Source organism: Oncorhynchus gorbuscha, linkage group LG03, assembly GCF_021184085.1.
Source record: "Oncorhynchus gorbuscha isolate QuinsamMale2020 ecotype Even-year linkage group LG03, OgorEven_v1.0, whole genome shotgun sequence".
NCBI lineage: Eukaryota > Metazoa > Chordata > Actinopteri > Salmoniformes > Salmonidae > Oncorhynchus > Oncorhynchus gorbuscha.
In genome coordinates this window covers 52222614-52283561 of record NC_060175.1, presented here as the reverse complement: position 1 = coordinate 52283561, position 60948 = coordinate 52222614, and the positions used below count along the sequence as shown (strand labels likewise).

Genomic DNA, 60948 nt, shown 5'->3' with positions numbered 1-60948 from the left:
GAAGCTCGTCAAAAGTATGGCATGAATTATATTTTTATTTCTGCGTTTTGAGTCGCGCCCATCAATCACCACGTATTGCAGCCGGGGAGACAGAAACCACAGATTTACCACAGATTTACCATGTGAACCTATTGAAGAGGTGGCACGAGAGGACAGCCTTGGCGGTGTTATGGTTGGGACCTAGGATGCCAAATGGTACCAGTGGTGGTACTGAGCAATGAGGACCTTGACATGGCCCAGAAGCAAATGCTCTGGTAGCTCGTCAATCGGAACACTGCGGTGTTCTCTGAGAAGCCAGGCCACATGACCCTCATTGAACACCATGTACAAAAGAAGCCATATTGGATCCCAAGTCCCGAAGGAAGGATGTGAAACAGGAAGTGGAGGCTATGCTGAGGATGGGCGTCATCGAAGAGTCCCACAGCGCCTAGTGCAGCCCCATTGTGATGGTGCCCAAACCAGGACGGTAGCATGGGCTTCTGTTATGACTTCTATGGTGTGAACGACATCTCTTTGTTCGACACCTACTCCATGCCGAGGATGGACAAGCTCATTGACCAATTGGGAAAGGCCAAGGTACATCAGCACCCTCAACCTGACCAAAGGATATTGGCAGGTATCGTTGGCAGCATCCTCCCGGAAGAAGACACCAGACGGCTATTATAAGTACCGTGTGCTCCCATTCGGTCTCCACGGAGCCCGCCCACGTTCCCACATCTGACGGACTGAGTCTTAAGCCCCATCAACAGTACACAGCGGCCTATGTGGATTATATCATCATCCACAGCCAATGTTGGGAAGAGTATCTGACACGCTCAGGCAAGCCGGGTTGACAGCGAACCCCAAGAAATGCAAGTTAGTGTTCAAAGAGGTGGAGTACCTGGGGTATATGATCGGATGGGGGAACGGAAAGAGAGGAAAGCCAACACGGTATGTGACTGGCCCACACGGTATGTGATGCCCTATCGAGAAGGGAGACATACGTCACACTGACGACAGCCCCCTCAGGTTAGCCACCAGGGGGAGACTCGTCAAGGCCGGGTGACAGACGGACGTGCCAGGTCTCGACGGGCTCTCTGGCCAGGACTAATTGGGGCTTATTGTGGTTTGTGAGTAATCAAGGGGCTGATTGCTCACCACCTGGACGAGTCTCATAAAGCTGCCAGAAGGGCAGCACACGGGAGTGGGGACTGGAGAAGAGAGTTTACTCCTGTATAGTCGTGCTCATTACCAGAGATAACGGAGGGAGCTCGGTTTTGTTCCCAACAGGATACAGCAAGATCCCGGAGCCCAGAAGAAAGTATCCTGGAGGAGACCTCCTGAAGGAGGCCTATTATTTCATTTTTGTTTATTATTTAAATAAACACCCTTGAAACCGAGCTAAGACAATTCTGTCCGTGTCCGATCTGTGTAAACGTCTTGACCAAACCCCCTGGTCTGCCACAATAGGCTTAGGAAATATGTGTTCCAGCAAGAAACAAAACAATTCCAGGAAATGAAATGGAATATTCAATTAAAAAATACATGCATTTTTGTTACCATGTTATTATAATAGGAAGAGACCTTGATGAAAATAACAGTTATAATACATGTGCCGAATGGAGGACATTTGAAAAAAAAATGAATCATTTTAATTTGTTATAATAAAGAGGCACATAAATGTCCAGTATGTTCTTGGTAAAAACAACAACTGTAATTAATACTATCACCCAGGTGACCCTATATTTCCTTTTTCCCCACAGAGAACTGTCCGCATTTGAGAATTGAGAATTTAACAAACTCATGCAAAAGCACGAGTTGAGTTCATTCCCAATAGCCTAATTAAAAAGCTTTCAAAGCTAGTTTTTCAAAGCTTCTAATAATCGAGACAGGGAAGTATTAACTTATGGCCTGAGCGAGCACAAACATACACTGCCTTATACACTTTACAGAGCAAATACATCTATAATGATTGAATTTGAACTCCTGCAATGAGACACGCTTTTGCCAAGCACTGGGAGCAGTCTCTGCTCCATATACAGGTGGAGGACAGAGAACATCAGACAATAAGCCATATAAGGAATAATGAGCATGACAGGCCATGTCTGGTTAACCCTAAAACAACTACCAATATATAATATAGTCCATATCAAGAAGCTGCAAGTTGGCTACTGAAAAACAAAGGCCACGACTCCATGAACACTTCGTTTCAATGAACTATTCAAATGTGTTGTGGGCGTGCCAAACAGCCAGACATTATACCTGGAACTACTGTCCATCACCAGCTGTCAATGGTCCTCCCTATTAAATTAGCAGTGACACAAATGTACACTGTATTGTTTAACTGAGTTACTGTATGTACTTATGAAGTCAGGAAATGGGGATGCTTACACGGGGCACAACTCCTGCAACTCCTGGCCCCTTCTTTCCCCCTTAACCTGAAACCAAGAGCGTTGACAAAATCTCAGCGAAAAGAAACCAACATCTTCCAATACATTCTCGAATGCACACAGAGCATTTTCTCATCCATCCGAGAGTTTGAGTTTATTTATTCATGTAGCTATCGATGGTTATGTTGAATGATTTCTGAGTTATAGGAACACATTCCCTCCAACTAAATGATTCCAGAATTATGAGCTCATTTGCAAGTCTTGATTTCCCAGGCTCGGTGCCTAACGATGGAATATTTGGCACAAGGACCCATTTCTAATGGAATGGAATGGAAATATTAGTGATATCCCATATATTTTGTTCCTCTGGTCTGTCTGTTGCATCAGAGGTGTCATGCCCATAGGGAGAAGAGGGGCACGTGCCCTCTCAGATTTGTCCTGTCCTATTTTGTTGTTGTTTCTTTGTAACACTACTAGCCACCGAGCAATTTTATAAAGTTGGTTTTAACTAGCCCAGATAGGTTCCCATTCTCCCAACCTCATAACTAGTGACCAATAAGCCATTTCAGGATATCAATCAAGTTAGAGAAGCTAGCTTGTCTAACTATCTTAGCTGGCATGCTGACAAGGTTGAAAAGCAAGCAATTACTAAATGTACTGAATAAGACTAACATTCCTTTCAATCTTTTACCCAGATTTCAGCAGATGCAGAGAAGCATATTTAGTTTCTTGAAAAATGACCATCAGTCACAAGGATACAGACAGCTCAAGAGGTATGCTTAAGATATGCAAAAACATAAAACATATTTTTACATAGAATTAAGCATAATAACGTGTTCCCCCAGCCATATCCAGTCTGTATTTCCTTGATTGCCACAGTACGTATGAAAAATCTATTTTGGCCTTTCATCTGGTAATGAACCTCTAGTTCTAGTTTGCGTGATAAAGATTGTCCACTGCTAAATTTATACACTGTTCTCAACATGATCTGTTTTCATAACTTGTTTTATCAGCAACACCAAACCGTCATGGACAGATGGACAGAGAAACGGATGTTAGCTGGCCAAAGTGGTTCCCACTCTCTATCTAATATCAGTTCATTATTGTGGTTTAATCAGCCTGATAATGAGCCTGGGCGCCATGCCATTTCAATCTGACACCAGGGCAGGGTCATGTCTCAGTGAACAGCGGGACCAGGCAGCAGCTAACTAACTTCCCCCAAGCAGCAGTGCCCTCCCTTGGGCTGGAGAGCATTGTTTTAAACTGCTCATACGGCCTGGGACACTAAAGAGTCAATATTACATTCCATACACTCCCTCCACAGATTCCTGTAAGCCCATGCTTTTCTCCAGTTGCTCTTCCAGCCAGCTTCCCCTCTCTCAGAGTCCCTTTGTCCTTTTCACTGATTCACTCAGCAGCTGGGCGGGATCCTTCAATAGAAACTTTTGTAAGAAAATGAAACACTGAGGAAACTGATGCCTACTGCGATCCTTCTCTACCCTCCTCTGCCTCTCTCTCGCCACTCTCTCTCCCTCCATAACAAAAGTCTTCTTCTCCTCATGATTTCTTATTATCACTGTCACTATCTCACTGGCAGCCTACTTACCATCTCTACCTCTACCCCTCCTCTCCCTTCAACTCTCTCTTACGTCCCGTACAAAATAAATACGTCAAAGTTGCAGTTTTACATATGAAAATCACTTTTTTCACATGTTGAGCTTAAATTTCACACCTGAAACCATATTTTCACATGTATCAATTTAGAGTTCATATTATAACACCACCTTTTTACATTTGTGGAGAATACAGATGCCGTATCTTAATTTGATCATCCTATTGTTGCAGAAATTTTCCTGCACGCAAACTTGTATTTGAGATTGTATTCAAGTTTTTAAAAAGCTTCTATACCTTGTCATTACCATTTTAAAAAATCAGATTTGTTTTCCCCTATTGAACATTTGATCAGTCCCTATAAAAAAGCTACAGCGGTGTTTGTCAGACCATAAGACAACCCTGAAAATCGGTCTTCTCACGAAAACATCTGTAGCGTCCAATCAGTTTAAGCTACAAAACAAGGGAAGTACATATGGATCTAGTTCAGTGCCTAAACAAAGGGGTTAAATATGTGTAAGAAGTATGTATAAATATCCTGATCTTTCTTATATCTCCCAGATATCGGACAGAATTCAAAACAAACTTCATTTTGTTTGAATTTTTTTACTATGTATTTTTCCATCTATGAAACTGTTATTCTTAAAATAATTCCATATATTAGCTTAGTAGAAACCTCCCTCCCCCGGCTTAGACTATAGAAGGTTTTAATGGTTTACGCTCAAATGGCGAACATACACTGAGTGTACAAAAAAATTAAGAACACCTGCTCTTTCCATGGCATGGACTGACCAGGTGAATGCAGGTGAAAGCTATGATCCCTTATTGATGTCACTTGTTAAATCCACTTCAATCTGTGTAGATGAAGGGGAGGAGACAGGTTAAAGAAAGATTTCTTAGCCTTGAGATAATTTGAGACATGGATTGTGAATGGGCAAGACAAAACATTCATGTGCCTTTGAATGGGGTATGGTAGTAGGTGCCAGGTGCACCAACTTGTGTGTGTGAACTGCAACGCTGCTGGGTTTTTCAAGCTCAATAGATTCCTGTGTGTATCAAGAATGGTCCACCACCCAAAGGACATCCAGCCAACTTGACACAACTGAGGGAAGCATTGGAGTCAACATGGGCCTGTATCCCAATGGAACTCTTTCATCACTTTGAAGAGTCCATGCCCTGATTAATTGAGGCTGTTCTGAGGGCAACTCAAATATCAGGAAGGTGTTTCTAATGTTTGGTGTACTCCGTGTAGTTCTGCTGTATGAAGGACACTGCCTGTTAAAGGGGCAATCCTTCGTTTTTACATACGTTTTTGGACTAAAATGAATGATTACGTACCCATTGATTCTTGAAGAATATAACATAAATGCCTCATGAGTTTAGTTCAACTGTTGTCGCCCATCAGAACCCCACATATAAGCTTCTTTTACCCCAATGTTTGTAAGCAAAGTACATTCAAACAACCACGGTTTAGCCTAAAAACCTTGTTAAAACTGTTAGTTTGATATCATGGATGGTCAGCCCTGGCATCCATAGCGCAGTCTATGGATTTGAGAGTGGTTGCATTCCTCCAGCCCCATCCCTCAGCTTTTTACGGAAACTCTGGCAGGGAGTTAACTTTGTTCATTTTCAATTAAGGACTGTTGCTTTAAACACTTTCAATAGAGTAATAGTGTTATTATATGGTGCAATCCTCGAGTGAGTGAGATAATTTTGTGCCATTAATATCAAGCAACGCTTCTGAAGTAGGGAACAAAATTCTTAGTATTGCAAAAAATATATATATATATATTGAAAGCAAAACATAAACCCAAAAATATTGACAGCAAAACAAAATACTGCAAGGAAATATTTTTTTATTTTATTTTAATAATGTATTTTTGTAAGAGATGCTCTCTACCTCTCCCTCGCTCCCTCTCTCTTTCTTTCTCCGTATTTTCTTCTCTCTCTCTCACTCTTTCTCTCTCTCACTCTTTCTCTCTCTCACTCCCTCCCTGAGCTGCAAACTGGACCAGATAGTATCTCTCAAGCATCTAGCGCCACAGCGTCATTTCTTCACACACCAGCTCTGGGTGACAGCTCAGTAGGGGTGTTTGGGAAAACAGCTTGCTGTGAGAGACGTCTCAGGGAGTTCTACCGTCTAGATCCAGGTAAGGAGCACTGCCTCACAGGCATTCCCTTGCTACATACCTTAGCACACATTTAACCACGACTGGTACATAAACAGATATACATTTAGAGCTGCTATAGTTTCAAGTTTTCCTAGGATTGAAACTCATTTGTATGATCTTTGCTGGTCATTTTTTTTTTATGTAAAAATGTATACTAATTTTGCTACCTGTCAGATAACACTTTTCTATCTATCTGTGCTACATGAATACTGTATCATGCATGCTGCCTACTTTATGGATTGTTTTGAGCATGAATACTACATGTGTGCATCCTAAAAATACCCCCAAAGCCACCTGAAATGTCTTAACAAACTAGAGAACAATAACAAAAAACATTACATTTTCTTTGTCACTATATAGATACACTATATATACAAAGGTATATGAACACCCCTTAAAATTAGTGGATTTGGCTATTTCAGCCACACCCGTTGCTGACAGGTGTATAAAATCGAGCACACAGCCATGCAATTTCCATAAACAAACATTGGCAGTAGAATGGCCTTACTGAAGAGCTCAATGACTTTCAATGTGGCACCGTCATAGGATGCCACCTTTCCAACAAGTCAGTTCATCAAATTTCTGCCCAGCTAGAGCTGCCCCGTTCAATTTTAAGTGCTGTTATTGGGGAGTGGAAAAGTCTAGGAGCAACAACAGCTCAGCCGTGAAGTGGTAGGCCATATAAGCTTACAGTGCTGAAGCAGGTAGTGCGTAAAAATTGTCTGCCCTCGGTTGCAACACTCACTACCGAGTTCCAAACTGCTTCTGGAAGTAACATCAGTACGAGAACTGTTTGTCGGGAGCTTCATGAAATGGGTTTCCATGGCCGAACAGCTGGAGAACAAGCCTAAGATCACCATGCACACCATCACCATGTGGTGTAAAGCTCGCTGCCATTGGACTCTTGAGCAGTGGAAATGCGTTTTCTAGAGTGTTGAATCAAGCTTCACCAGGAGAACAAGGAGAACGCTAACTACCCGAATGCATAGTGCTAACTGTAACGTTTGGTGTAGGAGGAATAATGGTCTGGGGCTGTTTTTCATGATTCGGGTTAGGCCCTTTAGTTCCACTGAAGGGAAATCTTAACGCTACAGCATACAATGACATTCTAGACGATTCTGTGCTTCCAACTTTGTGGCAACAGTTTGGGGAAGGTCCTTTCCTCTTTCAGGAGAAACGTCGACTGCGAGCCAGGCCATATCGCCCAACATCAGTGCCCGACCATACTAATGCTCTTGTGGCTGAATGGAAGCAAGTCCCTCCAGCAATGTTCCAACATCTAGTTGAAAGCCTTCCCAGAAGAGTGGAGGCTGTTATATCAGCAAATGAGGGACCAACCCCATGTTAATGACCATGATTTTGGAATGAGATGTTCCACGAGCAGGAGTCCACATATTTTTGGTCATGTAGTGTATAAACAAAACATAGGCTCAGAGTTCAGAAACATTGAGTAAGTTCATTCTGTTGACCTGACACAGGCACTAATCCCTGGCACCGAGTTGAGAAGTTTAGAGACGTGGCTGTGGTGCCAGTCACCAAACATGTAATCCCAACTAACGAGAAAAGGTGCTTAGAGCAAAGAAAGTCTAAATCCATGACATTTTTCACCCAAAGGTTTCGTTTTGATGTCTAGTTATGCACCATAACATTGCATCATTGCTCTAATTCACAAATACACCTTTAAAGGTTACTAAATCTCATCTATTCCCCCAAGACATTTGAGGGTACAACATACACTGAACAAAAATATAAACGCAATATGTAAAGTGTTGGTCCCATGTTTAATGAGCTGCAATAAAAGATCCCAGAAATGTTCTATATGCACAAAACGCTTAGATTTCTTTACATTTCTGTTAGTGAGCATTTCTCCTTTGCCAAGATAACCCATCCACCTGACAGGTGTGGCATATCAAGAAGCTGATTAAACAGCATGATAGTTACAAATCAAATCAAATCCCAACAAACTTTATTTGTCACAAGCGCTGAATACGTCAAGTGTAGACCTTACCGTGAAACGCTTACTTACAAGCCCTTAACCAACAGTGCAGTTCAAGAAGAGTTAAGAAAATATTTACCAAGTAGACTAAAATAAAAAGTAACACAATACTAATAACAATAACGAGGCTACATACAGGTGGCACGGGTACCGAGTCAGTGTGCGGGGGTACAGGTTAGTTGAGGTAATTTGTACATGTAGGTGGGGGTGAAGTGACTATGCATAGATAATAAACAGTGAGTAGCAGCAGTGTACAAAAGGGAGGGGGGCGGGGTCAATGTAAATTGTCCTGTGGCGATTTGATTAATTGTTCAGCAGTCTCATGGCTTGGGGATAGAAGCTGCTGAGGAGCCGTTTGGTCCTAGACTTGGCGCTCCGGTATCGCTTGACGTGCGTGCGGTAGCAGTGAAAACAGTCTATAACTTGGGTGACTGCAGTCTCTGACAATTTTTATGGGTTTTCCTCTGACACTGCCTATTATATAGGTCCTGGAAGGCAGGAAGCTTGGCCCCAGTGATGTACTGGGCTGTTCGCACTACCCTCTGTAGTGCCTTACGGTCAGATGCAGAGCAGTTGCAATACCAGGCGGTGATGCAACCGTGATGCTCTCGATGGTGCAGCTGTAGAACCTTTTGAGGATCTGGGGACCCATGCCAAATCTTTTCAGTCTCCTGAGGGGGAAAAGGTTTTATCGTGCCCTCTTCATAACTGTCTTGGTATGTTTGGACCATGATAGTTCGTTGGTGATGTGGACACCAAGGAACTTGAAACTCTCGACCCGTTCCACTACAGCCCGTCTATGTTAATGGGAGTCTGTTTTCCTGTAGTCCACGATTAGCTCCTTTGTCTTGCTCACATTGAGGGAGAAGTTGTTGTCCTGGCACCACACTGCCAGTTCTCTGACCTCCTCCCTATAGGCCGTCTCATAGTTGTTGGTGATCAGGCCTGCTAACACTGTTGTGTCATCAGCAAACTTAATGATGGTGTTGGAGTCGTGTTTGGCCACGCAGCCGTGGGTGAACAAGGAATACAGGAGGGGACTAAGTACACACCCCTGAGGGGCCCCAGTGTTAACTTCTTATGGCTGGGGGGCAGTATTGAGTAGCTTGGATGAATAAGTTGCCCAAAGTAAACGGCCTGCTCCTCAGTCTCAGTTGCTAATCTATGCATATTATTATTAGTATTGGATAGAAAACACTCTAAAGTTTCTAAAACTGTTTGAATGATGTCTGTGAGTATAACATAACTTATATGGCAGGCAAAATCCTGAAGAGAAATCAAAACAGGAAGTGAGAAATCTGAGCTTGGTATGTATTCACCACAGTTCCCAATGAAATCCCCTTGAGATATTAATGATGTTGCACTTCCTAGGGGTTCCACTAGATGTCAACCATCTATAGAAATTTGAATGAGACTTCTACTGTGTTGTGGTACTGAATGAGCGCAGAATCTATCAGGTGACTGGCAGTCAGCCATTTTCTGATCACACGCATTCCTCATGGTATCCACTTGCGTTCCATTGCTCATCAAGACACAAAGGAATACTCCGGTTGGAACTTTATTGAAGCTATATGTTAAAAACATCCTAATGATTGATTCTGTACTTAGTTTGAAATGTTTCTTCGACCTGTAATATAACTTTTAGAAATTTTTGTCCAATGTAACGCTGACCAGAATGATCGTTTTTGATATGTATACCAAACGCGCTAATAAAAGAAGGTATTTGGACATAAATAACGGACATTATCGAACAAAACAAACATTTATTGTGGACCTGGGATTCCTGGAGTGATTTCTGTTGAAGATCATCAAAGGGAATATTTATCATGTAATTTCTTGTTTATGTTAACGCCAACATGGTGGCTATTCTGGCTATTTATTGCATGGTTTGCTTATTCCGTAAAGGTTTTTGAAATCAGACACAGCAGATGCATTAAGGAGAGGTATATCTATAATTCCATGTGTATAACTTGTATTATCATTGACATTTATGATGAGTATTTCTGTTGAATGATGTGGCTATGCAAAATCACTGGATGTTTTTGGAACTAGTGAATGTAACGCGCCAATGTAAACTCATATTTTGATAAATATGAACTTAATCAAACAAAACATACATGTATTGTGTAACATGAAGTCCTATGAGTGTCATCTGATGAAGATCATCAAAGGTTAGTGATTCATTTTATCTCTATTTGTGCTTTTTGAAAAACTCTGTTTTTCTGTGGCTTGGTGGTGACCTAACATAATCGTTTGTGGCGCTTTCGCTGTAAAAGCCTATTTGAAATTGTACACTGTGGTGGGATTAACATCAATATTACAATTAAAACGGTATAAGATACATGTATGTTTGAGGAATTTTAATTATTAGATTTCTGTTGTTTTGAATTTGGCGCCCTGCACTTTCACTGGCTGTTGTCATATCATCCCGTTAACGGGATTGCAGCCATAAGAAGTTTAAGGATCAGCGTGGCAGACGTGTTGTTGCCTACTCTTACCACCTGGGGGTCCAGGATCCAGTTGCAGAGGGAGGTGTTAAGTCCTAGAGTCCTCAGCTTATTGATGAGCTTTGAGGGCACTATGGTGTTGAATGCTGAGCTGTAGTCAATGAACAGCATTCTCACATAGGTGTTCCTTTTGTCTATTTGAGAAAGGGCAGTTTGGAGTGTGATTGAGATTGCGTCATCTGTGGCTCTGTTTGGGGTGGTATGTGAATTGGAGTGGGGCTAGGATATCTGGGAGGATGCTGTTGATGTGAGCCATGACCAGCCTTTCAAAGTACTGACGTGAGTGCCATGGGGCGGTAATCATTTAGTCAGGTTACCTTTGCTTCCTTGGGCACAGGGACTATGGTGGTCTGCTTGAAACACGTAGGTATTACAGACTCGGTCAGGGAGAGGTTGAAAATGTCAGTGAAGACACTTGACAGTTGGTCCGCTCATACTTTGAGTACACAGGTGCATCTTGTGCTGAGGACAATAAAAGGCCACTATAAAATGTGTAGTTTTGTCTCACAACACAATGCCACAGATGTCTAAAGTTTTGAGGGGATGTGCAATTGGAATGCCCACCAGAGCTGTTGCCAGAGAATTTAATGTTAATTTCTCTACCATAAGCCACCTCCCATGTTGTTTTTGAGAATTTGACAGTATGTCCAGTCGTCCTGACCGTCTTCACAACCGCAGAACATGTTTGGCATCGTGTGGGCTAGCAATTTGCTGATCTCAAAGTTGTGAACAGAGTGCCGCATGGTGGCGGTAGGGTTATGGTATGGGCAGGCAGGCATAAGCTATGGACAACAAACACAATTGCTTTTTATCGATGGAAATTTGAATGCTCAAAAATACTGTGACGAGATCCTGAGGCTCAGTGCGAGGCCCATTTTTTGAAGGTATCTGTATTCCCAGTCATGTGATATCCATAAATTAGGGCCTGTAACGGCTTTCTTGTGGTGAAGGAGAGTCGGACCAAAATGCAGCGTGATGATGATTCATGATATTTTAATGAAGGAAAAAACTATACATAAAGAACTACAAAATAATGAAATGTGAAAACCGAAACAGCCCTATCTGGTGCAAACACAAAGACAGGAACAATCACCCACAAAACACTCAAAGAATATGGCTGCCTAAATATGGTTCCCAATCAGAGACAACGATAAACACCTGCCTCTGATTGAGAACCACTTCAGACAGCCATAGACTTAACTAGAACACCCCACTAAGCTACAATCCCAATACCAACACACCACATACAAAAACCCCATGCCACACCCTGGCCTGACCAAATAAATGAAGATAAACACAAAATACCTCGACCAGGGCGTTACAGGGCCTAATGAATTTATTTAAATTGACGGAAAAATCAATGAAATTGTTGCATGTTGCGTTTATATTTTTGCTCAATATATATCAACAGAATTTAATACATAAATGACCACAACCCTTTGTAAGAAAACTGAAGATGACAGTGCAATCATATCACTATTAGATATCAAATATGCAATATCTAATTATCAAAATAAGGAATTAATTGTATCGTCTATCTGAGGGGTGAAAGTAGATTTTTGGCTTGGATATAGGCCTACTACAGCAACCTGGTCTTGTTGACTACAGAGATATGTAGCTCTGACATTGAGACAGACAGCTTTTGCGAATACATTCGAGACAGGCAGTAAAGACCTGCAGCTCCACCAACCTCCATCAGCCGTGACAGACGTGCCCATGAGTATTCATCAGGAGAAGCTAATGGGGCACCGCGGCATGAACCTCTGATTTAGAGCCCTGCCTCCTGTCACTCCTAATAGAAGAGCAGCTAGAGAGCGTGTGCAACAGGCTGGTATTGGAGGAGGAACAGGTGTTGATGAGTGAAAAGATGCAAAGTGATGCTGAAAGGTATGAGTCATTGGGATTTGTTCCCCAGAAATGCTCATTTGCTATATTGTGTTCAGATAAAACATTATGATGAGTAGGAAATATTGTGCAGGAGGTGTACGGCCAGCTGTAGAATTATGAAGAGCCACATTAACCCTATTGAGTTAGGCCTACACATTTTTTTTGTGCTAAAAGCACAAATGCATAATTTCATTCAAAATGCTTTAAGATATGAGTGGGTGAAGAAACCCACGTTATTTCTAACATTAAGCCTAATATGACCACTTGTAAGGCTAAAAATGTATCCAAAGTCAAATGAGCAAATATTATGTCCCAAACTAAGAATTTTCTCAAAATAGCAAAGTGGCAAAGCTGAGCTCATAATTTGTTCTGCGCATTGTTGTCAGCTGTGTCTGGGTCATATCACAGAAGCAGTCAAGGGAACACCATGGTCACATCAGACACTACAATAATTTATTTCCCGGTGTGCAGTAGGCCCAATGGAAGGGTGTGATTCATTAGGCTATTAGCCTATAAATAAGCATTAGCATAGAAAGGAGACACTTTCCTACGAAGGGATAAGTTCAAGGTTCAACTATGTTTTCTCTCACTCGGTCTAGGTCACTTAAACGACTGGCATAGCACTGCATCACTTGACACAGCCCACTCACAAACGGGTACGCAGGCTCTCTGCCTGTGCCCCGTCCCCTTCACTCTGCACACTCATTTCCCAGAGAGCCCGGAGAGGTGAGAATGGGAAAATCTGAAAGCCAAATGGATATCATGGAAAAATCAACCAAACCAGTGAAGCGCCGTTGGACTGTTGTGGAGATCGGGCTATCTGTGCTGTTGTTGCTGGTCAGCTGTGCCCTAGCTGGACTGATAGTCCTCTACACTTCGGCTTTGAGAGGTAGGCTCAACCCAATGACCAAGGACTATTCCCCTAATCCAATTGCTAAATGCCATTCCATTTGTAAAGTAAAGTGCTTAATGTCCAGAATTGGTCAGATTTTCTCCACTAATAGTAATGCCATTTACATTTTAACGGGTATGTCAAATTGTGGAGGTCATATGGTTTGGCTATAGTTGGGCAATGGTCATTGGGCAGTAGAATTTGACCTCCACTAATTACACTCACATCTTACTGTGATATTCATCAGGTTTTCATGTTATGATTTGTCTAGTTGGAAAGCACAAAGCCAAGCAGTATCTGAAAAACTTTATGAGCATCTTGTGACAACTGTCCCAGAGTGTTTTGTAAAATATATTGAGGGATAAATAGGCAACCAATTTTCTAATCAGAATAAAATTTCCAATATTGAGGTGGGCAAAGCATTCCAGCCTATTGTAACAGTAAGTGCTCTGATCAATCATTTTCCATGTTTATTTTCTCTCCAATGCAGAGCAATCTAATAGATCTGGTGTGTCAAGGAGCTCAGTCACCGAGGGTGAGTCTTGACACTTGAGTTGAAATATGTGATGATATCCATGTTATAGGATACGCTACAACGTAAACTGGCCAGAGGATGTTCCCCTTGTAATTCCCTCTGACAAAAGTGAGAGAATAGTCATCGCTGACACAGCCATTACAGAGTGTAAGGGGTGCGTAACTGTTGGCAGGGAAGTCAAACGCAGGAGAGCAGAACGTGGTGAATAGCTGGAGCAGTTTAATATATAAAACTAACTGCATGCAAAACAACAAACACATGACTACAAAACCAGTAGCGCACCAGTAACACATAGAACACGTACTTACAAAATAAACAATTTCCCAACATGGACATGTGGGAAACAGAGGGAAAATATACAACATGTAATTAGGGAATTGAAACCAGGTGAGTGTGAAAACAAGGCAAAACAAATGGAACATGACAAATGGATTGGCGATGGCTAGAAGACAGGTGACGTCGACCGCCGAACACCGCCCGAAAAAGAAGAGGAACCGACTTCGGCAGAAGTCGTGACACAGAGAGACCAGACAGACAGACAGTATCAAGCCATGATTGACAGAGAAATCCAAATGGTCCTTAATGCCGCTGTTAATAAATTCATACTCTTTGCCAGGAATGACGAGTTGTTTTCTATTAAAAGTTCCTCTTATATCCATTCACTGTGTCATGTTTTCAGGGCAGCAGTATCGTTCTGCCCCCAGCAATGTTTGCACAACTCCTGAGTGTGTTACTGCAGGTGAGCATTCTGCCTTCATACGGGGTTGTTCTTCCTCCCAAAACAAACTCATCACTCAATATTACATCAACATCACAGATAACTGCATCACAAGTTTCCCTTAACTGCTATGTAATCCCATATTCCCCTCTCTTGACTCCTCATCTGACTGTGGCCCCGCAGCTGCTCGTCTTCTGCAGAACATGGATGCAACGGTAGAGGCTTGTCAGAACTTCTACCAGTATGCCTGTGGGGGCTGGCTGGAGCGCCATGTCATCCCAGAGACCAGCTCCCGCCACAGCGTTTTCGACATCCTCAGAGACAAGCTGGAGATCGTGCTTAAAGGTCCAATGCAGCCACTTTTATTTTTTATTTTATCTCAATGTCAAATCATTTCTAGGTAACACTGAAGTATCTTTCTATGATTGTTTTCAATTAAAATGGTCAAAAAGAAACAAAAATAGCAAAAGTCGATATCTCAAGAAATAATTTTGCCAGGAGTGGTCTGAGTGGGGAGGGGAAAATTGAGGTGTTATTGGCAGAGGGGTTTGAAACTCTCTTTCTTATTGGTCTACTAACAAATTTACCGCATGGGGATGTCACCATGGAAGGCCAAAACTCACCAAGACAGGCTGAAATTTCAGGTGGTCTTTTCAAACAGTTCTTACACCAAAACGGCATGATCATAACCTCATAGTGTGGAAATATATATAAAACACAGGAAAATCAATGGGCCTTTAAAGGTCAGTCAGCAACATGTTTAGTAGTAGTAGACCCATAGTAACCTCAGGGTCAGCCATTATGTGATAAAAGTGACCCATTTTCAGCTACTGTCTTGTATGCAGGATTACACAGTGTTATCATCAACTTGCTGTGTTAGATAAAATCAATTAATAAAATTAGGTCAATCTTTGCAATGCTGTCGGTTATCTTCTCACAGGAGTTTTTGAGACTGAGAGTGATCAGGACCGTGATGCCTTCAAGAAGGCAAAAACTCTCTACAGCTCCTGCATGAATGAGAGTGAGTAGGATTTCTCACGTCTAAACTCATACTAACTCAACAGCAGTTAACACTGTTACACAGCTCTTTGGTCTCATCAGAATTAGTTGCATACTCTGTAATATTAATCAACAGTAAGTATGTAAGATTGACTCATGGTGCGTTCGTAAAGGTGTTACTGTGTTGTCTGCTGTAGCTCTGATAGAGCAGCTCGACTCCAAGCCTCTCATGCGTCTCATCGACAGCATAGGAGATTGGCCTGTTGCCTCAGAGGACTGGAACAGCGCTACAGGTACTGATCACACACACACACACACACACACACACACACACACACACACACACACACACACACACACACACACACACACACACACACACACACACACACACACACACACACACACACACACACACACACACACACACACTGAAATGATGAAATGATGAGTGATATGAGTGAGATATGAGTGAGAGTGACGTGTGACATGCTCGTCCAACCTGCCCCTCCTCCCAGCTCTCAGGTGTTGTGAATCAGTCAATCAGGACTGTGACTAATTCTTAAAATAGACCACTGTGCTCTGCGCCAAACCTCCTGACTGCCGCCAGTATAATTAAATGTAGTTAAGGACGGCGGCTCAAACTAAATTGAACACACGTAAGTGCATCTGGTGCCTTTTCACAAGCAGATATATGACTGTAAGTTGTGCGGCAGTGGCCATCTACAGTGCTGTGCCTTCAGAAAGTATTCACACTCCTTGACTTTCTGAACATTTTGCTGTGTTACAGCCTGAATGTAACATTGATTAAATGTAGACTTTGTGTCACTGATATACAAACAGTACCCCATAAATGGAATTGAACAAATTAATAAAATATGAAGAGCTGAAATGTCTTGAGTTAATAAGTTTTTAATCCATTTGTTATGACAAGCCTAAATAAGTTCAGGAGTAAAAATTTGCTTAACAAGTCACATAATAAGTTGCATGGACTTACTCTGTGTGTAATACACCTAGTCACTACAAAGTTACAGGTGACCTTCCTAACTCAGTTGCTGGAGAGGAAGGAAACCGCTCAGGGATTTCACCATGAGGCCAATGGTGAGTGTAAAACAGTTACATAGTTTAATGGCTGTGATAGGAGAAAACAGAGGATGGATCAACAACATTGAAGTTGTTCCACAATAATAACCAGAGTGAAAAGGAAGCCTGTAAAGAATTAAAATATTCCAAAACATGCATCCTGTTTGCAACAAGTCAACAGAAATGTGGCAATGCAATTAACTTGTGGCCTTGAATAAAGTGTTATGTTTGGGTGCAAGTCCAATACAACACAAAATTGAGAACCACTCTCCATATTTTCAAGCATAGTGGCGTCTGCATCATTTTATGGGTAATGCTTGAAATCGTTAAGCACTGGGGAGTTTTTCATGATAAAAAGTAAACGGAATGGAGCTAAGCACAGGTAAAATCCAAGAGAAAACCTGGTTCAGTCTGCTTTCCACCGGACACTGGGGGATGAATTCACCTTTCTACAGGACAATAACCTAAAACACAAGGCCAAATCTACCAAGAAGACAGTGAATGTTCCTGAGTGCCGAGTTACAGTTTTGACTTAAATCTACTTGAAAATCCATGACAAGACTTGAAAATGGTTGTCTAGCAATGATTTTGAAAAGAATAATGAGCAAATGTTGCACAATCCAGGTGTGGAAAGCTCTTAGAGACTTACCCAGAAAGACTTACAGCTGTTATCACTGCCAAAGGTGCTTCTGCATAGTATTGACTCAGGGGTGTGAATACTTATGGAAACATTTCTAAAAACACGTTTTCACTTTGGCATTATGGGGTATTGTGTGTAGATGGGTGAGAGTTTGTATTTATTTGATCCATTTTGAATTCAGGCTGTAACACAACAAAATGTGGAATAAATCAAAGGATATGAATACCGTCTGAAGGCACTGTATGCTTGGCTGTGTGAGAGGTAGTCAGTGTACTCTCTGCAAGCCAGATGACTAATGTTATGTTAAATGGCCTTGTATATAATTGTTTAATGTTATTATCCCAGAACAGGCTTGGAGCCTGGAAGATACTCTAGCCACCCTCAACTCTCATTACCACAAAAAGGTTATTCTGGACATGTATGTGTGGACGGATGACCGCGACTCCCGGCGTCACATTATCTACGTAAGGACAGTGTCTTGAATACACAATGTTCGCAAATTTTCAGTGTTTTATTTGTCAATCTTCACCAATGGTGATTTGGTGATAGAAAACTGACATGTCTGTTTATATTTTACAGATTGACCAGCCAGGACTGGGAATGCCATCCAGAGATTATTATTTCAACGATGGAAACTACAAAAGGGTACTTTCATCAACAGCGTGTTTAATAACGTTATATGGATGTCATTGCAGGTCAACTTTGCAGTTATGTGTCGTATGGCTCTTTAGGTGCGAGAGGCCTACTTGCAGTTCATGGTTTCCATGGCGAGGATTGCCCGCGAGGACAGGAACTTGACCCAGGATGATGACCGTGTGGTGGAGGAAATGGTGCAGGTGCTGGATCTAGAGACAGATATAGCCAATGTGAGTGCCAACCTGCCACAATAGGGACCAGAACTGGGACAGAAATGAAAAAGAGACTTCAATGAATTAGTCTACAGCAAGAAACGAATCTAATAGAGACTCATGAAATCAACTACACTCTACTTTATGTTGTCCGCATGTTATAAACTTGATGAATATCATGATTAGATCAATATTACTGCTAAATACAGCTTGTCACCTCAAATTATAATACATCAGACATTACTGTACACCTATACTTTCTGTGCTGTCGTGTCATAGGCCACATCCCCTGCAGAGGAACGTCAGGATGTCACGATTCTCTACAATAAGATGACCCTTAGTAAACTGCAGGAGTCCTTCAATCTCAACGTAAGTGCTTCCACTCCAGTGATTTCAAGTGGATGAGACTTGAGTCGGGTGGCGTTGTCTATTTATAGTACACTGTACTATATGTACAGGGCATTCTGAAAGTATTCAGACCCATTCCATTTTTCCACATTTTGTTACGTTACAGCCTTATTCTAAAATTGATTAAATTATTCCCGCATCAATCTACACACAATACCCCATAATGACAAAGCAAAAAACAGGTTTTTAGAAATGTTTGCAAATTTAAAATAAAAAACAGAAATACCTTATTTACATAAGTATTCAGACACTTTGCTATGAGACTCGAAATTGAGCTCAGGTGCGTCCTGTTTCCATTGATCATGCTTGAGATGTTTCGACAACTTGATTGTAGTCAGCCTGTGGTAAATTCAATCTATTGCACATGATTTGGAATGGCACATACATCCCACAGTCCCACAGTTGACAGTGCATGTCAGAGCAAAAACCAAGCCATGAGGCCGAAGGAATTGTCTGTAGAGCTCTGTGACTTGATTGTGTCGAGGCACAGATCTGGAGAAGGGTACCAAAGAAATTCTGCAGCATTGAAGGTCCCCAAGATTACAGTGGCCTCCATCATTCTTAAATGGAAGAAGTTTGGAACCACCAAAAACAATGAAACAAACTTTAGGCACATAAACCAGAACTATATAGTTATGTTAGTGCAATAAGGGTAGATGTATTGGCAATGCCTTTAGGTTTAGCTTGTAAGATCAGAAGAAGACATTTACAATGAAAATAATGGCTTTGCTTACATTACTTGATACTCTTATTTGAGTATGGGGGTTAACCAAATACCCACAAGGCATAGTCACGAGAAAGACCAGCCATTCATATTAGTGACATACACTTTACCACATTCAACAAAAACAAGTGCTCTTCCTAGAGCTGGCCGTCTGGCCAAACTGAGCAATCGGAGAAGAAGGGCCTTGGTCAGGGAGGTGACCAAGAACCCGATGATCACTCTGACAGAGCTCCAGAGTTCCTCTGTGGAGATGCGAGAACCTTCTAGAAGGACAACCATCTCTGCAGCACTCCACCAATCAGGCCTTTATGGTAGAGTGGCCAGAAGGAAGCCACACCTTAGCTTTGAGTTTGCCAGAAGGCACCTAAAGGACTCAGACCATGAGAAACAAGTCTGATGAAACCTTGATTGAACTCTGTGGCCTGAAAGAAAAGCCTCACATCTGAAGAAAACCTGGCACCATCCCTACAGTGAAGCATGGTGGTGACATCATCATGCTGTTGGGATGTTTTGCAGCAGCAGGGACTGGGAGACTAGTCAGGATTGTGGGAAAGGTGAACGGAGCAAAGTACAGACAGATCCTTTATGAAAACCTGCTCCAGAGCGCACAGGACCTCAGACTGGGGCGAAGCGTCACCTTCCAACAGGACAACGACCCTAAGCACACAGCGAAGACAACGCAGGAGTAGCTTTGGGACAAGTCTGTCGTTCTGCCCCTGAACAATGCAGTTAACCCACTGTTCCTAGGCCGTCATTGAAAATAAGAATTTGTTCTTAACTGTCATGCCGAGTTAAATAAAAACAAAATGTGTATGTAAAATTATGTTATCTAAAGACATCAGTCAGGAAGTTAAAGAAAGTTAAAGCTTGGTTGCAAATGGGTATTCCAAATGGACAATGACCCTCAGCATACTTCCAAAGTTGTGGCAAAATGGCTTAAGGACAACAAAGTCAAGGTATTGGAGTGGCCATCACAAAGCCCTGACCTCAATCCTATAGAAAATTTGTGGACAGAACTGAAAAAGTGTGTGGAGCAAGGAGACCTACAAACCTGACTCAGTTACATCAGCTCTGTCAGGAGGAATGGCCCAAACTTCACCCAACTTATTGTGGGAAGCTTGTGGAAGGCTACCTAAAACAATTTGACCCAAGTTAAACAATTTAAGGCAATGCTACCAAATACTAATTGAGTGTATGTATACTTCTGACCCACTGGGAATGTGATGAAAGAAATCAAATCTGAAAGAAATAATTCTCCCTGCTATTATTCTGACATTTCACATTCTTAAAATAAAGTGGTGATCCTAACTGACCTAAGACAGGGAATTTTTACTAGGATTAAATGTCAGGAATTGTAAAAAAAAACTGAGTTTAAATGTATTTGGCTTAGGTATATGTAAACTTCCAACTTCAACTGTATGTAAATGTGATATTTCAGTTTTTTTTATACATCTGCACAATTTAAAAAAAAACTATATTTGCTTCGTCATTATTGGGTATTGTGTGTAGATTTATGAGGGGGAAAAAACAATTCAATCCATTTTAGAATAAGACTGTAGCGTGACTGTAGGGGTCTGAATACTTTCCGAATTCACTGTATGTACTTGTAGCTTGCAGAAGAAGGCTCAGCCTGATAGTAATAGCAGCAAATATATATTTCTGACAGGGTTTTAACTGGACAAGGTTTGTGCGTGGAGTGTTGTCCAGCGTGGCTGTGGACCTACAGCGAGAAGAGGAGGTAGTGGTCTACAGCTCTCCTTACCTGGAGAAGATGAACAACGTGCTTTCCAAACACACGGTCAGGTCAGACTCTGCCCAATGGCAGCTGTTCATGTAGAACTATGGTAGAATCATGAGAAGCCCATGGTTCAAATGTGCTTCTATCAGTATATTATCTACTGTGAATTATCACGCGAGTCATGCAGGAGGGTGGATTGTGGTCACACCATCTTGGGCTGTGTGTGTCATGTAGATACATTGCTTGAGCGATTGAGGGACATAGTTGGTGAAATATGTCCATGTTTTTCTCATCCAGAACTTTGCAGAACTACCTTACCTGGCAGCTCGTCATGGAGAGAGTCAGCAGCCTGAGTCGCCGCTTCAAAGATGCCAGGGCACACTACAGAAAGGTGAGACAGATATTTGAGCACACTTAGGAGCACAAGCACATTGAAAAGCAAATTCGTGGAAACGTGTGGCAAATTAGACTGTCTGTGTGTGTGTCAGGCACTGTACGGGACCACCGTGGAAGAGGCACGGTGGAGAGACTGTGTGCGTTATGTCCAGGGCAGCATGGAGAACGCAGTGGGTGCTCTGTATGTGCGAGAGACCTTTGCTGGTGAGAGTAAACGCATGGTGAGTCACTCCTGTTGACGAGATGCAGGCAAAACAGGGAAAATCCCTCTCCGGCATATTATATCACTGTCACTAAAGCAGTTTAGGCTGCACTTTTAACACGAGTGCCCATTTGTGTCCATGTGAGTTGTTACGGGTATGTATATGTTGATTTATTAACTCTTTGTGTGGACAGGTCAGTGACCTCATCAGTAAGATCCAGGAAGCGTACGTGGAGACACTTGAGGAGCTGAACTGGATGGATGACCAGTCTAAGGAGAAGGCAAGAGAGAAGGTACTAACAAAGCGGTGCAAACAAACATACCATGTACCTCAGCATTTTGAAAGTGTAATTCAAAGAACTTACCAGCTGACTGTTCTACTGCTCTATGTTACAGGCCATGGCCATTAAGGAGCATATTGGCTATCCTGACCACATTCTGGAAGAGAGTAATCTGAAGCTTGACCAGGAGTATGCCCATGTATGTGTGACCTGGCCAAAGTACTGTGCTACATCTTCCAATTTGAAAGAGAAATGGATGTAGAATTTGTTGTCTAGATTGTTTCTGAGGATCTGGTCTCTTTCTGCAGCTGAACTTTAGTGAGGAGAACTACTTTGAGAACGTCCTTGAGAACCTGCAGGCTGAAGCACACAAGACTTTGAAGAAGCTGCGAGAGCCAGTCGACCCGGACATGTAAGATACATCCATTTAGCCTCACATACTGTAGACGCACCCCCCACTGAACACTGAGCACACATTCCCTCTCAAATGATGGGATCTTTATTCTAATTGGGGGTTTTTCTAGGTGGATCATTGGCGCTGCTGTTGTCAATGCTTTCTACTCGCCAAACAGAAACCAGATAGGTAAGATGACAACAGCCAACACAATAGCTGCAACTTTTGTCACCCATCCACAGTTAGCTATCGTCAGCCAATCATGACTTAAAGACGAATCCCTTACTAAAAATGAACAAGTTCTGCAAGCACCATCATTATTTGATGAATTCAGAAGCATGTAGAGAATAAAAGCAAAAGCATGCATCCTGTTTACAACAAGGCATTAAAAGCAATACAGCAAAACATGGCAAAGCAAATAACTTTTTTAAATGTTTGGGGCAAATCCAAAACAAATCCAATACAACACATTACTGAGTACCACTCTCCATATTTTCAAGCATAGTGGTGGCTGCATCATGTTATGGGTATGTTTGTAATCTTTAAGGACTGGGTATTTTATCAGGATAAAAAAAGAAACGGAATGGAGCTATACACAGGCAAAATCCTAGAAGAATGATTCAGTCTGCTTTCTTCCAGAGACTGGGAGATGAATTCACCTTTCAGCAGAACAATAACCTAAAAAACAAGCCCAAATCTACACTGGAGTTGCTTACCAAGAAGACAGTGAATGTTCCCGAGTGACCGAGTTGCAATTTTTACTTAAACCTGCTTGAGAATCTATGGCAAGACCTGAAAATGGCTGTCTAACAATGATCAAAAATCAACTTGAAAGAGCTCTTAACCAATTGTGCTATTTTCTGTGTTTTTTTTGCATTTTTCGCACTTACAACATAAGTTTGTAACTTATGGTGTACGTAACATTGATAGTACCATCTCTTATGAACGAAAAGAGCATCTGGATATCAGAACAGCGATTACTCACTTCGAACTGAGAAATATTTTTTCTTTAATGAGTCTGACGTTTCCGGACAAGAAGAAAGTCCTCGTCATTTGCATGAAGAAAATAAGCAGATACAGGGGGCACAGATCAGGGTGCCTTGTGAGAATTCTTCAGGGAGTGGGTAACCCGCCACTACCATCCATTCTATTGGCCAATGTGCAATCACTGGAGAATAAACTGGATGAGCTCAGTTCGAGACTATCCTACCAATGGGACATTAAAAACGGTAATATCTTATGTTTCACCGAGTCGTGGCTGAATGATGACATGGATAATATATGGTTGGCTGGGTTCCCTGTGCATCGGCAGGACAGAACAGTTAGATCCGGTAAGACGAGGGTGGGGGTGTGTCTATTTGTCAATATGTTACATATGTCTAATATTAAGGTTGTCTCGAGGTATTGCCCACCTGAGGTAGTGTACCTTATGATAATCTGTAGACCACACTATCTACCAAGAGTGTTTCCATCTATATTTTTTGAAGCCGTCTATTTAGCACCACAAAACGACGCTGGCACTAAGACCGCACTCAACGAGCTGTATAAGGCCATAAGCAAACAAGAAAACGCTCATCCAGAAGCGACACTCCTAGTGGCCGGGGACTTTAATGCAGGGTAACTGAAATCCGTTTTACCTCATTTCACCCAGCATGTCACTTGTGCAACCAGAGGGGAAAAACTGTAGACCACCTTTACTCCACACACAGAGATGCGTACAAAGTTCTCCCTCGCCCTCCATGTGGCAATTCTGACCATAATTCTATCCTCCTGATTCCTGTTTAAAAGCTAAAACTAAAGCAGGAAGTACAAGTGACTCGCTCAATGTGGAAGTGGTCAGATGACCCGGATACCATGCTACAGGACTGTTTTGCTAGCACAAACTGGAATATGTTTCCGGGATTCATCCAATGGCATTGAGGAGTATACCACCACCTCAGTCACCGGCTTCATCAATAAGTGCATCGACAACGTCGTCCCCACAGTGATCATACGTACATATCCCAACCAGAAGCCTTGGTTTACAGCCAACATCCGCACTGAGCTAAAGACTAGAGCTGCCGCTTTCAAGGAGCGGGACACTAACCCCGAAGCTGATAAGAAATCCCGCTATGCCCTTAGACAAACCATCAAACAGGCAAAGCGTCAATACAGGACTAAGATTGAGTCCTACTACACCAGCTCTGACGTTTGACGGAAGTGGCAGGGCTTGCGAACTATTACAGACTACAAAGGGAAACCCAGCTGCGAGCTACTCAGTGACGCAAGCCTATCAGACGGGCTAAATGCCTTTTATGCTCACTGCAAGGTTAGCATCACTGAAGCATGTATGAGAGCACCAGCTGTTTCAGATGACCGTGTGATCACGCTCTCCGTAGCCAATGTAAGCAAGACCTTTAAATATATCAATATTCACAAGGCTGTGGGGCCAGACAGATTACCGGGACGTGTACTCAGAGCATGTGCGGACCAAATGGCAAGTGTATTCACTGACATTTTCAACCTCTCCCTGACCGAGTCTGTAATACCTACATGTTTCAAACAGACCACCATAGTCCCTGTGCCCAAGAAAGCAATGGTAACCTGCTTAAATGATTACCGCCCCATATCACTCACATCAGTAGCCATGAAGTGCTTTGAAAGGCTTGTCATGGTTCACATCAACAGCACCCACTCAAATTTGCATAACGCCCCAAGAGATCCACCAATGACGCAATCTCTATCGCACTCCATTCTGCCTTTTCTCACCTGGACAAAAGAACACCAATGTGAAAATGCTGTTAATTGACTACATCTCAGCGTTCAACACCATACTGCCAACAAGGCTCATCACTAAGCTAAGGACCCTGGGACTAAATATATCCTTCTGCAACTGGATCCTGGACTTCCTGGCGGGTAGTAGTAGAGTGGGTTGAGAGTAGTGGAGTGGGTCGAGAGTTTCAAGGTCCTTGGTGTCCACATCACCAACAAACTATCATGGTCCAAACACACCAAGAAAGTCATGAAGAGGGCACGACAATGCCTATTGCCCCTCAGGAAACTAAAAAGATTTGGCATGGTTCCTCAGATCTTCAAGTTCTACAGCTGCACCATTAAGAGCATCCTGACCGGTTACATCACCGGCAGCTATGGCAACTCCTCAGCATCTGACCGTAAGGTGCTACAGAAGGTAGTGCATACGGCCCAGTACATTACTGTGGCCAAGGTTCCTGCCATCCAGGACATATATACTAGGCATGTCAGAGGAAGGCCCAAAGAATTATCAAAGACTCCAGTCACCCAAGTCATTGACTGTTCTCTCTGCTACCGCACAGCAAGTGTTACGTAGAGGTGGATCAGGGAATCGCCCGCAGCAAGAGCAACATCATTGATATATACAGAGAAAAGAGTCGGCCTGAGAATTGAACCCTGTGGCACCCCCATAGAGACTGCCAGAGGACCGGACAGCATGCCCTCCAATTTGACACACTGAACTCTGTCTGCAAAGTAGTTGGTGAACCAGGCAAGGCAGTCATCAGAAAAACCGAGGCTACTGAGTCTGCCGATAAGAATATGGTGATTGACAGAGTCGAAAGCCTTGGCAAGGTCGTTGAAGACGGCTGCACAGTACTGTCTTTTATCGATAGCGGTTATATCGTTTAGTACCTTGAGCGTGGCTGAGGTGCACCCGTGACCGGCTCGGAAACCAGATTGCACAGCGGAGAAGGTACGGTGGGATTCGAGATGGTCAGTGACCTGTTTGTTGACTTGGCTTTCGAAGACCTTAGATAGGCAGGGCAGGATAGATATAGGTCTGGAACAGTTTGGGTCCAGGGTGTCTCCCCCTTTGAAGAGGGGGATGACTGTGGCAGCTTTCCAATCCTTGGGGATCTCAGACGATATGAAAGAGAGGTTGAACAGGCTGGTAATAGGGGTTGCGACAATGGCGGCGGATAGTTTCATGGCCAGCCGTTGAGAAGTGCTTATTGAAGTTTTCGATAATCATGGATTTATCGGTGGAGACCGTGTTACCTAGCCTCAGTGCAGTGGGCAGCTGGGAGGAGGTGCTCTTGTTCTCCATGGACTTCACAGTGTCCCAGAACTTTTTGGAGTTGGAGCTACAGGATGCAAACTTCTGCCTGAAGAAGCTGGCCTTAGCTTTCCTGACTGACTGGGGGCGGGGGGGAGCTGTTGGCCGAGGTTGGAGTAGCCAGGAGGAAGGCATGGCCAGCCGTTGAGAAATGCTTGTTGAAGATTTCGATAATCATGGATTTATCAGTGGTGACCGTGTTATGGTCTATCAGTCCCCTGTAGATGGCATGGTGCTCTGTCCATAATAAGTCTCTACCTAGCAAGTTAAATAGTTACATTACATTACATTTAAGTCATTTAGCAGACGCTCTTATCCAGAGCGACTTACAAATTGGTGCATTCACCTTATGACATCCAGTGGAACAACCACTTTACAATAGTGCATCTAAATATTTTAAGGGGGGGGGGGTGAGAAGGATTACTTTAATCTATCCTAGGTATTCCTTAAAGAGGTGGGGTTTCAGGTGTCTCCGGAAGGTGGTGATTGACTCCGCTGTCCTGGCGTCGTGAGGGAGTTTGTTCCACCATTGGGGAGCGAACTTGGGAAGGTTGAACACTAGACGGGCTGCGGCGTTCTGGATGAGTTGTAGGGGTTTAATGGCACAGGCAGGGAGCCCAGCCAACAGCGAGTTGCAGTAATCCAGACGGGAGATGACAAGTGCCTGGATTAGGACCTGCGCCGCTTCCTGTGTGAGGCAGGGTCGTACTCTGCAGATGTTGTAGAGCATGAACCTACAGGAACGGGCCACCGCCTTGATGTTAGTTGAGAACGACAGGGTGTTGTCCAGGATCACGCCAAGGTTCTTAGCGCTCTGGGAGGAGGACACAATGGAGTTGTCAACCGTGATGGCGAGATCATGGAACGGGCAGTCCTTCCCCGGGAGGAAGAGCAGCTCCGTCTTGCCGAGGTTCAGCTTGAGGTGGTGATCCGTCATCCACACTGATATGTCTGCCAGACATGCAGAGATGCGATTCGCCACCTGGTCATCAGAAGGGGGAAAGGAGAAGATTAATTGTGTGTCGTCTGCATAGCAATGATAGGAGAGACCATGTGAGGTTATGACAGAGCCAAGTGACTTGGTGTATAGCGAGAATAGGAGAGGGCCTAGAACAGAGCCCTGGGGGACACCAGTGGTGAGAGCGCGTGGTGAGGAGACAGATTCTCGCCACGCCACCTGGTAGGAGCGACCTGTCAGGTAGGACGCAATCCAAGCATGGGCCGCGCCGGAGATGCCCAACTCGGAGAGGGTGGAGAGGAGGATCTGATGGTTCACAGTATCGAAGGCAGCCGATAGGTCTAGAAGGATGAGAGAGTTGAGTTGGTGAATACAGAAAATCATTGGGTCTATTTAACAGGGTATGGGATTTATTTCAAAATGTATTACCAGGGTGGAGGAAGTCTCATAAGCATTTATAGTTTTATTAGTTAGGTTTAATTCAAGTCCCATACAATGCTTTAACCGTATCTTTATCAAATGATCCATAAAGGGACCACTGAAGATTACACCAAATCTTTTACACCACTTACGCACGTTGATGTGTGGGTGTGCAAGTTGTATATTATTATTATTTCTATTATTACTTCATCAGATTTCTAGTAACCCATTATACTCAATATTATGTTACTTTATCTCTAGTAACCCATTATACTCAATATGATGTTACTTTTCTCTAGTAACCCATTATACTCAATATTATGTTACTTTTGTCTAGTAACCCATTACACGTGTGTTTTACATCACAAATTCCTCCTCTACACCAGTGTTCTATTCATACAGGGGTTTGAATATTCACTCTAGTGCTCTATTTAACAGAATATTTGAGGATAGTACTTTCTCCTTTCATATCTCCACATACATAATAATGTTGTACCATCAAACTCCACTGATGAGTCATGTTATCCTCATGTATTCTAAAGGCATGTTACCCTCAGAGAAATGTTATCCTTGTTACTAATGAGACGTGTAATCACGTTATCCTCTGAGACATGTTATCATGTAATCCTCGTTAGTTATCGAGACATGTTATCCTCCACCTGTAGATCCAACGGGTGGTGGTGGACAAAACCCTAGATAACGTTACAGACTGAAAAACTCAATTCACAGAACTGGTTGGGGCATTCATTCCCCTCTTTCACACGTGAGCTAGTCCTCTGACAGCTCTCATTCACTCAGTAATTTACAACTAAATTTCAATCTCTTATAATCCAATTTTCAATCAGTTTATTATCATATTTCAATCACTCTTAATATCCAAATTTCAATCGTAATAGTAATCATGTCAATCGATTTATTATCCAAATTTCAATCAGTTTAATAAGCCATTTCTCACAATCACACAACTTTCACATCCACATTCCCAAACACACTCTGTAATCTCCCTTATTACCCATGTGCATCTTCAACAATTCTCTTGTCATTACTTGCTATGCACCATATGTATATCCTGTACATACAGTGGAAGTCAGAAGTTTACATACTGTACACCTTAGCCAAATACATTTAAACTCAGTTTTTCACAATTCCTGACATTTATTCAGGGAAAAACTTCCCCGTCTTAGGTCAGTTAGGATCACCACTTTATTTTAAGAATGTGAATATTATACTAGAGAATGATTTATTTCAGCTTTTATTTATTGCATCACATTCCCAGTGGGTTAGAAGTATACTCAATTAGTATTTGGTAGCATTGACTTTAAATTGTTTAACTTGGGTCAAACGTCCACAGCCTTCCCACAATAAGTTGGGTGAATTTTGGCCCATTCCTACTGACAGAGCTGGTGTAACAGTCAGGTTTGTAGGCCTCCCTGCTCGCACACACTTTTTCAGTTCTGCCCACACATTTTCTATGGGATTGAGGTCAGGGCTTTGTGATGGCCACTCCAAATCCTTGACTTTGTTGTCCTTAAGCCATTTGCCACATCTTTAGAAGTATGCTTGGTGTCATTGTCCATTTGGAAGACCCATTTGCGACCAAGCTTTAACTTTCTGACTGATGTCTTGAGATGTTGCTTCAATATATCCACATCATTTTCCTGCCTCATGCTGCCATCTATTTTGTGAAGTACACCAGTCCCTCCTGCAGCAAAGCTCCACCACAACATGATACTGCTACCCCCGTGCTTCACGGTTGGGATTGTGTTCTTCGGCTTGCAAGTCTCCCCCTTTTTCCTCCAAACATAATGATGGTCATTATATCCAAACAGTTCTATTTTTGTTTCATCAGACCAGAGGACATTTCTCCAAAAAGTGCGATCTTTGTCCCCATGTGCAGTTGCAAACCGTAGTCTGGCTTTTTATGGTGGTTTTGGAGCGGTGGCTTCTTCCTTGCTGAGCGGCCTTTCAGATTATGTCGATATAGGACTCATTTTACTGTGTATATATTCCTTTGTACCCGTTTCTTCCAGAATCTTCACAAGGTCCTTTGCGGTTGTTCTGGGATTGATTTGCACATTTTGCACCAAAGTACGTTAATTTCTAGGAGACAGAACGCGTCTCCTTCCTGGGCGGTATGACAGCTGCGTGGTTCCATGGTGTTTATACTTGCGTACTATTGTTTGTACAGATGAAAGAGGTAACTTCAGGTGTTTGGAAATTGCTCCTAAGGATGAACCAGACTTGTGGAGGTCTCCCAAAAAAAATTCTGAGGTCTTGGCTGATTTCTTTTGATTTTTCCATGATGTCAAGCAAAGAGGCACTGCGTTTCAAGGTAGGCCTTGAATTACAGCCACAAGTACACCTCCAATTGACTCAAATTATGTCAATTAGCCTATCAGAAGCTTCTAAAGCATGACATACTTTTGGGGAATTTTCCAAGCTGTTTAAAGGCACAGTCAATTTAGTGTATGTAAACTTCTGACCCCCTGGAATTGTGGTACAGTGAATTATAAGTGAAATAATCTGTGTGTAAACAATTGTTGGAAAAATTACTTGTGTCATGCACAAAGTAGATGTCCTAACCGACTTGCCAAAACTATAGTTTGTTAACAAGAAATTTGTGGAGTGGTTTGAAAAACAAGTTTAATGACTCCAACCTAAGTGTATGTAAACTTCCGACTTCAACTGTAGATATTTATTATAAATGCCTGTAGACAGCTGTCAGCGAGGCTTTCCTTGGTACCGTTACGTCCTCGCTCTAGTCTTCTCGTTAGACTAGTGAATAGCCTTCTCTCTATAAGAATATGAGTACCTTTTTATGCATTGGTCACCTTCATTTTATTTTGTATAATTTATTTTCTATACTGATTCATTTATAATTGACTTACTGAAATCAGTTACCATCCCTCAATTGTTCGCGGATGATGCATCTCCTCCTGGGCAGCTCATAGTAAGGCTCTGGTTTGGGCGGGTCTCGTCCTCTTTTGGTCAGACAGGAATTTCCCTCATGCGTCATACAATGCCCCTACCCCACTGGAAAGCTCGGCAGGCAGAATGAATAATCCAGTTTGTGACGTCAATATTTTGTGGAAATTCTTACACAGGGATCATAAAAGAATCATTGTTTATTATCAGCGCACTGAAGAGGTTCCAACAACCTTGATGCACCATAGTGAACGTCTGTCAGGAGTTCTCATGGGGCAGTCATTAATTCTCTTATATAATGCAGATAAGTCATATTTGCATGATTTAGCTTATCTACAATTAATTCATCTGACCAATATTGGGTCATGCATGTGACAGATCAATACCTCACGAGGCTTCTTCTCTAAGCTGAGACCTTACCTTGAAACTGAGATACAGTGGCTTACGAAAGTATTCACCCCCTTGGCATTTTTCCTATTTTGTTGCCTTACAACCTGGAATTAAAATGGATAGGCCATTCCAAGACGCTGAAATGTTTCCCCTTAAACCAGTCGAGGGTTGCTTTAGCAGTATGCTTAAGGTCATTGTCCTGCTGGAAGATGAACCTCCGTCCCGGTCTCAAATCTCTGGAAGACTGAAACAGGTTTCCCTCAAGAATTTCCCTGTATTTTGTGCAATCCATCATTCCTTCAATTCTGACCAGTTTCACAGTCCCTGCCGATGATAAACATCCCCACAGCATGGTGCTGCCACCACCATGCTTCACTGTGGGGATGGTGTTCTCGGGGTGATGAGAGGTGTTGGGTTTGCGCCAGACATAGTGTTTTTCTTGATGGACAAAAAGCTAAATTTTAGTCTCATCTGACCAGAGTACCTTCTTCCATATGTTTGGGGAGTATCCCAGATGCCTTTTGGCGAACACCAAAAAAAAATATTTCAGAGATGGCTTTTTTCTGGCCACTCTTCCGTAAAGCCCAGCTCTGTGGAGTGTACAGCTTAAAGTGGTCCTATGGACAGATACTCCAATGTCCGCTGTGTTGCTTTGCAGCTACTTCAGGGTTATCTTTGGTCTCTTTGTTGCCTCTCTGATTAATTCCCTCCTTGCCTGGTCTATGAGTTTTGGTGGGCGGCCCTCTCTTGGCAGGTTTGTTGGGGTGCGATATTCTTTCCATTTTTTAATAATGGATTTAATGGTGCTCTGTGGGATGTTCAAAGTTGCAGATATTTTTTAAAAACCAAACCCTGATCTGTACTTCTCCACAACTTCATCCTTGACCTGTTTAGAGAGCTCCTTGATCTTCATGGTGTCGCTTGTTTGGTGGTGCCCCTTGCTTAGTGGTGTTGCAGACTGGGGCCTTTAAGTATATATATATATATACATACTGAGATCATGTGACCGATCATGTGACACTTAAATGTGACTTCTGAAGGTAATTGGTTGCACCAGATCTTATTTAGGGGCTTCATGTCAAAGGGGGTGAATACATATGCACGCACCACTTTTCCATGTTTTATTTTTATTAAACAGGTTATTTTTTAAATTTCACTTCACCAATTTGGACTATTTTGTGTATGTCCATTACATGAATTCCAAATAAAAATAAATTGAAACTACAGGTTGTAATGCAACAAAATAGGAAAAACACCAAGGGGGGTGAATACTTTTGCAAGGCACTGTATCTTTCGTTCTCAAAATAAGGGTCTGGGGTACTGCCAAATTGCAGATACTGATCGTGAATGTTCATTCAATCAGTCACTTGCATGAAAACGTTTATTAGAAAAGCACAAACATAGAACACAGAAATTGGTAAAAAGAAAAGCACCAACATTAGTTTCCATCACAACGATTATAGACGGTCTTAGTTCATTTGGCCCGATCTGTTCCTTGTACGATTCTCTCTGTCCCTTTTCCTAGTATTCCCTGCCGGTATCCTGCAACCTCCTTTCTTCAGTAAGCAGCAGCTCCAGGCCCTGAACTTTGGTGGAATAGGGATGGTTATTGGACATGAGATCACCCACGGGTTTGATGACAATGGTGAGGCAGTCCTCATATTTACAGTCACTGTCCATGTCTGTGTCCAATGTGTTGCAAAATCATTTTTAGTATAGAGCATTAATTCATGGGAAAATGTCAAAGAGATTGCATCACAATTAATTCCACATTATATCTTTCAAAAACAGGCCGTAATTTTGACAAGGATGGTAACATGCTTAACTGGTGGAGTAATTATTCTGCTGAGCACTTTAAGGACCAGTCACAGTGCATGGTGCAACAGTATGGCAACTTCAACTGGAAGCTTGCAGGAGGACAAAATGTGAGTTTCCCAATGTAGCAGAAGCATGGGCAAAATGTTATATGTATTTTGGTATAATGACTAAAACTAAAGATTATAGAAGATGCTAGATTTTTTTTTGAAAGAACCTCGATTGAGTGTTTGCCATTTAGCTGCTGTGCTGCTGCTCCAGTTTCAACTGTTCTGCCTGCGGCTATGGAACCCTGACCTGTTCACCGGACCTGCTACCAGTCCCAGACCTGCTGTTTTCAACTCCCTAGAGACAGCAGGAGTGATAGAGATACTCTTAATGATCGGCTATGAAAAGCCAACTGACATTTACTCCTGAGGTGCTGACTTGCTGCACCCTCGACAACTACTGTGATTATTATTATTTGACCATGCTGGTCATTTATGAACATTTGAACATCTTGGCCATGTTCTATTATAATCTCCACCCGGCACGGCCAGAAGAGGACTGGCCACCCCTCAGAGCCTTGTTCCTCTCTAGGTTTCTTCCTAGGTTCCGGCCTTTCTAGGGAGTTTTTCCTAGCCACCGTGGTTCTACACCTGCATTGCTTGCTGTTTGGGGTTTTAGGCTGGGTTTCTGTACAGCACTTTGAGATATCAGCTGATGTAAGAAGGGCTATATACATAGATTTGATTAAATTTGAGTGTGTTATATACGTCCTGCAGGGATTTTGGAACTTTTTCAAATATTTTATGTACAAACACTTAAATCAACCTAAATCAGGTGTTAAGAGGTAAAAAGGAGACTGGATTAGGACTTTAATAACTGTCTCGGTGTTACTCCAGGTCAGTGGAATTAGTACTTTGGGGGAAAACATCGCAGACAACGGAGGAGTTCGGCAAGCTTACAAGGTGCGACACAATCATAGCACCCTGACAAAACGCATTCAACCCCCATAAAACACAATGAACCACTTCATAACAACAACAAAAAATCTCTGACTAAATACTAATTCTATTTTACATTTGTATTTTTTTCATGTTTGTGGTCAGGCCTATATGAAGTGGGTGGAGAGAGAAGGAGAAGAGCTTCGTTTACCTGGTCTGGACATGGACCACAAGCAACTTTTTTTCTTAAACTTTGCCCAAGTGAGTAAGCTCCCATTTTAATAAATTTAGTAGTCTAAAGCAGGATTCCCCTACAGGGGTGGGCAACTCCAGTCCTCAAGGGCCTGATTGGTGTCACAGTTTTGCCCCAGACCCAGCTAACTCACCTGACTCCAATAATCACCTAATCATGATCTTCAGTTTAGTATGCAATTTGATTAATCAGCTGTGTTTGCTAGCGATGGAGAAACAGTGTGACACCAATCAGGTCCTCGAGGACTGGAGTTGCCCACCCCTGCGCCTAGCACTACACAGCTGATTAAAATAATCAAAGCTTGATGATGAGTTGGTTATTTGAATCAGCTGTGTAGTGCTAACCGAGGTTGGGAAACCCTGGTCGAAAGTAGCCTTTATTACACCACCACTCCACTGCTGTCCACAGACCATTGAGAACAAAAACACAAAGAGATTATATTTTCCTAAATACTTGGTTTTCAAGAGATAAACAATTGGACCAAGGAATTTAAAACTACACCAGATCATGACTATATCAAGCGACCTACCTAGGGGTACAGAATGTTGTTGTTTTTAAAGACCAACGCGGTGCCAGGGAAAATAAGGCAAGAGCAAAGCCAGACTAGTGTTTTATAGTCCTTATCCAAAACCAGGTCAAAAGCGAATGTCTGCATAACAGCCAAACAAAATCCCTACTGGGATTATTCAGTCGAAAGGCACTTTGAAAAAAATACTTTTGTCAGGCATATCAATTTCATTATCATTTTATGGTTTACATTTACTGTATATTCAAAAAATATCAGCACTGGTAAAATGCGAACACATGTAGCTGAGAAAAGAAATGTGCTTTTACTGTTTCGAACTTGAATGTATTTAATTAGTGATACATCTTTCTTCCTCCAGGTATGGTGTGGTGTCTATCGGCCTGAATATGCCAGCCAGTGCATCAAGACTGACTCCCACAGTCCCCTGGAATACAGGTAACGACCAACAGTAAAAATGTAGCGCTTGGCTATTGCATCATACAGTATTTTCTGTCAATCTGTTAACACTCTTTACCTATCTTCTCTCACAGGGTACTCGGCTCCCTGCAGAATTTTGGAGCATTCTCAGATGCATTCCAGTGCAAACCGGGTACTCCCATGAATCCTGAGATGAAATGTCGGGTGTGGTAGCCAGTTTGGGCTTTTCTCTACTCTTGTTATTTATTTCTTGACTTGGGGCAGCTAAACAAAATAACATGATTAACAACCACCTTGTGTTATACTGAAGCCAAAGAGGCATCCTGCTTTGGAGAATGTCCGATTGATTTACATGGCAGAAGATAAGACATTTACATAAGTGTTACAGATTGGCTGACTGACCAAACTACACCCTAGTATCACCACTTGAAGCAGACTTAAACTATGATGAGACAGGAAAAACACTTGGAATGCGTATGTACTTATATGGCTACTCAACCTAAAGATGTTGTCTGTGGGTGAACAGTTTTGCTTGTTCTTGTTTACAAGTGGTTTTGTTGTATACATGCATACATCTGAAGCTCCTATGGACCAATGTGGGTGGTCAGTGGATACATGCATAGTCGGGCAAATGTAGGACATTCCTAAGACCTTGTAGAATATGTTTGAGCCAAGCTGGCTTAATATGCTTTAACTGACTTTTTAAAGAATTTCCTAAACTCTTTGTTCTTTTTGCCAAGTCATTCAGATGGCAAATCCACAGCGCTTTTAAGCCCACATATTTAGTGGCTTTCATTTATGTGCAAAAAGTATCTTTTGGTACTGAGTTGCCTGGTATGATCCTGTCTGATATGGAACATTTGTTTTTTAAGACATTTTGCCACAGGGCAAGAGGCAAAAGTGAATAATAAGTCTGACATTACAGTGTGACTATGAACTGAATAAAGGCTCTGTGAAAATGAAGAGCAGCGGTGACCTAGAGATGGACATAATTAGTCTCACTCCTAGGCTAAGGCTTGGCTACGTCACTCTTTGAAATGAAACCATTTACCTGAAGACATCAGACTGTTAAACCTTTGCAGCTTTAACCTTATACGAACATCTTAAAATCTTAATCTTTTTGATATAGCATATATAAATGTGAGATCTACAAAGATAAATGCTTGGAAATAAGTTTAAATACTTGCTAGGCTAGCACGGTTTTGTTTGAGATTAATTTATAGTGATAATGATCTGCCATGGAGTGATCAGTGTCTTATTTATATTAGATACTCTATACTCGATCACAACTGAAAGTGATTTGACTTACTTGACTGACTTATTGTTGTGTTAAAGGAAGTTTCAGAGACAAACATTTGATCAACAGTGTTTCTGATCTCGGGCTTAGTCCACACAGCACCAGTCAGCATTTGGGACTAGGATATGATCAGAAAGAAATGTTTAGAGGAGTGTTTTTCAAAAAGCTGCACAGAGAAGTCTAAGTGTATTCAATGCTTTGTGTTTACTGCATAAAATAAAAAAACAGAACAGAAAACTGTTCCCAGCATCCCGTAATAGTCATGGGGTTAGCGCCTACCAATAGTCCTGGCTTCGCCTACCAATAGTCCTGGGGTTGATACTTCATATAAGAGGAATGTGCAGCCATGTCTCCTTCCTCCATTAAAAAAAATATATACAGAGACAAATACACTCTTTACTTTTGGATCCGGGTACCCCTTTCCATATTGGGTGTGCAAGAAATAGAGAAATGAAATCAAATATTATATTCCCCCCAAAAAAGGGATACTAGGCGTGACATTTTTTATGGTGTGGCTTGGATGTCTAAAATGCCAATATTTCAGATATCACTACGAGGTGTTTCCACAATAGTTTCCAGGACAGGAAACACATGTTCACAATTTGACAAAGATGTTTTTTTTTAGAAATGTCCATTGTTCATAATTCCTTACCCGTTGTTGTGTATCTTGCCATGATTGAACACATGCTCTCCTGAGAACATCTAAAAGCTAGAACTTGATTATTGTATGCAACCTTTGAGGCAAAACCCCATTGGCATATCCACACAGAAGTGGAACGTAGGTTTGAATAGAGAAGCAGGGGAAGGCCAGGTGAAGGGGCACGTCTTGATCTCTGCCATTGACTAGTGGCCCAGAGAAAGAGTGTGCTGGTGCGTGTGTGGGGACAGTTGGGAGCCTGGTAACTAACCGCTATAGGGGCCCCTTGGACAGACTTGACAGATTCCCAGTCAAGGCCAGGACTGTTATTTTCTACCTTGATTAACAACTAATGACAGCAGAACTAAAGGGCAGAACAGGAGAGCGACTGAGAAACTGACAACATGATCAAACAGATTGCCATGGTGGTGGAACAGAGGGGTTTGAAGCACTGCTGGGGAAAGAAAACACACATTGTTAAAAGCTCAACATTGTCATTGAAAAAATTCCGGATGCCTTTGTCAATTGAACATGACTGTTATGTCTGCTCAGAGGCTGATTTAGTGAATGTTCATGGTACATGTATCTTGCCTTTGAAGCTTTATTTACAATCACTCTGCCTGTTTACTTCTTGTAATGGCTTGGATGTTGTACAGTGCAGTGCAGGGGATTCCAATAGCTTTGTTACTGGTGCCTGTTTCACTTGGGATGTAAGTGGTGAAGTAGTTTGTTGCCAATCAAAGCACCTATCCATAGTTGACAAGGAATTAAAATAACCAACAGTGACAATATAAAGATAACATCTAGATAAGCTACTTGGGTTGCTTCTCAAATAGCACCCTATTCCCTATATAGTACACTACTTTGGGATGTGCCATTGTATTTGTTTGGTTGTCAATTTAAACAATCTGTTATAATGGTTTCATCTTGCGCATAAGATTTAAACAATACCATTTGCACAAAATCAGTTTGAGAATTGTACATACCTCTTACACATTGACACACACATACAAAATAGCCTCTCCAACCTGTGATAGATATACATTCTGCCACCAGTATTCCTTAGACCATTAGAATCAAATAAATACCCAAACTACAGCTATCTGCAATTGGATTTGTACTTTTCTTGCATAACTAGCTGATATAACTATAAACCTAAATGAAACAAAATATATTTCTGAAGCAACAATAAGATACCTTGTCAGTGCTGTGTTCTTCTCTGGTATTTACAGGTGAAAGCTCATGCTGCTATATAATTATCTATATAAACAGCTATTTTTGCAACTCAATCTGTTATTAGTGCTATCAATTGATTGTTTACCTGAGACGTTTCAAGTCTCTTTTTTCCAATGTTTTATTGTGATCATTATAAAGAGCTATGGAGCTAAATCCTCACTTATCAAACTAGTGAGTCATTTTCAAACTTGTGTTGAATGTTTGTGTACATCAATGTTCTGAATTTGTGCCGTTTTGTGATAAAAATGCATATCGCATTGCATTAGTCATATGCAAATTGTTACTGTATATCTTGGTGTAAAAACAAATGCTATGCTTATTGAAGATATTACGTAAATGGATTAAATTCACTTTTATCAAAGCATAAGTGTTTGGCCTGAGTTTGTGGAATGCAAGTTGGATATCTTAACACTGTTTATATGACCTTACATAAGGTATATACATTTTAGCCTAGATAAACCCAAGTCGATCTAATGGTGCTATTTCAGATCAGGTAGAAATATTTGATTCATAAGATGTTGATTGTGTGTGTTCCAGCTCTCTATGTCAAAAAGAATATGGTTACTGTAAGGTTATATAACCAACACCTGGCAGCTCTGTCCAGATCAGATGACTGAACTCCATGTTTGTATTTCACGAGTGTGGAAAGTGTTCACAGATCTCTGCAAAACACTCACCAACATCAGGGTGAAGTCATTGTATTCAATCCCATAAGCCACGAAATAGCAAGTTTTCATTTTAATTGGGCACGACACATACATACAAAAAAATATTCAAACACAGTACGTCGTAGAATGTCACAGACCATTGAGAAATTACTATACAATAAAATCTTCAATGTTAAATGTTAGGTATCTGATTAAGGAAAAAGTATCAGGATAATTTATAGGAATGTCTAGCAAGGCGTTCGTAAGTCAGCACAAGCCTCAGCACACATACAGTTGGTATTTAAATTAGCCGCTCTGTGACGGAACTGGAGTGACTGGCCACTCACCAGTAAACAAGCAACTTGATACTATTTAATAACATTATCCACAATCATTTAGAAATACGGATTTACAAACTGGAAAACATCTAGTAATCTACTATAATCGAGAATCAAAATGTATTTGGTTGTACAGAGTTGGGGTATCCATTATAATAAACATTGAAATAGATTCAAAAGGTTATAATCATCCTGCTTCACAGTCCAGATTTGACCAGCTTCATTGGTGGTCGGGGTTCAGCTCTCCTCCCCAAAGTGCACTTGAGTTGTCACCAGTCCAGGGTGTGTTCAGGCTTCATCTGGTACAAACATCATCGTTGCACTGGGAGGAGATGCAGTGAGATAGAGGTTATACTACTATAAGGATTAACCTTCAACAGGGTATTTTACATAGTGCTCTGATAAAGGCTGACTGACTGAAAGCTCAGCCACAATTAAATACATTTGCACATGACTGGAAGTGTGGCAAAGACTTTTGCCTCCAGAACCTTCACTAATGAGCTGTGTGTGCAGTAGATTCTGCATGTTATTACATGGTGAAAGGCCGAAAAATGGGTACTCTTTCATAGATATACTCATTCAAAGCCAAAACAATAGTTCAAAAACAACTCAGGGGGATAAGGATAATGGAAATACATCGAGTAGGAAACCCTGTTCCTGGAGTGCCGGAGGTACTGCAGGATTCTGTTCCAACTAGGCACCACACCTGAGCTAATTGATCAGTGATTTCCTAAATTCAACACATCTGGTCTTCCCCGTCGGTTAAATCCAAAATATGAAGTGACTACAGCACTCAAAGATCGGAGTTTCCTACCCCTGCTGTACATGTACTCAGACAGATAAGTCAACTGTGAGTGACATAATAAGCACACTGCTCCAAGGTTACAGTAGTAAGATTTCTCGGATATTCTGCTGCCTACAGTAGCCGTTGTAGGACATTTATAACTCACATTCATCCGCATGTGAAAGAAAGCCTGCGCTCTAGAACATCCCTTCAGTTTTAAATACAGTCGAGAGGAAATTGTCAAATCAGTTTGGAGATTTTATTGCGGCCCACACTGTAGGCAGTCTGCCTGCCTGTAGGTGCAAAGCCAGGGGAAGACACGTCACGTTTTTCCATAGCTAGTACTACTATATATATATATACACACCATATGATTTTGACTTCGGCGTAGCTATGGTTTTGTTTTACATACAGTATTTTAATTTGCTTTTACTCTGTGCCTTCTGAGTTGTGGGCTGCATTGATGAGGAGTAACTGGTCCTTGGGCTTGATTCATTTATGCTGTAGATAAAGGTTCTGTAGTTTGATTTATGCGACCCAAATATTTTCCTTATTTCTGAATGCCACTCTCTCAGAGATGTGGAAAGTCAGGAATGGAGAGCTTTTAGTCCATTCTGGAGAAGGGATGAGATTTAATCCATTTTGCTGTCAAATGAAATGCTACAATGGCTGGATTTACAGCCAACTAGGACAGCTAAGTGTTGGCTCATACATTTATTTTAATGCGTCATTGAGAACAGGACTTGGCCTTCAGCCACAGGAACACTCTCCTGCCATAGACGTACAACTGACAGCAGGTCTCATAAAAGGTTCAATGACATTAACTTAATTCAATCCTCCAATAACAAAACACATAGCTTCTTTGCCGTGCAGCACACCTCACAGAAGCTGGCCTGTAGTGTAGAATTTAGGAACCACCTCGCAATGCCCTGTGCACCAAGCCCTGTCCAGGGGAAATCGCCTGCCTCCTGAGGGAGAGGGTGGAATAATGTCCCTGGTGCCCCTGGCCAGGGGCAGAGCTGGAGATGCGGTAGGGCACAGGGGCTCCCGAGTGGTGCAGCGGTCTAAGGCACTGCATCTCAGTGCAAGAGGCATCACTATAGTACCTGGTTCGAATCCAGGCTGCATCACATCTGGCTGTGATTGGGAGTCCCATAGGGTGGCGCACAATTGGCCCAGCATCATCCGGGTTTGGCCAGTGTAGGCTGTCATTGTAAATAAGATTTTGTTCTTAACTGACTTGCCTAGTTAAGTAAAAGTAAAATAAAAGATAAATAAATCAAATAAAATGCAGGGACTGAATTGATTCCTCTGGGAGAAACGGAGCATTTCCAGCTCTGATTCAGACACAGATAGCAGCCTGTGAGTGACACTGTGTTTACTACCAAACAGGTCAGAGGACCTATGTGGGCATATTAACACACCCACCCTGGGTGAGCTGGGGTCATTTCTCACCATGGACAGATTAAGTTGAAACTTGTTATCCTGTGATTATCAAACAGCCACATGCCTTTTTAACTAATGCTGTCATGTTTAGCTCATGATAACCGTGATAAAATGGCTATCCATGAAATGCATCGCCTTCCAGGCTTAAAGATCGCGGCACTGCAATGTAGGCGTTGGAGCCTAAAGGCTTATTTCACCCATCTCTTCACCCTTATAAAGAAAGCATAAAGGTTGCTGTGTTCCCGAGCTGGTGAGAGGACATCTGCTTGTCCTTAGCAGTCACGGGAAACACCCATGCCTTGCTGGCTCTAGGCCTGGCACTGAAGTGTTAGCAGAACATCGGGCAGCCTGCAGTTGTGTCCCACATGCTGAGCCTCTTAGGCCTGCAGACATCACTAACAATCACCGGGTCACCAGCCACTCAGTCGTCTGGAAGTATGACTGTTTATTTCTCAAGGCATGTGCTTACAAAACCCCTATTGTGTTGATGAATGACAAACGATGGGTGGGTGGACGTAAACGTGACTATTAGGGATGTAATGATTCACCGACACGCATCGGTCCCCGATTCAAAATGTTGAAGATGCGACTGCATCAGTCTACATTCCCCAAACTGATCCAAATGTAGCATGCGTCAGTCAGAAAATCGATTTAAAAACATTCCGAATTGCCGATTTCCTCAAATGTTTTGCTCATATTAAGTTCTACCTTCCAAAAATACCTCATATTTTGTGACAACTTATCCTTCAGTGTCGAACTAAGCATATAACTGTGTTGACATTCAAAGATCTACAAGTCGTTTACAAGTCAACCCCAGGGAATATCAGTAGCGTAGTCAAACTGCGCTCATTCACACACTGACCACAGAGGTCAAATAAGAACTGGAGAATGCATCCAAGATGTCTGTCGTTTCCTATGTAATCTATTCACGTTCACACAGGTTCAAGGTGGCCAGCCCGGGCACTCATCGTTAAAGCTCCAATTTGTGTTTATCTGAATGGTGGTTTAAGATAACGCATGATTTAGACAGATAACACATTATCTATTAAAGATTTTCTACAGGTTAAAAATATAAACCCTGCCAGTCTGACCTCTCCCTACAACAAATTATCAACAGCTCAACCTATTCACAGGAACATCCTTGGGAGACGAAACAGCAGCTATGGTATTCCTGGGTCTATCTGTTCTCTTCTTGATTCCATAGGAGCACTGAGAAATCCTCAGGTTCTTATGGGAGCTATTTCAAAATCTCACACTGTAGGGATATGCTGAAAAAACTATTACACCAGCCAGAAAGACCATTGTCAAGGTTCAAAGGAGTTTGGAGAATTAAGAGTGATAATACAGGCTGCCTATCTAAAATTGAAGAAAAGATCTGGATCATAGAGTGCAGGCAGAATGTGTGTGGCATTGTCAATGAGTATTCTCGGATATAGGTGTGGCTGTGTCTGCACACAGCATCAGTGGGAAAATCACCATAAGGAACTTATCCGCAGCCTCGAAAAACTCAGCTCTTTATCTCAGAGTGACATGATCAGATCTAAAAATGTTCAACTCTGAGCTCATTCACAACAGCAGTAATCACTAAATCATGATAATATAAATTATTCCAGAACATGGTCTCTCAAGAATGTTCTTGTCTTGCCCGTCATTGGTTGGTTGCCAACTTACCTGTGGTCTCTCCCCTGCTTGTACATTGGCTGAGATGTTAAGAGCCTTGGAAATGTCCTCCAATGGTACATAGTCTCCGGGTGAATCCTGGACAAAGTGTAGCAGTACTTTTTCTCCACCTGTATAGTACACAAAACACAGCATGGACAGGCCTGAGATGCATACCAACAACCTCAAATACCAGTCTAGTGTGAACTGATGTTATCACACTGCCCTCTGGTGGAGAGCATAGTACAGTCACAGATAGAACAAGGAGACAGATGTTTAGGCAGAAGTATAAATCTGAAGCATGTGGTTGGAATTTCCACTCGCCACCAAATATTGTGATCAGAGGAAGCCCAGTGGCCAGGAGTGGGAGAAAATGGAGCGAGACTGGGCCGACATTCTGCTAATTCTCTCATCTATGAAACATTTGATCTCAATACAATTTTCTGATCACCAAAAAAGGTGTGTTATAGACTTTACCCTAAGAATTGCGTTGTTTAGAAAGACTGCAAGGGCGAATTGAGTCATTGCACATGCGTAATTCATAGGCATTCACTATTGGAAATATGCAAACGCATGGTAAAACGAACCAATTGGATCTCGCTAGCTTGGTTTTGCCCACCTCCTTGCTTGTTCTGCCTACTATGCTTCATTTGCTCCATTGGAAACGGCATGCTATATAGTGCATCTTGGGTTAGTTCTAAAAAAATCTTTGGTACAATACACAAAGTGGCCACAGCATTACATCCATTTATGAAAAAAAATCCCATGAGGATCTTAACTTATGAAACTTATTATCACACATGGTTATTTCTTATGTATTTAACTAATATTTGAAAAATGTATCTTTCCAGCAATCAATTCTAATCACAACAGCTTTGATATGTATTTCTGACCTATATATGGTTCCTATGGCAATTATCTGGAATGTACTTCAACCTTTTCTCCCCATGTCTGTGTATGGACCTACCTTTGGCGACGATGAGCATGCCTCCACTCTGTAGGAGGTCCCCAGTGAAGTTCCCCTGGATCCCTTGAGCTTTGGCCTGGAGGACAGAGCAGAGGACAAATCATGTAAAACACCTTCCAATTCCACTCAGATAGACGATACTGCATGTATATGTCCTCAACTGAACATAACCCCCCTCCCGTGTCAACCATGAATACAGAAATGCTATTGGACAAAGTGAAATCACAAACGTTACCTTTGTCGTAACCTCTCGTACGTTCTTCCCCAGTGCTGCAGGAACCACACTTAGAGCCGTGTACCTGTTTACAAATTTAAAATTACAAATGTAAGTTCTTTTCAAGAGCTATTTCTCTTCTTGGCACTCCAAGTAGTACACCTAGGGAAGTAAATAGTACTCAGACGACCCAGCTTACCTTTTGAAGCCCAGGTCCTTGTAGCATTGCTTTTTCTCATCAATGTAAAGGTCTGCCACAGAAGACAACAGGCAGATAATGATACGATCAACAAATTCTCAAAACTCTTACTATGGCAGGTCATTTATGGTCAGCTGTGGAATCCATCAGGAGGCAGGTTTATTGCTTTCCTAGTAAATGGCCATAACTATGTAACTATGGCTACTTAGGACACGCCCGCTTGCACTGAGTGTTACAAAAGGAAGCTACATATGTTGTGTAAGGGTGACAAAGCTTCTATTGATTCTAAATGACAACCAGTCATTAAAATGTAAAATGTTATTCAAAGATCAATATATTTTTATATACTTAAAAAATGTATACACTATTTAAGTAAATATTTGATTTGCTTAAAAAAAGTGTATTTAAAAAATGTTTTGTTAAAGTAATTTGTGCTTGAATACATTTGTGGTTGCTTGAGAAGTCAAAAAGGCTGGGTTGTAGACATCATTGGTGTATTGACACTTACAGCCAACTGTAATGTGACTTTGGACAACTGACTCTGTGCCCCCAATCGAGAATGTGTTTTTTTGCAAAGCAGCAATGGTTTTTCTAACCTCCTTTGAAGAATCCCCCCTCCTTAAACTCCTCCAGGCCCGTCTCCTCAGGTCCAATGCCCACTAGGGCGATACCGTGGGCTGTCAGGTCTGGTTCCAGTTTACTGATCTCTGCAGCTGTCCAGCGGCACACCTGGCAGCCAAACCTGCGCAGGAAGAACAGCACCACAGGCTTGTCACTCCATAAAGACTGGAGCTCCACACTCTGCAACAAATGACAGAGAAAAATGACATGTTATGAAAGATTGAGGGAGGGAGGCAAGGAGGGAGGTTACCTCCCTGAATAGTTATCTGTATCTGTTTAAATTAAATGAAGTACATAAGTGGCTCACAAACAATGGCTGAGTGAATAATCAATGTAAAAAAGTCAGTCAGAACAAAGTAACACTTTGTTATGTTATGAAACATTGAAGGAGTGAGGAGGGAGGCAGGATAGAAGTCAGCAGGATAGAAGTCAGCAGGATAGAAGTCAGCAAGGGAGAGCGGGAGGTATGAAACGTTGAGGGAGGGGGTAGATAGGGAGTGTTTGAGATGGGGAAGATCAATGTTTATGCTCCCTCTACTGAATTATATGGATCATTTTGACCCATACCTAGGGGATGCCATTTACAATTTGCTGCAATAATAATATGGATGATACGGTTGTGATTTCAGCAATGGAGGGACTATAGCAATCATTAAAGTGCTACCTGTGGCTCGCAAAGTAGCAAGTTAGCTGGCTAGGAAAGCCGTTCGACCTTTCTAAACCTGGCACAACCTGATAAAGAGAAAACAGATCAGTCCGAACCAGTAAACACCTGGGTCTATATCTACTTAGTATTGTAAATGAAACAAGGGGAGAGTAGATCTCGAACCCTCGACCTTCAAGCCCGAAGTCCAGCGCGCTATCGACTGTGTCGCAAAACCATGCTGGTGCGACAGAGTCGATATCCTCGCTTATAAACCCAGAATAGTTACATCTTCCGAATCAGCTAGCTAACGCTAGCTAGGAGCCTAAACCCACCATTAGCTCACACACACATTGACGTTTCAACACATACGTACCTCTCCAGAAACACTCTTCAACAAGTTCGTTCCAACTGGCTTTAGTTCAATCTTTGCCATTTCCACAGAATGTATTGAATTTGCTAAGACAAAATACCTGAGTAAAAACGACTAACACAACCGACTATAGCAGAAAACGACTAACACAACCGACTATAGCAGAAAACGACTAACACAACCAACTATAGCAGACACTCTAGTTGCACAACGAGCCCGGTAAGCGAATGTACAACGACCACGCCTATTACCATATTGATATCCAATCACAATCGAGAACAGCACCCTGGCGCGATGAACGCACGTGGGCGGGTTTGATAACATAAAGTATACATTTTTATGAGCAGATACAAAGTCGCCTATATTCCAATTTCCAGTAGTGTTGAATAAAGTGAATAGCTGGGATTATATATAGCTATGTATTCAAATATGATGTAATTTCACGCAGTTTGTGCATGCTTTTGAAGCACAAAACAGACATATTTTCAAGTTTCAAGTTGTATTACTATATGTATGGGTTTACACCAGCCTGCTCTCATAAACTAGACGTAACACAGTACATTTAAATCTGGAACTCTCAAATTAGTATGATATGATCTTTGGTTACGTAAAACAGAAGGTTACTTAAGGCAGACAGTAGGGTGGGTAGGTGTATAATGTGAACGTCTAGCAACCCAATGTTTGTGTGTTTGAATCTCATTACAGACAACTTTAGGTACTTGCAACTACTTGCAACTTACTTTGCAACTACTTAGCATGTTAGTCAACCCGAACACCTAACCAATAGCCTAGCTCATTTTAGCCATCTAGCTAAGGTTTACGTTAGCTACAACAAATTGGAATTTGTAACATATAGTAGTAATTCTAATTTGTAGCATACCATACACATTGTAATTGGTAGTATATCATATGAAATGGATGATGGACATCCACAAAATAATACATACCATATGAAATTAAACATATCATACTAAATGTAATATCACGTGTTTACATGTATTATATTATGTCTACCCCTGAGTCCAGGTTGCATACAGGTAGAATGCAGGTTCCTTATCGAACAATGCAACAACTAGAAATAATAAAAGATAAGAATACAAACAAAAAGTAAATGGCCCAGTAGAATATAATAAATATTTTAGAATAAATCTAACACAGGAGCCACCATTTTTTGTCCAATATTTACACGTATTTTGGGGAAGGTGGGATACTAACAAAAATGTGAAATGCTAATTAGCTACAGAGAAGACCTCACTCAGCAAGACTACAAATTCCTGCAGGAAGCTCCTGCTTGTCATTATCAGCCAACACTGTCAGCTACCGTTCACCAGCGCGATCAGAGACCTGTGCCCAATTCATGACTAATCCATGTGTTATATTAAAATCAAATCAAATCAAATCAAATCAAATCAAATTTATTTATATAGCCCTTCGTACATCAGCTGATATCTCAAAGTGCTGTACAGAAACCCAGCCTAAAACCCCAAACAGCAAACAATGCAGGTGTAAAAGCACGGTGGCTAGGAAAAACTCCCTAGAAAGGCCAAAACCTAGGAAGAAACCTAGAGAGGAACCGGGCTATGTGGGGTGGCCAGTCCTCTTCTGGCTGTGCCGGGTAGAGATTATAACAGAACATGACCAAGATGTTCAAATGTTCATAAATGACCAGCATGGTCAAATAATAATAAGGCAGAACAGTTGAAACTGGAGCAGCAGCACAGTCAGGTGGACTGGGGACAGCAAGGAGCCATCATGTCAGGTAGTCCTGGGGCACGGTCCTAGGGCTCAGGTCCTCCGAGAGAGAGAAAGAAAGAGAGAATTAGAGAGAGCATATGTGGGGTGGCCAGTCCTCTTCTGGCTGTGCCGGGTGGAGATTATAACAGAACGTGGCCAAGATGTTCAAATGTTCATAAATGACCAGCATGGTTGAATAATAGTAAGGCAGAACAGTTGAAACTGGAGCAGGAGCATGGCCAGGTGGACTGGGGACAGCAAGGAGTCCTCATGTCAGGTAGTCCTGGGGCATGGTTCTAGGGCTCAGGTCCTCCGAGAGAGAGAAAGAAAGAGAGAAGGAGAGAATTAGAGAACGCACACTTAGATTTACACAGGACACCGAATAGGACAGGAGAAGTACTCCAGATAAACAAACTGACCCTAGCCCCCCGACACATAAACTACTGCAGCATAAATACTGGAGGCTGAGACAGGAGGGGTCAGGAGACACTGTGGCCCCATCCGAGGACACCCCCGGACAGGGCCAAACAGGAAGGATATAACCCCACACCACCATTTCGTATACATTGTTTGTCTTCAGGAAGGCAGTGAGTTGCTGCGCAACAGCCTTCTCTAAAATCTTTGAGAGGAATGGAAGATTCGATATAGGCCGATAGTTTTTTATATTTTCTGGGTCAAGGTTTGGCTTTTTCAAGAGAGGCTTTATTACTGCCACTTTTAGTGAGTTTGGTACACATCCAGTGGATAGAGAGCCGTTTATTATGTTCAACATAGGAGGGCCAAGCACAGGAAGCAGCTCTTTCAGTAGTTTAGTTGGAATAGGGTCCAGTATACAGCTTGAAGGTTTAGAGGCCATGATTATTTTCATCATTGTGTCAAGAGATATAGTACTAAAACACTTGAGCGTCTCTCTTGATCCTAGGTCCTGGCAGAGTTGTGCAGACTCAGGACAACTGAGGTTTGGAGGAATACGCAGGTTTAAAGAGGAGTCCGTAATTTGCTTTCTAATAATCATAATCTTTTCCTCAAAGAAGTTCATGAATTTATCACTGCTAAAGTGCAAGTCATCCTCTCTTGGGGAATGCTGCTTTTTAGTTAGCTTTGCCACAGTATCAAAAAGGAATTTCGGATTGTTCTTATTTTCCTCAATTAAGTTAGAAAAATAGGACGATCGAGCAGCAGTAAGGGCTCTTCGGTACTGCACGGTACCATCCTTCCAAGCTAGTCGGAAGACTTCCAGTTTGGTGTGGCGCCATTTCCGTTCCAATTTTCTGGAAGCTTGCTTCAGAGCTCGGGTATTTTCTGTGTACCATGGAGCTAGTTTCTTATGAGACATTTTTTAGTTTTTAGGGGTGCAACTGCATCTAGGGTATTGCGCAAGGTTAAATTGAGATCCTCAGTTAGGTGGTTAACGGATTTTTGTCCTCTGGCGTCCTTGGGTAGGCAGAGGGAGTCTGGAAGGGCATCAAGGAATCTTTGTGTTGTCTGTGAATTTATAGCACGACTTTTGATGTTCCTTGGTTGGGGTCTGAGCAGATTATTTGTTGCAATTGCAAACGTAATAAAATGGTGGTCTGATAGTCCAGGATTATGAGGAAAAACATTAAGATCCACAACATTTATTCCATGGGACAAAACTAGGTCCAGCGTATGACTGTGAGAGTGAGTGGGTCCAGAGACATGTTGGACAAAACCCACTGAGTCGATGATGGCTCCAAAAGCCTTTTGGAGCCAAAGTCTGTGGACTTTTCCATGTGAATATTAAAGTCACCAAAGATTAGAATATTATCTGCAATGACTACAAGGTCTGATAGGAATTCAGGGAACTCAGTGAGAAACGCTGTATATGGCCCAGGAGGCCTGTAAACAGTAGCTATAAAAAGTGATTGAGTAGGCTGCATAGATTTCATGACTAGAAGCTCAAAAGACGAAAACGTCATTTTTTTTTTTGTAAATTTAAATTTGCTATCGTAAATGTTAGCAACACCTCCGCCTTTGCGGGATGCACGGGGGATATGGTCACTAGTGTAGCCAGGAGGTGAGGCCTCATTTAACACAGTAAATTCATCAGGCTTAAGCCATGTTTCAGTCAGGCCAATCACATCAAGATTATGATCAGTGATTAGTTCATTGACTATAATTGCCTTTGAAGTAAGGGATCTAACATTAAGTAGCCCTATTTTGAGATGTGAGGTATCATGATCTCTTTCAGTAATGACAGGAATGGAGGTGGTCTTTATCCTAGTGAGATTGCTAAGGCGAACACCGCCATGTTTAGTTTTGCCCAACCCAGGTCGAGGCACAGACACGGTCTCAATGGTGATAGCTGAGCTGACTACACTAACTATGCTAGTGGCAGACTCCACTATGCTGGCAGGCTGGCTAATAGCCTGCTGCCTGGCCTGCACCCTATTTCATTGTGGAGCTAGAGGAGTTAGAGCCCTGTCTATGTTGGCAGATAAGATGAGAGCACCCCTCCAGCTAGGATGGAGTCCGTCACTCCTCAGCAGGTCAGGCTTGGTCCTGTTTGTGGGCGAGTCCCAGAAAGAGGGCCAATTATCTACAAATTCTATCTTTTGGGAGGGGCAGAAAACAGTTTTCAACCAGCGATTGAGTTGTGAGACTCTGCTGTAGAGCTCATCACTCCCCCTAACTGGGAGGGGGCCAGAGACAATTACTCGATGCCGACACATCTTTCTAGCTGATATGCACGCAGAAGCTATGTTGCGCTTGGTGATCTCTGACTGTTTCATCCTAACATCGTTGGTGCCGACGTGGATAACAATATCTCTATACTCTCTACACTCGCCAGTTTTAGCTTTAGCCAGCACCATCTTCAGATTAGCCTTAACGTCGGTAGCCCTGCCCCCGGGTAAACAGTGTATGATCGCTGGATGATTCGCTTTAAGTCTAATACTGCGGGTAATGGAGTCGCCAATGACTAGAGTTTTCAATTTGTCAGAGCTAATGGTGGGAAGCTTCGGCGTATCAGACCCCGTAACGGGAGGAGTAGAGACCAGAGAAGACTCGGCCTCTGACACCGACCCGCTGCTTAATGGGGAGAACCGGTTGAAAGTTTCTGTCTGCTGAATGAGCGACACCGGTTGAGCGTTCCTACAGCATTTCCTTCCAGAAACCGTGAGAAAGTTGTCCGGCTGCGGGGACTGTGCCAGGGGATTTATACTACTATCTGTACTTACTGGTGGCACAGACGCTGTTTCATCCTTTCCTACACTGAAATTACCCTTGCCTAACGATTGCGTCTGAAGCTGGGCTTGCAGTACAGCTATCCTCGCCGTAAGGCGAGCACAGCGGCTGCAATTAGAAGGCATCATGTTAATGTTACTACTTAGCTTCGGCTGTTGGAGGTCCTGACGAATCGTGTCCAGATAAAGCGTCCGGAGTGAAAAAGTCGAGGAAAAAATAAATATATGAACGGTAATTAAAAAGTGAAACCCGTAAAGTTGTCACGTAGCAAAATAGGTTGGCAACAAAACGCAGCGGGTCTCAAACCCAGGCCACCAGCACCAATGTTGAACACCCTAACCACCGAAAACAAAACAGTGAAATAACAGTGACATTCTTACTTACAAGCCCTTAACCAACAATGCAGTTTTAAGAAAATCCTTACAAAAGGAAGAGATAAGAATAACAAACAATTAAAGAGCAGCAGTAAATATACAGGGGGTACCGGTACAGAGTCAATGTGTCAATGTGCAAGGGGCACTGTTGTCGAGGTAATTATGTACATGTAGGTGGAGTTATTAAAGTGGCTATGCATAGATAATAACAGAGTAGCAGCAGCGTGGGGGAGCAATACAAATAGTCTGAGTAGCCATTTGATTAGCTGTTCAGGAGTCTTATGGCTTGGCGGGTAGACGCTGTATAGAAGCTTCTTGGACCTCGACTTGGCGCTCCAGTACCGCTTGCAGTGCAGTAGCAGAGAAAACAGTATTACTAGGGTGGCGGGAGTATTTGACCATTTTTAAGGCCTTCCTCTGACACCACCTGGTATAGAGGTCCTGGATGGCAGAAGATTGGCCCGGTGATGTACTGGGCTGTACGCACTACCCTCTGTAGTGCCTTGCGGTCGGAGGTCAAGCAGTTGCCATACCTGGCAGTAATGCAACCCGTCAGGATGTTCTCGATGGTGCAGTTGTAGAACCTTTTAAGGATTTTTGTTTATTTATTTTTTATTTCACCAGGTAGGCTAGTTGAGAACAAGTTCTCATTTACAACTGTGACCTGGCCAAGATAAAGCAAAGCAGTGTGACACAGACAACAACACAGAGTTACACATGAAGTAACATGGAATAAACAATAAACAAGCCAATAACACAAACAAGTCAATGACACAGTAGGGAAAAAAGTATATATACAGTGTGTGCAAAAGGCACGAGGAGGTAGGATATAAATAGGCCATAGTAGCAAAGAATTACAATTTAGCAGATTAACACTGGAGTGATAAATGAGCAGATTATGTGCAAGTAGAGATACTGGTGTGCAAAAGAGCAGAAAAGTAAATAAAAACAGTATGGGGATGAGGTAGGTAGATTGGGTGGGCTATTTACAGATGGACTATGTACAGGATCTGAGGACCCATGCCAAATATTTTCAGTCTCCTGAGGGGGAAAAGGTGTTGTCGTGCCCTCTTCACGACTGTCTTGGTGTGTTTGGACCATGATAGTCTGTTGGTGATGTGGACGTCAAGGAACTTGAAGCTCTCAACCTGCTCCACTACAGCCCTGTCGATGAGAATGGGGGCGTGCTCGGCCCTCCTTTTCCTGTAGTCCACAATCATTTCCTTTGTCTTGCTCACGTTGAGGGAGAGGTTGTTGTCCTTGCACCACATGGTCAGGTCTCTGACCTATTCCCTATAGGATGTCTCATCGTTGTCATTGGTCATGCCTACCACTGTTGTGTCATCAGCAAACTTGGTGTTGGAGTCTTGCCTTGCAGTCATGAGTGAACAGAGAGTACAGGAGGCAACTGAACACGCACCCCTGAGGGGCCCCCGTGTTGAGGATCAGCGTTGTTACCAACCCTTACCACTTGGTGGCGGCCCGTCAGGACATCCAGGATCCAGTAGCAGAGGGAGGTGTTCCGTCCCAGGGAAATTAAGGGTTTTACTTATTCCGTATCAGCTTGCTAATAAGCTACTAACTTTAACTAGTTATAGATTGTGTTACGTAGCCTAGATAATTGTACAGTATGTAGACTCATGTCCATTTCAGACCTTATGGAATTTAAGAATGAGCATAAGAGCATTGAAAGGGGAGAGGACCCCTAAATCTGTCCATGTGGAGAGGGATGAGGGATAACATTTGGGTTGGTGAGTGAAGTAGCATTGGCTCATAGGGCAGGAGCCCATCTCCTGTTTCTGTAGCTTGATGTACAAGTACACCCACTGGATATGACCGTAGTCTATCGCAGAGCCTTATCTCCAATCTGTCTCCTTAATGCAGAGTGCCAAGCAAAGACGCATCATGTCCCATTTTTACAGTCTTTGGGATGACTCAGCCAGGGATTGAACTCACAACCTTCCAGTCTCAGGGCCAAAACTAATCACCAGGCCACTGAGTTGTGTAGCAGTTAAGTTAAAGCATCTTAGCAATACAATGTGTTCTGTATAGCTGCCAACATTCAAAAAAAGAACCACTTGATTATATAATCCTAACCAGATTACATTGCAAGAACTCAGTTCTAGAATGTTGTCATTAATGAGAATTAATGAAAGTCTATTGACATTCAGAATTTACTTTGTTTAGACATCCAGCCTGTATTGTAGTTTCATGACCAGAGACAAATATTGAAAAGCACAGTATTTATTCAGTGGTACATGCATGCAGTCTTGATTTATAAGATCCTTCCCAATATAGGATTGATATGTAAAGTGGTAAAATCCCAAATTGGCAATTAAAAGTTTATGGAAAAACTGCATGTGAAAATGACATCTTAAGTATTCTACATGTGCAATGTCATAAAGCTAAATATTCATACCGAATCAAATGTATTTGTCACATACACATGGTTAGCAGATGTTAATGCGAGTGTAGCGACATGCTTGTGCTTCTAGTTTCGATAATGCAGCAATAACCAACTAGTAATCTAACAATTCCAAAACTACTACCTTATACACACATAAAGGGATAAAGAATGTACATAAAGATATGAATGAGTGATGGTACAGAATAGCATAGGCAAGATGCAGTAGATGGTATAAAGTACAGTATATCCATATGAGATGAGTAATGTAGGGTATGTAAACATATTAAGTAGCATTGTTTAAAGTGGCTAGTGATATATTTGACAAATTCACAGTATATAGCACATTTTTTGCATTGAAAGGCATGTGGCACTTAACATTCTGCCTCTTGGCAGGTCTCTATATAATATAATAATAATAATATATGCCATTTAGCAGACGCTTTTATCCAAAGCGACTTACAGTCATGTGTGCATACATTCTATGTATGGGTGGTCCCGGGGATCGAACCCACTACCCTGGCGTTACAAGCGCCATGCTCTACCAACTGAGCTACAGAAGGACCACAATATATGTGACCAGGAGATTCCCTCTACCACATGTGAATGACTCTGTGGAGCTTGTAAGTGTAGCCATGCAGCTTATCTTGGTGGTTCACAATGTTGACCTTGCAGATGTGGAATGCAAGTGGAGGAAGCCAGCTGTGCCCAAGCAGGTGCAGTCAGTAGAGGCCCTGTACACAGCCCTCTGTCACAGGTCTGGGATCCTGGGTGCCTCACTGGATGGTTTGGTGGGCACCACAGCAGTACTGGAGGTCAAGTGTCCCTACAGTGCAAAAGGGACCTTACCATTGAAGAGGCAGTGAAGTAGAAGGATTTCTCTATCAAGGACAGAGGGTTTTATAGCCTCCGTGAAGACCATCTTTACTGGCACCAAGATCAGCACATGAGTCTTCGCGGTGTGGACAACCAAGGCCTACAGCACCATCCAGCATGACAACCTCTGACACTCATTTTGCTCCTCCTATCAGGACCTGTTTTCAGGGAAGGCAATGGTGCACAGTTCATACATGCACACACACTTCCCAGAAAAGGTTATATTACATACAAGTAGGGTTGCAAACATTTCCATTGGAAGACTGGGAATTTTCTTTTTTTTTTAAATCACCAAAGTTAGACAGTGGACCTTTGTTGGATACACAAGCCACATCTAGGTCTTTGGGCATATTTTGGTTAAACTATCCCCAATTGCAACCCTCTGCATGTACAGTGCATTCTTCCCTCACATATACAGCCGATTATCAAGACCCTGTACTAATGAGATGCTATCGAGCCCATACTAATACACTGTCTGAGCCAAGGACTGCATGGTTTCTGGTAAGTTTTGATTACAATACTGGGTGGGGTGAATGTATTTTGACACATAATTTTTTTGTTAACTTGTAAATAGTAGCCTCCAGCAAAGTGTGTTTTAATAATTTCTAACTTGTTAACACTTTCTGCTAGTTAGTTTTTGCTACCATGTGAGTTTTAGTTTGCTTGAGCATGCAAACTGAGTGTTAAACCTGTTTCCATACATGTTTCATTTTAAAACATTTATCTTACAAAGGAGTTGTTTAATCTAACCGCTTAACTAATTATCTGTACATGGAATTGTATGTGTTTTTTAAACTCATTTTCTAATCTTTACAGGAAAATGCCACAAGCACCATCTGATGCTTGTGGCATCTGATGCTAGCTTGTCTAGCCCGGGCCTACGAACTGTTAGCTTGATAGCACAGTCCTGCTAACCGTCTGAATCACCGCGTCCCAAACACTCTGAACTCATTTACTTTCTATCTCTTTTTGATTTTTATTTTGTTTATACCTTCCGGAAACCTGCCTCACCCACTGTGATACGGAAATCGCTATTACTTTTAATTTTATTTTTATGACTCACTCAAGAACCTCCAGACACTAACCAGCTACAAGCTATTTAGTCATTGTTAGTTTCTTTTTAAACCTGGATAACACTCACCAGTCCAGCTTCCCTGCCCATCCACCGCTTCCACCTGGACACTGATCTCTTGGCTACATAGCTGACGCACACTGGACTGTCCATTAATCACGGTACTCCATTCTGCTTGTTTGTTTTATCTGTCGGCCCAGTTGCCTAGTCAACGCCATTTTACCTGCTGTTTGTTGTGCTAGCTGATTAGCCTCGTCTACTGTTTTTAGCTAGCTTTCCCAATTCAACACCTGTGATTACTGTATGCCTCGCTGTATGCCTCTCTCAAATGTCAATATGCCTTGTATACTGTTGTTCAAGTTAGTTATCATTGTTTTAGTTCACAATGGAGCCCCTAGATCCACTCTGCATACCCGTTACCTCCTTTGTCCCACCTCCCACACATGCAGTGACCTCACCCATTACAACCAGCTTGTCCAGAGATACAACCTCTCTCATCATCACCCAGTGCCTGGGCTTACCTCCGCTGTACCCGCACCCCACCATACCCCTGTCTGCGCATTATGCCCTGAATATATTCTACCATGCCCAGAAATCTGCTCCTCTTATCCTCTGCCCCCAACGCTCTAGGCGACCAGTTTTGATAGCCTTTAGCCGCACCCTCATACTACTCCTTCTCTGTTCCGCGGGTGATGTGGAGAAAAACCCAGGCCCTGCATGTCCCCAGGTACCCTCATTTGTTGACTTCTGTGATCGAAAAAGCCTTAGTTTCATGCATGTCAACATCAGAAGCCTCCTCCCTAAGTTTGTTTTACTCACTGCTTTAGCACACTCTGCCAACCCCGATGTCCTTGCCGTGTCTGAATCCTGGCTCAGGAAGGCCACCAAAAATTCAGAGATTTCCATACCAAACTATAACATCTTCCGTCAAGATAGAAATGCCAAAGGGGGCGGAGTCACAGTCTACTGCAGAGATTGCAAAGTAATGTCATACTTTCCAGGTCCATACCCAAACAGTTTGAACTACTAATTTTGAAAATTACCCTCTCCAGAAATAAGTCTCTCACTGTTGCCGCCTGCTACAGACCACCCTCAGCTCCCAGCTGTGCCCTGGACACCATTTGTGAGTTGATCACCCCCCATCTAGCTTCAGAGTTTGTTCTGTTAGGTGACCTAAACTGGGATATGCTTAACACCCCGGCAGTCCTACAATCTAAGCTAGATGCCCTCAATCTCACACAAATCATCAAGGAACCCACCAGGTACAACCCTAACTCTGTAAACAAGGGCACCCTCATAGACGTCATCCTGACCAACTGGCCCTCCAAATACACCTCCGCTGTCTTCAACCAGGATCTCAGTGACCACTGCCTCATTGCCTGTATCCGCCACGGAGCCGCAGTCAAACGACCACCCCTCATCACTGTCAAACGCTCCCTAAAACACTTCTGTGAGCAGGCCTTTCTAATCGACCTGGCCCGGGTATCCTGGAAGGACATTGACCTCATCCCGTCAGTTGAGGATGCCTGGTCATTCTTTAAAAGTAACTTCCTCACCATTTTAGATAAGCATGCTCCGTTCAAAAAATGCAGAACTAAGAACAGATGCAGCCCTTGGTTCACTCCAGACCCGACTGCCCTCGACCAGCACAAAAACATCCTGTGGCGGACTGCAATAGCATCGAATAGCCCCCGTGATATGCACATGTTCAGGGAAGTCAGGAACCAATACACGCAGTCAGTCAGGAAAGCTAAGGCCAGCTTCTTCAGGCAGAAGTTTGCATCCTGTAGCTCCAACTCCAAAAAGTTCTGGGACACTGTGAAGTCCATGGAGAACAAGAGCACCTCCTCCTAGCTGCCCACTGCACTGAGGCTAGATAACTGTCTCAACCGATAAATCCATGATTATCGAAAACTTCAATAAGCACTTCTCAACGGCTGGCCATGCCTTCCGCCTGGCTACTCCAACCTCGGCCAACAGCTCCGCCCCCCCCGCAGCTCCTCGCCCAAGCCTCTCCAGGTTCTCCTTTACCCAAATCCAGATAGCAGATGTTCTGAAAGAGCTGCAAAACCTGGACCCGTACAAATCAGCTGGGCTTGACAATCTGGACCCTCTATTTCTGAAACTATCTGCCGCCATTGTCGCAACCCCTATTACCAGCCTGTTCAACCTCTTTCATATAGTCTGAGATCCCCAAGGATTGGAAAGCTGCCGCAGTCATCCTCCTCTTCAAAGGGGGAGACACCCTGGAACCAAACTGTTATAGACCTATATCCATCCTGCCCTGCCTATCTAAAGTCTTCGAAAGCCAAGTCAACAAACAGGTCACTGACCATCTCGAATCCCACCGTACCTTCTCCGCTGTGCAATCTGTTTTCCGAGCCAGTCACGGGTGCACCTCAGCTACACTCAAGGTACTAAACGATATCATAACCGCCATCGATAAAAGACAGTACTGTGCAGCCGTCTTCATCGACCTCGCCAAGGCTTTCGACTCTGTCAATCACCATATTCTTATCGCAGACTCAGTAGCCTCTGTTTTTCGGATGACTGCCTTGCCTGGTTCACCAATTACTTTGCAGACAGAGTTCAGTGTGTCAAATCGGAGGACATGCTGTCCGGTCCTCTGGCAGTCTCTATGGGGGTGCCACAGGGTTCAATTCTCGGGCCGACTCTTTTCTCTGTATATATCAATGATGTTGCTCTTGCTGCGGGCGATTCCCTGATCCACCTCTTCGCAGACGACACCATTCTGTATACTTTTGGCCCGTCATTGGACACTGTGCTATCTAACCTTCAAACGAGCTTCAATGCCATACAACACTCCTTCCGTGGCCTCCAACTGCTCTTAAACGCGAGTAAAACCAAATGCATGCTTTTCAACCGATCGCTGCCTGTACACGCATGCCCGACTAGCATCACCACCCTGGATGGTTCCGACCTTGAATATGTGGACATCTATAAGTACCTAGGTGTCTGGCTAGACTGCAAACTCTCCTTCCAGACTCACATCAAACATCTCCAATCGAAAATCAAAAGTCGGCTTTCTATTCCGCCGCCAAGCTTACCCTAGTAAAACTGACTATCCTACCGATCCTCGACTTCGGCGATATCATCTACAAAATGGCTTCCAACACTCTACTCAGCAAACTGGATGCAGTCTATCACAGTGCCATCCGTTTTGTCACTAAAGCACCTTATACCACCCACCACTGCGATCTGTATGCTCTAGTCGGCTGGCCCTCACTACATATTCGTCGCCAGACCCACTGGCTCCGGGTCATCTACAAGTCCATGCTAGGTAAAGCTCCGCCTTATCTCAGTTCACTGGTCACGATGGCAACACCCATCCGTAGCACGCGCTCCAGCAGGTGTATCTCACTGATCATCCCTAAAGCCAACACCTCATTTGGCCGCCTTTCGTTCCAGTACTCTGCTGCCTGTGACTGGAACGAACTGCAAAAACCACTGAAGTTGGAGACTTTTATCTCCCTCACCAACTTCAAACATCAGCTATCCGAGCAATTAACCGATCGCTGCAGCTGTACATAGTCTACTGGTAAATAGCCCACCCATTTTCACCTACCTCATTCCCATACTGTTTTTAATACTGTTTATTTATTTACTTTTCTGCTCTTTTGCACACCAATATCTCTACCTGTACATGACCATCTGATCATTTATCACTCCAGTGTTAATCTGCAAAATTGTATTATTCGCCTACCTCATGCCTTTTGCACACATTGTATATAGACTGCCCATTTTTTTCTACTGTGTTATTGACTTGTTAATTGTTTATTCCATGTGTAACTCTGTGTTGTCTGTTCACACTGCTATGCTTTATCTTGGCCAGGTCGCAGTTGCAAATGAGAACTTGTTCTCAACTAGCCTACCTGGTTAAACAAAGGTGAAATAAAATAAAAAAATGCGTGGAGACATTTCATCGCAGCTAATATAAAAGGAAAAGCTGTGTACATTTGCAAATACTGTGCCAAATCATATGTGAAGAATGCAACAAAGACGCAGAATCTGGCCAAGTGCATAAAATTCCCTCAGCGCTCACAACAAGCAGCCTCTGACAAAACTCCCTCACCTTCTATTTGATAGCAACAGCTCATGGTCCTCCTAGAATCCAATTTTTTAAAACTCAAATGGAGGAACATAGTCAGAAATGCTGATAATGTTTTGCTCGAGCTGTGTACATAACTGGTACACCTCTGATGCTCACAGTCAATGTTTATTGGAAGAGATTTCTGAATGTTCTTTGCCCAACATACACCCCTCCAATCAGACTTGCTTTATCTACTCATTTGCTGGATGCAGAGTTCAATAGAGTTCATGTGAAGGTCAAGCATATCAGAAAGCAGACTATTGCAATCATCTGATGGGTGATCGAATGTTTGTGGGAAAGGAATAATTAACTACATCTCCACCCCTCAACCAGTATTCTATAAGAGCACAGACACACCGGTCTCTACATTGCAGATTAACTGAAGGCAATCAAATGACCTTGGACCACAGAAGGTATTTGTACTGATGACCGACAATGCTGCGAACGTGAAGGCTGCTTGGTCTAAAGTGGAGTCCAACCCTCACAACCATTGGCTGTGCTGCTCATGCATTGAATCTGTTCCTCAAGGACATCATGGCCCTGAAAAGGAAACTCAACAAGAGAACCAAAGAAATGGTTAGGTATGGGTCATGAAGTTATAGCAGCAACCTACCTCACCAAGCAAAGTGAGAAGAATAAGAGCACCATATTGAAGTTGCCCATAAACACCCTTTGGGGTTGTGTTGTCAAGTTTGACAGTCACCTGGAGGGGAAGGAGTCTCGCCAAGAAATGGCCACATCAGTCTGCCGATATGGACAGCCCCATCAAGAGGATCCTTCTGGTTGAAGCATTTTGGGAGAGAGTGGTAAGCAGCCTGAAACCTATAACAGTAGCCATTGCACGGTTTGAGGGAGACAATGCCATACTGTCTGATGTTACTTGCAGGTGTAAGAAGAAATCCGTACTGCCCTGCCCACTTCACTGTTGCTCCAAGCAGAACAAACTGCAGTCCTGACATACATAAAGAAGCATGAAGCCTTCTGCCTGAAGGCCATGCACGTCACAGCATA

The 60948-nt window shown here is 42.6% G+C and overlaps 2 protein-coding genes across 4 annotated transcripts; one reads left to right on the top strand and one right to left on the bottom strand.

Moving 5' to 3' along the window:
- The first annotated feature begins 6041 nt into the window (after positions 1 to 6041).
- On the top strand, positions 6042 to 38630 carry mmel1 (membrane metallo-endopeptidase-like 1). Of its 2 annotated transcripts, none has more exons than XM_046342876.1 (24): positions 6042 to 6130; positions 13206 to 13430; positions 13924 to 13968; positions 14648 to 14707; positions 14870 to 15031; positions 15627 to 15707; positions 15883 to 15978; positions 17754 to 17872; positions 17988 to 18053; positions 18140 to 18274; positions 18536 to 18625; positions 21055 to 21191; positions 21424 to 21517; positions 21615 to 21743; positions 21919 to 22017; positions 22121 to 22204; positions 22314 to 22417; positions 22530 to 22588; positions 32687 to 32806; positions 32953 to 33086; positions 33861 to 33926; positions 34068 to 34163; positions 35040 to 35116; positions 35212 to 38630. In XM_046342876.1, exons 2-24 carry the CDS (start codon positions 13274 to 13276, stop codon positions 35309 to 35311), a joined length of 2310 nt encoding a protein of 769 aa, XP_046198832.1. In that variant the 5' UTR covers positions 6042 to 6130; positions 13206 to 13273; the 3' UTR covers positions 35312 to 38630. The 2 variants fall into 2 exon arrangements, with proteins under 2 accessions (XP_046198832.1, XP_046198833.1); XM_046342877.1 differs by having other exon boundaries at positions 6061 to 6130; positions 13255 to 13430.
- Positions 38631 to 38991: 361 nt separating this feature from the next.
- prxl2b (peroxiredoxin like 2B) lies at positions 38992 to 46381 on the bottom strand. Of its 2 annotated transcripts, XM_046342873.1 has the most exons (8): positions 46163 to 46381; positions 45808 to 45875; positions 45119 to 45264; positions 44523 to 44574; positions 44345 to 44408; positions 44110 to 44185; positions 43155 to 43273; positions 38992 to 39575 (listed from the first exon to the last, which is right to left on the bottom strand). In XM_046342873.1, exons 1-8 carry the CDS (start codon positions 46220 to 46222, stop codon positions 39549 to 39551), a joined length of 612 nt encoding a protein of 203 aa, XP_046198829.1. In that variant the 5' UTR covers positions 46223 to 46381; the 3' UTR covers positions 38992 to 39548. The 2 variants fall into 2 exon arrangements, with proteins under 2 accessions (XP_046198829.1, XP_046198831.1); XM_046342875.1 differs by lacking the exon at positions 45808 to 45875 and having other exon boundaries at positions 45119 to 45323; positions 46163 to 46377.
- Positions 46382 to 60948: the final 14567 nt, after the last annotated feature.

Bases quoted from the DNA above. Each gene is read 5' to 3' on its own strand.
- mmel1 (XM_046342876.1), top strand. From the start codon at position 13,274: ATGGGAAAATCTGAAAGCCAAATGGATATCATGGAAAAATCAACCAAA. The intron at 22,205-22,313 runs GTATGTGTGACC...CTCTTTCTGCAG, and splicing joins TTGACCAGGAGTATGCCCAT to CTGAACTTTAGTGAGGAGAA. The intron at 33,927-34,067 runs GTGCGACACAAT...GTTTGTGGTCAG, and splicing joins GAGTTCGGCAAGCTTACAAG to GCCTATATGAAGTGGGTGGA.
- prxl2b (XM_046342873.1), bottom strand. From the start codon at position 46,222: ATGGCAAAGATTGAACTAAAGCCAGTTGGAACGAACTTGTTGAAGAGT. The intron at 45,876-46,162 runs GTACGTATGTGT...TCTCTTTATCAG, and splicing joins TGAAGAGTGTTTCTGGAGAG to GTTGTGCCAGGTTTAGAAAG. The intron at 44,575-45,118 runs GTTAGAAAAACC...CTTCTGTGGCAG, and splicing joins GGGGGGATTCTTCAAAGGAG to ACCTTTACATTGATGAGAAA.